At 39.6% G+C, this 72,089-nt stretch overlaps 1 long non-coding RNA gene across 2 annotated transcripts; it reads left to right on the plus strand.

Moving 5' to 3' along the window:
• The first annotated feature begins 7,859 nt into the window (after window positions 1–7,859).
• Window positions 7,860–38,188, plus strand: LOC104096427 (uncharacterized). Of its 2 annotated transcripts, XR_011411914.1 has the most exons (5): window positions 7,861–8,649; window positions 8,755–8,953; window positions 22,301–22,367; window positions 36,660–36,728; window positions 37,960–38,188. It is a non-coding gene; the product is annotated as an uncharacterized lncRNA (long non-coding RNA). The 2 variants fall into 2 exon arrangements; XR_011411913.1 differs by having other exon boundaries at window positions 7,860–8,953.
• Window positions 38,189–72,089: the final 33,901 nt, after the last annotated feature.

The following is a 72,089-nucleotide window of genomic DNA, read 5'->3' on the forward strand; positions in this document are numbered from 1 at the left end:
CATACATTGTGATAGTCAAGCGGCAATTGGAAGGGCTGGGAGCGTCATGTATAACGGTAAATCTCGTCATATACGACGAAGACATAAAACCGTTAGGCAATTACTCTCTAGAGGAATTATCACGATTGACTATGTAAAGTCAAGTGATAATGTGTCGGATCCACCTACAAAAGGCCTAACTAGAGAGGTAGTTGAGAAATCATCAAGGGGAATGGGGCTATGGCCGAGAACAAGTCATTGTGGCGGTAACTCTTCCTAGAAGACTGGAGATCCTAAGATCTAGGTTCAAGGAGATCAAACAAAGTCATTAATGACGGTTCAACATTGTCAAATAAAATTTTAGTCCATTCTCGTGATGAGACAATGTTCAGTACCAAGGATAAAGCATTAAGGCTTTTTAATTATTTCTAAATTTGATACAGGGTATATCAAATAGTGTATCTACAGGATGACACGTTTAGGAATCACCTATTTAAGTGTGAAGTGTGAGCCGCTTTAAGGAGAACTTTGTAAGGCCAGTTCTCTACGCACTTATGAAACCAGGCAGTGTTCATGGCTGAAACGAACACAACAATGAGAACCAAAGACGATTAAGGGTTGATTGTGTGACTTATGGTTGTCTAGGTATACACCAAAGATCGACGGTTCAAAGATATCAAATCTACCGATTGACCGAGTATATCCGACATAAGTTTACTACGGAAAGTTCAAAGGGAAACCTACTTATCCAGATGCGATTAATCCTTTCTTGTAAATCACACAGTTTTTTCATGCATACTTCCGTGATATAGCCATTCCCCATTCATGTGGGGGATTGTTGAGGTTTTATTTTAAGATGAATATTCTTAAAATGAGGGTGAATGGGAAATGGAGGGAAAATGAAATTTTGAGTAAAATTTTAAGTTTCCCCCTCTTAACAATGAGACATTGTCCCATATTGGAAGATGAGGACATTTTTGGTGGGTATATATATAATTGCTCTTCTTGTAGCTCTTAAAGAGTTAAGAAGAAAGCAAGCCTCCCGCCGTCGTCGTCGTCGCTCGCTCGGCTTCGGCTTCGGCTATGGCTACGGGGCTTCGGCTTCTGCTTCGGATTCGGATTCAGATTTGGATTTGGATTTGGATTTGGTCAAATGATCGATTGATTGATTAATTTTTTGGACCAAATTTATTTGTTAATAGTAAATATTAACGTATGATTATCCGTATTTGTAACGGATATTTTCCAATCCGTGTATTGATAATTTGGCAGCCGGATAATGGTCTTCCCACCATGAAGTGCTTGCTCCACAAACATGAAGTGCTTGCTCCACAAACATGTAATGCTTGCTCCACCATGGAGGGTGGACGTTTGGTCTTCTTCAACATTTTTCTACTATATATATGAGCAACAGATGTTGAAGAAAGACACTCAACACACAACATACAATTCGCTCAACAAATTGGCTATACATTGCACTCCTTCCTCTCAACATTTCCATACGATTTTCTGAGTATATACTCCTTCATTCTGCATTGTTTTTAACTTCAAACAAAGCAACTGTAAGTGTGATTTACTTCCGAACTTTGTGTTCGCTGAAACACTGGGTTTGAAGTACCGCTACACCAGTGTGTTATTCGTTCTATCCTGGGAGGAAATAATCCATTACCTTGGGTACTAGGAGGGATTAAATTCCTTAAGGAAACACTGTGAATTCAGTGGGCTCGAATTTATTATTATTGTTTCATTACGTTAACTTATATTTTGCAGAATTAATATTTACAAATACAGTAATATTGATAGGAATAACAATCTTAAGGAATTTAATATTTATTTCTGTATTTGTGATATTCTTATTATTCTGCAAACTAAAACCTTTGTGGGTTGTGTACTCCCGTTTTGGAGAGTTAAGCCTTCGTGGCGTTTTGTTGGATATTAAAATCTACGTGATTTTTACTCCAGTTTGAAAACGTGTATTAAACATTTGTTTGTGTCATTCTTTTACAGAAAAAATAATGACTGAAAACGAAAACCAAGCTGTTCCGATGGTGACTGCCAACGCATCGACAAGCCGAACACCGGCGTTGGCACCGGCAGAAAAACCCGGAAATTTTTCCGGGATTGATTTCAAGCGCTGGCAGCAGAAGATGTTCTTCTATCTAACTACGTCATGTCTACAAAAGTTCATCAAGGAAGATGTTCCTGATCTGCCGGATAAAACTCCAGAGAATGAACGCTTTCTCGTGATTGAAGCGTGAAAGCATTCTGATTTTTTATGCAAGAATTATATTCTTAGCGGGCTGGATGATAATCTGTATAATGTATACAGTAGCATGGAGACCTCAAAAGAATTGTGGAATGCGCTTGAAAAGAAATATAAAACTGAAGATGCCGGGATGAAGAAATTCGTTGCCGCAAAATTGTTGGACTACAAAATGGTAGATAGCAAATCTGTTATTACCCAAGTCCAGGAATTGCAAGTGATTATTCATGATCTACTTGTTGAAGGTCTTGTCATCAACGAAGCATTCCAAGTAGCAGAAATGATTGAGAATTTGCCTCCGTTGTGGAAGGACTTCAAAAATTATTTGAAACACAAACGAAAGGAAATGTCCCTGAAGATCTCATTGTTCGGTTGAGAATCGAAGAGGACAATAAAGCTGCTGAAAGGAGAGGCCGTGGAAATTCAACAATAATGGGAGCAAATATTGTTGAAGCTAACAAAAAGAGGAAGAAGGTTTCTGGTCCGAAATACAACCCAAGCAAGAAGCGGTTCAGTGGAAACTGCTATAACTGTGGGAAAACTGGACACAAGTCTACGGAGTGTCGTGCTCCGAAGAAAGACAAGAAAAGAGGTCAAGAAAACATGGTAGTAAACCATGATGATGTTGATAACTTGTGTGCCATGCTTTCTTAATGTAACTTGGTGGGCAATCCTAAACTGTGGTGGTTTGATTCAGGAGCCACTTGCCATGTTTGTGCAGTTAGAGAGGCTTTTGCTACTTATGCTCTTGTTGAACCCGGAGAGATAGTTTATATGGGAAATGCTTCAACAGCAAAAGTTGAAGGATATGGGAAGGTATTTCTGAAAATGACTTCTGGCAAGGTCATGACTTTGAACAATGTCCTTCATGTTCCCGAAATGAGAAAGAATTTAGTCTCTACTGGACTTCTTGTTAAGCACGGTTTTAAGTGCGTTTTTGTATCCAACAAGGTTGTAATTAGTAAGAATGAAATATTTGTGGGAAAAGGTTACCTCACCGAGGGCCTTTTCAACCTAAATGTAATGGTTGTTGAAAATAATAATAATATTTCAGCTTCTTCTTACTTACTTGAGTCAAATGATTTATGGCATGTACGTTTGGGTCATGTCAATTATAAAACCTTGCGGAAAATGATTAACTTGGAAGTACTGCCCAAGTTTGAATGCGAAAAATCAAAATGTCAAACATGTGTGGAATCTAAGTATGTTAAACATCCTTATAAGTCAGTTGAAAGGAATTCAAATCCTTTAGACTTAATTCACACAGATATTTGTGACATGAAGTCAATACCATCTCACGGTGGAAAGAAGTATTTCATAACTTTTATTGACGATGGTACTCGATATTGCTATGTTTACTTACTGAATAGTAAAGATGAAGCAATAGACGCATTCAGGCAATACAAAAATGAAGTTGAAACGCAACTTAACAAGAAAGTAAAAATGATAAGAAGTGATAGGGGTGGTGAATATGAATCTCCTTTTGAAGAAATATGTTTAGAATATGGAATTATTCATCAAACAACAGCCCCTTACACACCCCAATCTAATGGGATTGCGAAAAGAAAGAATCGCACATTAAAGGAGATGATGAATGCGTTGTTGATAAGTTCTGGTTTGCCACAGAACTTGTGGGGGGAAGCCATTCTTACGGCTAATCGAATATTAAATCGAGTGCCCCATAGCAAAACACAATCCATTCCATATGAACAATGGAAAGGAAGGAAGCCCAACTTGAATTATTTTAAAGTGTGGGGGTGTTTGGCAAAAGTGCAAGTTCCTAAACCCAAAAGGGTAAAGATATGACCGAAAACCGTTGATTGTGTTTTCATAGGATATGCGACAAATAGTAAAGCATATCGATTTCTGGTTCATAAATCAGAAAATCCCGACATTCATAATAATACGGTTATAGAATCAGATAATGCTGAGTTCTTTGAAAATATATATCCGTATAAAAAGGAATGTGAGTCATTTGGTGAAGGATCTAAACAACCTCGGGAAGAAACAAAAGAAAGTACATGTAATCAGGAGACTCCAAGACGTAGTAAACGTCAAAGAACGTCTACTTCATTCGGACCAGATTTTGTGACTTTCTTATTGGAGAATGAGCCTCAAACATTTAAAGAAGCTATGACTTCTTCGGAATCATTGTTTTGGAAAGAGGCAGTCAATAGTGAAATAGAATCCATATTGAATAACCATACATGGGAATTGGTTGATCTTCCTCCTGGAAATAAACCTTTGGGTTCTAAATGGATTTTTAAGAGAAAAATCAAAGATGATGGAACTATTGATAAATTCAAGGCAAGGCTCGTAGTCAAAGGGTATAGACAACGAGAAGGTCTAGACTACTTTGATACGTACTCTCCAGTTACAAGAATTACGTCCATACGGATGTTAATAGCATTAGCTGCAGTGTATGGTCTTGAAATTCATCAAATGGATGTTAAGATGGCCTTCTTAAATGGAGAGTTGGAGGAAGAAATTTACATGGAAAAACCTGAAGGGTTTGTGGTTCCAGGTAAAGAAAAGAAGGTATGTAGACTTGTTAAGTCTCTTTACGGACTAAAACAAGCACCCAAACAATGGCATGCAAAATCTGACCAAGCAATGTTGTCAAATGGTTTTAAGATAAATGAATGTGATAAATGTGTGTACATTAAAAATGTTCCAAATCACATAGTCATTGTTTGCCTATATGTGGATGATATGCTGATAATGAGTAATGACATTGCCAACATAAATGCTACTAAGCATATGCTCAATAGCAAGTTTGATATGAAAGACTTGGGAGTTGCTGATTTAATTCTGGGAATTAAGATCCATAAGACTCCTCAAGGTCTGGCATTGTCACAATCTCATTATATTAAGACAGTACTTGAAAAATTCAAGCACTTGGGCTTTAAAGTTGCAAAGACTCCAATTGACGTGAATCTTGCATTAGCAAAGAACAAAGGCCAAAGCATATCACAATTGGATTATGCTCGTGTGTTGGGATGCTTAATGTATATCATGAATTGTACACGACCAGATATAGCTTGTGCTATAAGTAAACTGAGTCGATATACGAGCAATCCAGGCCAATCTCATTGGATGGCAATGAAACGAGTTTTGGGATATTTAGAACATACCCAGAACTTTGAATTGCACTACAGTAATTTCCCTGCGGTGATTGAGGGATACTGTGATGCAAATTGGATCACCGGTTCAACTGATTCTAAGTCCACGAGTGGATATATATTCACTATTGGTGGAGGAGCGGTATCTTGAAAGTCGTCCAAACAAATATGTATTGCCCTCTCTACAATGGAGGCTGAATTCATAGCCTTAGATAAAGCCGGTGAAGAAGCTGAATGGCTCCAGAATTTCTTGGAAGACATTCCATTTTGGCCCAAACCGTTGGCACCAATATGCATACATTGTGATAGTCAAGCGGCAATTGGAAGGGCTGGGGGCGTCATGTATAATGGTAAATCTCATCATATACGACGAAGACATAAAACCGTTAGGCAATTACTCTCTAGAGGAATTATCACGATTGACTATGTAAAGTCAAGTGATAATGTGTCAGATCCACTTACAAAAGGCCTAACTAGAGAGGTAGTTGAGAAATCATCAAGGGGAATGGGGCTATGGCCGAGAACAAGTCATTGTGGCGGTAACTCTACCTAGAAGACTAGAGATCCCAAGATCTAGGTTCAAGGAGATCAAACAAAGTCATTAATGACGGTTCAACATTGTCAAATAAAATTTTAGTCCATTCTCGTGATGAGACAATGTTCAGTACCAAAGATAAACTATTAAGGCTTTTTAATGATTTCTAAATTTGATACGGGGTATATCAAATAGTGTATCTACAGGATGACACGTTTAGGAATCACCTATTTAAGTGTGAAGTGTGAGCCGCTTCAAGGAGAACTTTGTAAGGCCAGTTCTCTACGCACTTATGAAACCAGGCGGTGTTCATGGCTGAAACGAACACAACAATGAGAACCAAAGACGATTAAGGGTTGATTGTGTGACTTATGGTTGTCTAGGTATACACCAAAGATCGACGGTTCAAAGATATCAAATCTACCGATTGACCGAGTATATCCGACATAAGTTTACTACGGAAAGTTCAAAGGGAAACCTACTTATCCAGATGCGATTAATCCTTGCTTGTAAATCACACAGTTTTTTCATGCATACTTCCGTGATATAGCCATTCCCCATTCATGTGGGGGATTGTTGAGGTTTTATTTTAAGATGAATATTCTTAAAATGAGGGTGAATGGGAAATGGAGGAAAAATGAAATTTTGAGTAAAATTTTAAGTTTCCCCCTCTTAACAATGAGACATTGTCCCATATTGGAAGAGGAAGACATTTTTGGTGGGTATATATATAATTGCTCTTCTTGTAGCTCTTAAAGAGTTAAGAAGAAAGCAAGCCTCGCGCCGTCGTCGTCGTCGCTCGCTCGGCTCGGCTTCGGCTACGGCTTCGGCTTCGGCTTCGGCTTCGGCTTCTGCTTCGGATTCGGATTCGGATTCGGATTCGGATTCGGATTTGGATTTGGATTTGGTCAAATGATCGATCGATTGATTAATTTTTTGGACAAAATTTATTTGTTAATAGTAAATATTAACGTAAGATTATCCGTATTTGTAACAGATATTTTCCAATCCCTGTATTGATAATTTGGCAGCCGGATAATGGTCTTCCCACCATGAAGTGCTTGCTCCACAAACATGAAGTGCTTGCTCCACAAACATGTAATGCTTGCTCCACCATGGAGGGTGGACGTTTGGTCTTCTTCAACATTTTTCTGCTATATATATGAGCAGCAGATGTTGAAGAAAGACACTCAACACACAACATATAATTCGCTCAACAAATTGGCTATACATTGCACTCCTTCCTCTAAGCATTTCCATACGATTTTCTGAGTATATACTCCTTCGTTCTGCATTGTTTTTAACTTCAAACAAAGCAACTGTAAGTGTGATTTGCTACCGAACTTTGTGTTCGCTGAAACACTGGGGTTTGAAGTACCGCTACACCAGTGTGTTATTCGTTCTATCCTGGGAGGAAATAATCCATTACCTTGGGTACTAGGAGGGGATTAAATTCCTTAAGGAAACACTGTGAATTCAGTGGGCTCGAATTATTTACTGTTTTATTACGTAAATTTATATTTTGCAGAATTAGAATTATTATTTACAAATACAGCTATATTGACGGGAAACAACAATCTTTATACGAGATGAGTATCATGTACGTTTAAGATCACAAACTTTAAAAGATAATTTCTTCATAAATTTCGTGTTTATTAAAAAAACTTCATATAAAAAGGGAGGGGAGAGTGTTTCTCAATAGTCTAGACTTTTCTGTAAGCTAAAAACTATATTCCCTTTTTTGTCTTTTAAGGCTTTCGCAAACCCCGAAGGAAAGATATTTAATGGCCCTATTTCTAAAAATATTATTTGTCTAAATTACCTTTCCTCTCTCCTTAAACTTTGTGACGACTTATGAGAAACTTTTGAAAACTTTAATATCATTTATTACAGCAAGGATAAAACTAAAAAAGGAAAAGTTAATGCCCTTCTTGATTTTATAATGTGCTTAATATTTTGAAATAATTTTTTGACTAAAGTTGTAGATATAGAAATGAATGGAGGGAGTACTTTTGTACAATTTTCTATCTTAATCCTCGCACTTTCTTTGTTTTTTTCTTGCAAAGTAATAGAAGAACAAAATGGGTTGTTCTGGCTACTTCTGCCAAACACTAAGATGACCTCAATGGTAAACTACTAAGCTTTTCTACATAAATCTATGCAATCTTGATTTGGAGTGCTTGGAATATGGTTTAAGAAAATTTTGAGAAGATACTATTCTCTAGAAATATTTAGTGTATGTAGAGGTTGTACATGGGAATGGAACTTATTGTAAGACAAGTTTGGATAAGAATACAATGATAGAGAAGAGGTTGAATAATGGGCTTCTTCATGGAAATTTGAAGAAAACTTCAAAAATTGGAGAAGTTGGTTACCACCTCTTAGTGCTTATTGTTTTGTTCACAATGAAAAGAGAAACTTCTTTCATGTAGTATTGGTTACTTTCAAGATGGAAGTGGAATTGATTTTATCAAAAATATTGTAGTGTTTTAGATTGTAAAATGAGGAGAGGATCCCACAAAGCTTTAGGTGTTTTAGGTTAGATATAGAAGAGTAAATTGGCCGATTAAAGAGAAAAAAGGTTGAGAACTACTTTTATGAGTACTTGCAAGAAGGAGATTGGGTCATTTCCTCTGGGTGAAAGATATTGGTGTACTAGAATGTTTGTTGCTAATCAGAGTGTATTTAGATACTATGGCTCCAAAGTAGGTAACAAGTTATTATGTGCTCAAAATCACAATTCGGAGAAGGTTGCAAATATTGACATTCATTTTCTTATTAGTTTTGTTGTTTTATTCTTAGTTTTTTCTTCGGGTTGAAACTACTGAAATGATAAAGTTCCTCCTTTGTATTAGGTCTGGTGAAGATGTTCTGGATCTTTTTAGTTAGCACTTGGAACTTCTGAAATTGTGAAGTTGGAAAAGAAAATCGATAGTTAAATTAGTCAAATCAAAGCTAACCAAAAGTATGATGTATAATCTGTCAGCGCACCTCAATTTTTCATCTGGATCTACGCCTTATCTCGTACAAGGCAACAAGAGTCAGTTGGTTCAGGTAAAATTTTCTTTACTTCTATACTTATGATATATAAAATGATTGAATTGAAATATAAGCATTTTCCAATAGCCACGTTCTATTTATTTTCAATAGTCCTATTCTTAAGTACTCAAGCACTTTTTATCTACCAAGAGTACTAATTTCTTTAAGAGTTTTAGGTGAAGAAGTTGTTCTGAAGTAAAGCTAACAATCTTAAGAAAATTAGCCAGACCCAGTCGATATTGCATTGTTGGAATGCAAGATTTAGTTAACTTAGATTTTCTATTTTTGGATTTGAATCTGAGTGAGCATACTCTCATAAACTGCAGCAGAAGTGACTTTGTTGTGTTTTTCGTATCACATTTTGTTCAAGTTGCAATGTCTAAAGGGTATCATGTTTTTGTTTGTTGTAAAGGATATAACCTTAGGTATATAGATTTCACTATCTATCTGCATCTTTCTCTATTTCATCCTATTACAATAGTGTTTTAATTGATGAAACTTTTGAGAAAAGGTAAGTATCTACGAGATAATTGCTTATCTTTGTAAAAAAAAAAAGGACATGGAAACAAAGAAGAAAGTTTCTTCTTTATTTAAACATGTGGCAACCATGGTCCTGACAAGGTTCCAAGACGTTGCTTTGGTGTCCGGGACTTCGTGACCCTGCAAGTATGAAAAATCTAAAGTAGATTTAGGATGCCACTGTAGATGGTGATAACAGAAGGTGGATGTTAACATTCTTATCGGAAAGTTAATCCTTTATATACAGTTTCTGAAGATATTAACGCAAAACCAGACATAAATTTTCTTGATCAGTTAGACTCATGATTTCCTTTTTTCTTTTTGGTGTTTTCTTGGCATGTAATGCTTTAAAGAATTAGAGGAATGAAACATCTTGTCCAATGGATTACTAAAGTCAGAATCGTAACTTTGGTGTATGTCATAATTCCACATCACCTGTACCAGTATAAATTATATGTCGTTTGGAAAGAATTAGATTTATGTTTGAATTAGAAAGGGTGAACAGATACTTGTGGTTAAGGAGTACTGTTTTTTAGCATGTCATTCAGCAGGCGACTAGACAAAGAGAAAAATAGAGGAACACAAATAACACCACACTGATAATTGTAGAAGCATGTCTGAGCAGTAGGCGAGTACCTATATGGGACTAAGCATGAATTATTTGATATCTTAAGATCAATGTTATTACTGTATATTATGCACATGGGACTTACTTGGTTTCTGCATCACCCTGCATTTTATAATATAGTATTTTGAGATGCCTTCATAGTTAATGTAGTACATAATATATATTTTTCCGGAAGTTCATAAATCATAGCAAGTGTGAGCATTTGAATTTCGTTTGGTTATTTTTTAGTTGATGTAGTGCTTAAGCTCTTCATATTGTAGCAATGATCTCCAAAAATGTGAGATTGTTGGATATATTAAACATTTTACAAGAAAGGAATATATTACACGATTTGCTGCAAAAGCCACGCATAAAAAGTGTGGCTTATAAGGTACCAAAGGCCACACTTTGGAAGTGTTAGTTGTAGCACTTGAAAGCGTTACTATAGAGGGGTATGTGCAAGCGTGGCATTTGTATGTTATAAGCCACACTTTTGAAGTGTGGCTTCTAAAGCAACACTTGAAAAGCATGGTTTTAGGGAAAAGGTTACGCTAGTTTAGGTCACCACTAAAAAGTGTTGCTTAAAGTCGAAAAGTGTTACCTTTGATCAAATACCACGCCTTTTGATAGTTTAGGCCACACTTTTCATTTGTGATTAAAGGCCTAAAATATTATATTGCGTGACAATCCAGAATAGCATGATAGGGCAACAACCAGTCCATGATATACTTAATATAACATCAAAGTCCACCATACTAAGCAACAATAGATCAACTCTGGTCTCAAAACCACCAATAACAACTAAACACGATTGATACACACGGTCAACAATAATAGAATCTCTCACAGGTGTGGACATATAAACAGGATAACTCAAAGAATTACGAGATACATCCAAATACGGAGCAAAGTAATATGACACATAGGAATAAGTGGATTCCAGATCAAATAAGACTGATGCATCTCTATGGCAAACCGAAACCATACCTGTAATAACTATGTCTGATGCGACTGCCTCCGTCCTACCCAAAAAAGCATAGAATATGGCCTAGACTCCCTCTATAGATAGACCTCTAGATGGCTGTGAAGGTGGAGCGGAAACTAGGGCAGCAACCATGGCCTGAGAAGTCTGTGGACCTGACTGAATCCGTGGAGCCTGAGTAGTCTGTGGAGGTGCACCCCTTCTGAGTCTAGGGAAGTCTCTAACCATATGACGGGTATCGCCACACTCAAATCAAGCTCTCGCGGGCGTGGCTGCTGGGACTAGCTCGGGCCTGGCCGACTGGACTGATCGTTGAAGGCACCCCGTGCAGGAGGTGCACTAGAAAGTCGTTGAGTATAGTGTGCAAACTGAGACCTCGGAATAACTGGAGCACCGCTAGAAACTGGAAGCGCTGAGTGAACTAGATGGATCACATAGCCTTTACCATGATGTACTGTAATTGCAACATGACCACTATTAAATCCTCCAGTACCTCCTCTTGGCCTCCCTGTCCTCTCTCTCACGATCCCGCATACCATCAAACCTCAGTGCAATCTCTAGCACATGTTGATATGGGGTATCTATATCAAACGCTCGAGCCATGCTGAATCTAATTCCATAGTTGAGCCCCTCGATAAATCGACGAACTCGCTCTCTGACTGTAGAGACCAAAGCAGGTGCATGTCTGGACAAATCACTAAATCAGACAACATACTCTAACACTGTCATAGTAACCTAGCGCAACTGCTCAAACTTCGTGCACCATGCATCCTTAAGGGTATAAGGAACAAACTCTTTTAAGATCAACTCTGAAAACCGAGTCCATGTGAGTGAAGATGCATCGGCTGGGCTACCCTCCTCGTAGATTCGACACCACTGATACGCTGCTCTCGACAGCTGGAATATAGTAAAGGCAACCCCACTCGTCTCCACAATACCCATGATTGGGAGAATATAGCGGCATTCCTCTAGAACAATGTGCATCCTCTGAAGACAAACTACTGAAATTATGAGGGTGATACTTCTTGAACCTCTCAAGTTTAAGCTCCTCCTCCTCAGATACTGTCGCCCTAACTGTGGGCTGAATTGGAACAACAAGATGTACTAGAATAACCTCTGGAACCTGATCAAAATCGACCCGCTGCTCTGGAGTACGGGCTGCAGGAGTTTGAGTTCCTCCCCCGGCCTGAGATATGGCTGGTGCAAGTGGAATCAACCCCACCTGAGCTAGAGTACCAAACATGCTCAAGAGTTGTGCGAGGGTCTCCTGACGTGCAGAGGTAGAAACAGGGGCCTCGGGTGTCTGCCTCACAGCTGGAGCTACTAATGGCCCATCTGTCGCAGCTCAGCCAGGTGCTCTGGTTGCACCATGTACCCCTCCTCGGCCTTTGCCTTAGCCCTGGTCTCTCGCGGCTATAGCAGGGGGTGTGAGTGTCAGATCGTCGGATCCAGGAGTGCGTGTCCTCAACATCTGTGAGAGAATAGAAAGTCAAAGATTCAGTTTTCGAAAACGATCAATTCGCGTGATAAGGAATCAAAGAAGTGAAGTTTTCCTAACAGTTTCGTAGCCTCTCGAAAATAAATACAAATGTTTCTGTACAGATCTGCAAGGACACTACTAAACTTGCTTATGACTCGTAACACCTATGAACCTAGAGCTTTGATACCAACTTGTCACGACCCCAATTTTCCTCCATAGGATGTCGTGATGACACCTAGTCTCTACGACTAGGTAAGCCTAAAATTCAATAATATATTGAAAGAAATAATGAACAGAAATTCTAAAATAAGTCTAATAAACTAATAAAATCTCCCCAAATAGAATCTCAACAAATACTTTCCCAAAACTAGTGGAACTGAGTCATAAGCTCTACAGAGTAAGCTAAAATGTCTACTACATTAATGAAGATACAACAAGAAGTAAATATAAATGAAGGTGACTCCTAGGCCCGTGGACGCTGAGCAGGCATACCTTGTAGTCTCCATAAAGCAGCTAACAGTCGCTCACTAACGTCCGGCACAAGCAAACGTACCTAGATCTGCATAAAATGATGTGTTGAAGCATAGTATGAGTACACCATAACGGTACTCAATAAATATCAAGCTTAACCTCGGTAGAGTAGTAACGAGGACAGGTCAATACACCAACTAGGATATAATATACAGAATAAAAAAGGAATAACAAGAACTAGTGGAAATCAGAGAAATATGTAACATGGAACAAGTCGATAACACAGGCGAATGAAAGGGTTGTAAGCATAGAAATAACATAAATGAAACAACTGAGAAGAACCACATTGGTCATATACAGATAACAACTGATAGAACAAGAAAGATCAAAACAACAAGAGGTATTCTCACCCAATAACTCTTTGCAGCAAGATTAAACAACAAGAATCAAAACGAGGTGCCACCTCGCGTACAATAAGAATCACAACGAGGTACCACCTCGCGTACAATAAGAATCACAACCGAGGTACCGCCTCGTATTCACATTTCTCAATTTCAATCACAATCTTTCCTTATACCCCCGTGTGAGCCTTACATTTAAATAGTTTTGAAAATTGTATTTCCAAAATAGCTACACGTGCTTTAGCCAACCTTATGACACCGCGTGGATTCACGTAATTGCCTTACAAGCAACACGCACATAAGTCCCACCTTATACCGCCGCATGCGTGTCAATATCATGTTACAATAACAACTCGCACCACAAGTGCCCATATATCACAACTTACTAACAATCAGCAATATCAATATTTCCACAACAATAGCCCATGGCTCCACCACAACGTGTACAAAAATATCAACAATTACAATGAATGTAAAACTCGTCACAAGAAAGATATCTCAACAATTAACAACTTCACCTCAATGTGATACAACTTTCATAACGTCAACACTAATAACTCAATCATGAGAAAGATAATGTGTAACCACGAACTAAATACAAATAACTCAAAATGGGAGATTTAATATGATTTCAAATAAGAATAATAGCAATGAAAGAGATAACTTGTAACAATGACATAAAATAATGATAAACTAGGATGGAAGAGATAACATGTACAATGACTACAAATGATGATAATAAAAAATGATAGAGATAACATGTAACAATAAAAAGGGGCAACAAGTTCAACTAAAGCATGAGAACAATTTATCAAGTAGAATGCAGAACAAGTGTTAAACAAGTCATTTAAGGCATTCAAGGATAGACTAACACAAGTAAGAATAGATTGACTATGAGAATTTAGAACATGATATGATATTTCAATTAAAGCATGGAAAGAGTCTAAGTAGCCTAAACTGGTCAAATACAACATACAACCCGTGTATCCACTCGTCACCACGCGTACATGGTTTTCACATAGCACAAAAGACACAATCAACCACAAATCCTAAGAGGTAGTTCCCCCGCACGTAATTAGGCAAGATACTTACCTCAACAAGGCCAATTCAACACTCAAAAATAGTTTTTCCTCTAACATTTGCCTCTACACTTCTCAAATCTAACAAAAAATCGACTTAATATCATCAAACAATGCAAGGAAAATTCAATTACAATAGATAAAGCTATGATCTTCACACTTTTCTAAGAAGTCAACAAAAGTCAACTTGGGGGTCGCCCAGTCAAACATTCGGGTCCAATGGTAGATTATGACTACCCATGACCCCACAAGTTCATATATGTGATTAGTTTCCAAATCCGAGTCCAAATCGACTCTCAAAACCCAAATTCTTATTTTTCAAAAACTTGACAAAGTTTCAAACATTTTCACTTTGATTTGATGTTAAAATCTAATATATATCGATGGAATATGATTGGAAATATATAAGAATCATTTACCCAAAGTTTGAATATGAAAATGCCCTCTCTAAATTACCTCCTACTGAGTCTAGGGTTCTAAAATAAGAGAATGTGAGATGAAATCTCGACTTCCAGCCCTTATGTTCAGTTGCAGTTATTGGAATTGCAACATGAGTTCGCAATTGTGAACCCTCTCAATTGCAAAGAAAATCTCACAATTGATGCACTGACAGGCCTAGGGAACTTCTCATAAATGTGAGGAGGGGTTCGCAATTGCAAACCCTGTTCCCCTCGCAAAAGCGACAATTAGTCGCAAATACGAACTACCCATAATCCTAAGCCACTTAGAAATTGCGAGCCAGGTATCCCAATTGCGATACCTGAGGCCCCCCTGCTAAGCTCTCAATTACAAACCCGGTGTTCGCAAATGCGATACCTGAAGCATCACCACACCAGATTCTGCAATTCAGTCTAAGACACTCCGATATAAGTCTGAAACTCATCTGAGCCCTCGGGGCTCCAACCCAAACATCTACTTAAGTCTAAAAATATCATACGAACTCGTTTGCGTGATCAACAAACAAAAATAACATCAAAAACTATGAATTGAACTCAAAACACATGAGTTTTAAAGTTATGTTCAAGAATCTCTAGAATTACAAGTAAACGTTTGAATCCTATCAAATCAACTCCAAATGATACAAAACTTTGCAAACAAATTCTAAATAGCATAACGGACCTATTCCAAGTCCCAAAATCAAATTCTGAGTTCGATAGCAAAAAGTCACCCTACGGTTAAACTTTTCAACTTCCAATTGCCAAATTTTGGCAAAATAACACAAATCAACCTACGGGCTTCCGAAATAAATTTTTGGCATACACCCAAGTCCAAAATCACAATACAAAGCTATCAGAGCTATCAAAACATCGTTATGGTGTCGTTTCACAAAATTAAATATTTGGTCAACATTTCTAATTTAAGCTTCTAAGTCAAGACTCAAAGAGTTCGAATCAACCCGAAAGCTTCCCGGAACGAAACTAACCAACCCCGCAAGTCATAAAGTTATAAACACACATGTATGAAGCATAGAAAGGGGTAACGAGCTGCAATTACACAAAACAATCGGTCTGGTCATCACATAATATAACCCCATTGCGGCACGTAGCCCGGTCCAACATATCAACCCACATGAAAACACAAGGATCCATTCTCAACTCTGTATTAAGTAACAGAGGGTTCATCCTAGTCTCATAGCTCTCAATAGTGAGCAATCCAAAATGATAGAAATAACTACCACTCTAAAATCTCTCAACGGGTGCAAACACATAAATAGGGTACACGAATAACGAAATACATCCATATATGAAGCAAAATAGGAGGACTCATACCGATTAATATATGAAGCAAGATTAAAGTAAGACGATGCTCCTCTATGAAAAACTGAAACCATACATATAGTGCCATCATCTAGTGCAGCAGCCTCAGCCCTACCAGGGAAAACATATAAACGGGTAGGGCCTCCCCCTCTAGGACGCCCTCTACCCGCTTGTCTATCACTTCTAGTTGGATTTGCATCTAGAGTAGAAACTGTAATGGAGCCCATAGCCTGAGTGCCCTGATGAAATGCATCTCTCTCGAGTCTGGGACAATCCCTCATGATGCGCCTAGTATCGCCATACTCATAACAATCCCTCTGTGGGCGTGGCTGCTAGTGATGAGCCTGTGCCGGATAACTAGAATGACCGTTGTAGGAACCCCGTGCAGGAGGTGCACTAAAAGATGACTTCCCCATTTGAGTACCCTGAGGTCCATAACTAGCTGGAGCACTACGAGTAGTCTAAAGTGCAGACTGGACTGGCCGACTGACTGAGCCTTTGCCATAATACGTCAGAGCTGAAGAGTACAATCCACTAAATCCTCCAAAATCTCGATACCTCTTAGCCTTCTTATCCTCCCTCTCATCAGCCTGAATACACTCTAACTTCCTGGAAATCTCCACAACCTGCTAAAATGGAGTATCAGTCTCCAACTCCCGAGCCATGCTCAAACTAAGACCATAACGGAGCCCCTCGATAAATCTGTGGACTATCTCTCTAACGATAGAAACCAAAATAGGTGCATGACGGGATAACTCACTGAACCTGATGGCATACTCTGACACCGTCATAGTGCCTCGACGCAACTGCTCAAACTTTGTGTGCCACGCATCCCGGATATTCTAGAGAACTAACTCCCTCGAGAACATCTCTGAAAATTGAGCCCAAGTGAGTGGGGCTGTAGAAGCTGGCCTACCCTCCTTGTAAGCCCGCCACCACCTATGCGCTGCTCCTGATAGCTGAACTGTAGTAAAAGAAACTCCGCTCATCCCCACAATACCCATAGTACGTAGAATACAATGGTACTTGTCTAGGAAACCCTGTGCGTCCTCAGTCACTCCACCACTGTAAGTAGGAGGGTGATACTTCTTGAACCTCTCAAGTCTTAGTTGCTCCTCCTCAGATACCTCTGGCCTGACCCCAGGCTGAACCGCAATAACGGGTTGTACTGGCACCACACCCAGAGTATGACCAACATGAGCATGTTGCTCTAGAGTACAGACAGCGGGAGTCTGAGATCCTCCCCAAATCTGTGAAGTAGCTGGTACAACTAGGTTCAATCCCGCCTGAGCCAATGTACCAAACATGCTCAAGAACTGCGATAAAGTCTCCTGAAGTTCTGGGTTAGCAACAGGCGCCTTCGGTGCCTGTTCCCCAACCGAAGATGTTGGTGGCTCCTTAGATGCTACTCTATCTGGTGCTCTAGCAGCGACACATGCCCCTCCTCTGCTTCTACCTCAGCCCTGACATCTCACAGCTCTAGCAGGGGGTGTGGGTGTCTGCTCAGCTGATCCGGTAGTGCGTGTCCTCACCATCTATGAAAGAATAGAAATACAAAGTCTCAAACTCCAAAATCAATAAATCAACACGATCGGAATGAAGGAAGTGGAATTTTCCTAATAGTTTTGTAGCCTCTCAAAGATAAGAACAAGCGTCTCCATACCGATCTACAAAACTCTACTAAACTTACTCGTGACTCGTAGAACCTATGAACCTATAACTCTAATACCAACTTGTTATGACCCAAAATCCCACCTTAGGCATCGTGATGGCACCTAGTCTCTAAGATTACGTACAACAACTAAATAAGTTAAACATGATATTATGAACATAAATTATATAAATGAGAAGTTTAAAGGTGATACATGCCAACACGACGATAATCACTACAAATCCCTAAGATTAGGTAGTACAGAGTCACAAACTTTATTGAATACATAACATAATTGAAAATACAATACTTCTCAGATAGAGATTGACAATAGTAATGTAAGTAAAGGACTATGAGGGAATCTAGCAATCAAGCAACTCTACCTTGAATCATCGCGATCAAGAAGCTAACTCTGCATGAGTCTGTTATATCCAATACTTGGATCTGCACAAAAATGTGTAGAAGTGTAGTATGAGTACACCATGGTCGGTACCTAGTACGTATCAAGACTAACCTCGATGGAGTAGTGACGAGGTACAAGTCAAGACACCTACTAGACACAATAACATGTATAGTATGTAAGTATAAAGCTAATAACGGAAGCAAGATAAGAGTAAATGGCAACAAGGATAAACAAATGATAAAACAAGTAAAGTAATCAGAACACTGCTAAAGTACCAGTGAAACCAAATAAGATAAAAAAAAATGAGAACCAAATAATCAAGTTGCTCAAACACAAGTTTCACAATGAATTACTCCGAGATACCACTCCTCGAAACCACAAGTCACGAGTCCCAAATCACAAATCATATACACATGGTACCTTGTGTCCACATTATCAATCACAACCGTAGGATTACTCACGTTCAATATGGATAACTTATGTTCAGTACCTCAATCCACCAGACATGGTCACAGACTCACTATCACAATTTGTCCGGCGTGGTCACATGCTCAATATCATAATCACGGGTTTAATATCACAATGTAAGAAAACAAATACAAGAATACATGTGCATGATCAATAATGTCAAGTTTCATATTCTTGAACTAGTGTAAACAGCATGCTAGAGTGTATGCTTCTGCATATGTACTATTACAGTCCAAGTCAACAAGTAATATCAAAGACCGAGTAGCTCATTAGAAACAACACAACAAGTCACGTAAGTTGCATGAAATACACAAGGAAAATCACACCATCACACGAATATCATCAACATTATGTCCCCAGGATGTCACATATCATCCCTTACATAGCCACCCTTATATCTCCATATTGATAATATCATAATAGCCACTCGTATCGCTCCGCCCAGACACTTAACATAATAGCCACCCGTATCACTTTGCCCAGACACTAACACAATAGGCACCCATATCACTCCGTCCAGGAAGTATATCAATATCCACCGTATCATACCACCCTAGCAATATATCAATAGCCACCCGTAGCACTCGGTCCTGACAATATATCATTAGCCGCCTGTATCACTCCGCACAATCAATAATAGTGAGATGCCACCCTTATACTCCTCATAGCAACAATCAAACCACACAAAAAATTCACATGCCCTATCATCACAACAACACGACATATCAACTCATACCTCAAGTGCCCATAAAACACACCTTTCCAAATCAACAATACCAATATCACCACAACACATAGCCCACAACTCAACCATGAGGTGTACAAGAATCTCAATAACAACAAAATGAAATGGGAAAAATAACTCAATAATGAAATATACTCCATTTAACAACTTCAACTAGAACATGTTAATGGCTATCAATAACTTCAAATTCAATTAATTGCTTAAGAATAAACTCAATACATAAGGTATTTCCATGAAATGACAACTTCAAATTCTAGTGTATAATGTAAGCTAACAATGAAAGATATGGCATGAAATAATCTAAATGCATGTGGATAACTCGACAACAAAGGGATATCATGTGATAGCAACTTCAAATAAGAATCATTCGACAATAAAAGAGGCAACAACTTTAAATAAGCCAATAAGAGTAAACTTGACAAATAAATGATAGAACATGTGCTAACAACTTCAAAATAAAACATGTATGAGTAAACATAACATGGAGGATATAACATGATATGACAATTTCAATTAATGCATGAAAAAAGCTAGTCTAACCGATCAAATACCATATATAAGCTTGAGTACGCACTAGTCATCTCACATACACGTCTTTCACATAACTCAAATAAATACAATCAACCAAATTCCTAGGGGGTAGTTTCCCCCACACAAAGTTAGGCAATATACTTACCTCAAAGAAGCTAAACCAATACTCTAAACAGCCCTTTCCGTGTGAAACAACCTTCGGATGGCTCGAATCTAACCAAAATAACTTAATATCATAAATAAAAGCCATAGAAAATAATTTCAGATAATAAATCTTCGATCTTTAATAAAAACCAAAAAGTCAACCCCGGGCTCGCACCTCGAATTCGACAAAACCAACAAAATCCGAATACCCATTCCGATACGAGTCCAACCATACCACAAATCATCCAATTCCAACCTCAAATCCTCCTTCAAATCATCATTGTATGTTTTAGAGAGTTTTTACTAAAATCTCCCATTTCTCCAATTTAAATCACTAATTAATTGATAAAAATAAGGATGGAATAAGGAAATATAACCAAATCTGAGTCAAGAATACTTATCCCAATCCAAAACATGAAAATCTCCTCCAAAATCACCCAAATCCGATCTCTCTAACTCAAAAAGTGATGAAATAACAAAAGCTTTCAAAATAGAGTAAATATAATTCGGCCAATGTATTACTCATCGCCATCGCGGAATTACCTTTGCGATCGCGAACACAATACTCACCCAGCTGCCCAAAACATTCTTCACGAACGCGATAATCCAGTCGCGAACACGATTCACAATCTTCAGCAACCTATGTGAATTCGGTGTCTCTCACGCAAACGCATATAACAAATCTCCTGATGCCCCTTCGAGCTATCCTTATACACGATCGCGGAACATAGCATGCGAATGCGAAAGCAAAAGTCTTCCAAGCTTCGTGTACGCGGTCGCATCATCGTGACCGCGATGAACAAAATGACTGTTGCCAAAATCTCTCTATGCGAACGCAACTCCTTAGTCGCGATCGCGATGATGAACACCAGATATCAGCTGATAGCAAACCCAAAACAAGGAGAAATGGCCCGTAGCCCATCCTAAACACATCTGAGGCCCTCGGGACCCCGTCTAATCATACCAATCACTCTCATAACATAATGTAGACCTGTTCGGGCCTCATTTCACACCAAAAAATATGAAATCTACGAATCGTACTTTAATTCAAGCCTAATGAACTAATGAACTTTCAACTTCCAACACTCACGCTGAATCATATCAATTCAACTCGGAATGACCTCAAATTTTATATGCAAGTCCCAAATGACACAACGGGCCTATACCATCTACCGAAATCACAATTCGAGCTTGATGTCTGGAAAGTCAACTCCCGATCAAACATCTCAACCTTCCAAACCTTCAACTTTTCAAATTTTGCCAAAAACCATCAAATCAACTTACGGACTTTCAAATCTAAATCCAGACACACGCCCAAGAACCAAAACCACCATACGAAACTATTAGAATTATCAAAACATCATTCTGGAGTTGTTCACACAAATGTCAAACTCCGGTCAACTCTTACCACTTAAACTTCTAAAATAAGGATCATTCTTTCAAATCAATCTGAAATCGACCAAAAATCGAAACCGTCCATACACGCAAGTCAAAATACATAATATGAAGCTACTCAAAACCTTAAACCACCAACAGAATGCTAAAGCTCAAAACGATCGGTCGGGTCGTCACACATTATTAGTGAATGAAATTGTTTTTCCCACGTGTACACTCAAAATGCAGTCCTTCACTTTTTCTCTTTTTTGGGTTACATGTATTTACCTATTTGGGACATCTTCTTCCACTTTACTTTTATTTTTAGTTCTCCTTCTTCGTCTCTTTATCATTGTAAGGGTTTTTTTCTCTCTCACTTAAATCGTATATCTTCTCTATACTTGTTTCTTAGGGATTTCTTTCATTTCCTACTGTTTCTGGTCTGACTATTGGTTTTCTTCTTATAATTTTTCATTTTTGTTTCACTTATGGTTATGTCTTTCAAATTTTGGTTATACTGTATTTTGTTACTAACATGTAAGCTTCCTGGTTTGGGGATTTTTCATCTAGCTCTTCCAATTTATTTGTTGATATTTGTCATCTTCTCCTTCATTCTCCATCACCGTTGGCCCATTAGAAGAAAAAAATGAATTTACATGGGGATTTCTTAGAATTCTTTAGCCTTTGGCTATTTTGTTAATTGATATTGCACAAACATGTGCTCATCACTATTTTGTGTCAATTTCGCAGCTGCTAATGGTAGTGAGCAGAATACAATGAGAACAAAGATACGGTATGTGAACAAAATTCCAAAAAGGTCAGTGATGCATATTTGTTCTATCAATTATTTTGGTTCCATTTAACATACTTGTGATCTACGTTGGAGTTGGCAAGACGAGTACTTTTGCTTTTTAATAAGGCAACTTTCCCTGATTTTGAAGACTTAATTGAAAAAGAAAAACAATTGCTCTTGCAGTAGGTATTCAATAAATTCTATGTTCTCTGGGAGGGAGAACGTTTAATAGGCTTTTATTTAAAGAAGATTTTATTTTTTTTAATTTTACTATGTATTTATGTGATGAACCTGTAAGCATATGTCTGGAATTATAGTTGGAAGAATGGCCAATTCATATTTACTTTGGTTATTACTAACTATCACGACCCTATTACCGCCTAAGTGATGTCGTCCAATGTTGTCGTTAGGCAAGCCAACAAATAAACTAACACGCCGATCGATAGTTCATAACATATTTTAAAACAAATAATAAAATGAATAAGCAGAATCATTTTATTTTCAAAGTAGAATACTGACACTTAAATGTTCGAAGTAGTCGAAACATAAATCCGAATATCATAACAGGAATACAACGAAAATAATAGCCAAAATCCCCATAATCCGGTGTCACAAGTGCTGCAGATCATAACATGGAATGCAGCTCACAACAAAGTCTCCTCAACAAAGCTGGCAAGATGACCACCGAATGTACCTATCTTAGTACTTGTACAATTAGTGCAGAAGTGTAGTATGAGTATGTAAATTAATGTGTACCCAATAAGTATCTAGTCTAACCTTGAAGAAATAGTGACGAGGGATCGACATCGACACTTACTAGTGGTCCAATAAATTTAAGTACAATAAAAGCAGACTTGTATGAGATGCAAGTAGCAATGAAACAGATAAATATAATTAACATGATTCTCAATGTAATAATAATTACGAAATTATCAATGTAATAACTAACTGATCATATCGGCTTTGTACCCATTCCACATCACTAAGATTGGCCTCTTGTATGATACGTAGGGAAGGAATTTCCATCTCTGTGGGAATAACAGCTTCAGTACTATAGACCAATAAATAAGAGGTTGTCCCAGTTGACGTTCAGACCGTGGTGCAGTATCCAAGCAAAGCGAATGGTAGCTTTTTGTGTCATTTTTGTAGTTGTCTACCATCTTTCTTAGTATCTTCTTAATGTTTTTGTTGGTGGCTTACACGGCTCCGTTAATCTGTGGCCTACATGCGGTAGAATTCCGGTGTTTCATCTTGAATGTGTTCACACATGGATTTCATCAGGACACTGTTGAGATTGGAGGCATTGTCACCAATGATTGACTGGGGCACCCCGAATCAGCAGACAATATGGTCCCAAACAAAATCTGCTACGACCTTCTTTGTCACGACTTTGTAGGATACAGCCTCAACCTATTTTGTGAAGTAATCAATGGCTACCAAGATATATTTGTGTCCGTTGGAGGCAACAGATTCGATTGGTCAGATAACATGCATGCCCCATGCAGCGAAAGGAGAGGGAGAAATCGTCATATTGAGCTCATTAGGTGGTACCCGTATCATGTCAGCATGTACCTGACACTGGTGACACTTTTGCACGTACTTGATGCAGTCAGTTTCCATAGTCCTCCAAACATATCCTGCCCTTAATATCTTCTTGGCTAGAACAAACACATTCATGTGAGGTCTGCAAGTCCCTATGTGTATCTCTTCGAGTAACCTAGACGCTTTAAAACCTTAGGCTCTGATACCAAGCTTGTCAGACCTCGACCTTGGAGAGTGCAACTGGCACTCAACCGAGATAACCCAGTCAAGCAAGCCTACTTGATGCCTTCTACCCAACCTTACCCATGAATAAAGAGATTATGCACACCATTCGTTGAAGAATGAGAGGATTTCATAAACAACACCAATTTCATTACCATTAGTTACTACATTTATAATTATCAAAAAATACATTACACATTCATAGTTTGAAGAGGAACATGTGTTACATATACAACATTTCTAGTTTGACTTTTTCAAAACCAAGATACAACCCACACTATGTCTACGGAGCCTCTAATGGATACAAAATAGTGGCATGATGGTGTCGGCAACAAGGTCCCGGCTATACATCAAAACACTATACATAAGAAACAAAAGATACAAGACCTCGAAATGAAATGGGGCTCACTAAGTCAGCTGAGGAAAGGGTGTAACGCTATCATTGATCGATGTCGCCTGCTGTGGAACCACCTGCATCCATTAAAGATGCAGCGCCCCTGGAAAAAGGGAAGTTCGTACATATGGAATAGTACTAGTATGTAAGACTAAATACCCTCGCAATAGAACGAGTAACAATACAATGAGAAAGAACATGGAATCAATGAGAGTCTCAAACAATATAACAATGTCAAGTTAAGAGAAAGAATAATTTTAAGTAAATAACAATGCCTTAGGTTGGGAGATCTTTAGTACTGATATACCACCATTTGTTTTTTTAGCACAGAGTTCAATCACGGCACGATCAGCTAAGCCATCTTACTCAAAGACATCCAATCACAACACCACCATGTGCGCGGCATGGCGTTCAGTCTCAAATCGATCGGCTAAGTCATCTCATCACAATGTCGTGTGGGTCCACATCACTTTCCGCTAGCAATCATCTCATCCCAATTAAGGGGAATAATCTCAACACATCAATCTCTTCCCATTTAAGAGAAATATTCTCATCACATCAATATGAGGATTTTACCCCCTCAACCTATCCTACATCGGCATGTGTAGTTTCGGGGTTTGGCTATTTCAACCTACCCTTCCTCGGTGACTAAACGATACTCCCAAAACATTTATTATATAAAGGATTTTAAGCTCATTTCATAATATTTCACACGACTTTATTTCATTTGCACTAGTTTCCTTAATTGTAATTTTCATTTTTGGAACGATAGCTAGATTTTATATCTCATATTCACTTCTTTCAATTTCAAGCATCGTCATAGAATATCAACAACAAGGTATTTCTAATAAAGACTTTAAGTATACATATGAGCAAATAAGAGTCTTAAGCACATTGAGATTTCCTTCACAATTTGGCATGATAAATTTCAATTGAAACATGATTGAAGTCATAATATTTTGACACATTGGTTAGTTAAAATACATTCCCGAAGGAGAACATAATATGATAGGAGAATTTGGCACACATCTTTAGTATATGTCTTTCGACACAAGCTTATTCGGAATGGTCAAATTTATAAGGAGTAACTCGGAACATGAGGAATAAAAGCTTGGTCCATCGTACTTGAAACTTATGAAACCATCGTGGGACTCGATTCTAAGAGAAAAGTTTACCCAACATACCTCGCTTGAGCTTTCCTTAATTTATTACAATGTTCCGGAAATCCTAGCAAATTCAATCTATTTAGAGAGATAACAAAATTGAACCATAATTAGAAAGATATTCGTGGGTTCAGCTCATTTTAAGCATTTCATCAAACACTCGGTGGACATATTTGACTATAGGGTCCTATGGTGATGTTCCTTCACCCCACTTCAATAGGTTACCCATACATACTCCACAACCTACCTACCACCTTCATTGTCACATACATGCATCATTACCCAACTCTTTTACTTAAAACCACTTTCTCCATTACCTATTCCCAACCCAAATTTCCAAATTGAAGGCTAGGGCTAGAACCTTACCTCTCTAGTTGACAATTTTGCAAGCTTTCTTTGTCAATTATCCAAGGCTTGAGAAAGGAATTGAACTAGGAGGTGTCGGAGGTCCTCTTTCTCTCTCTAGTTCCTCCCCTCTCTCTTAAAATATCAGAATTTCCCTTCAAAAATGATCCTTTAAGTCTATTTGTCGAAATAAGGTCAGGTTATAAAAATAGAAAATGGGCCCTCCGAACTCAACTCAACGGTCGTAGAGTGGACTGTAGAACATGTATGCGGTCCGCACAATGGACCACGAAATGCTCCTTCAAAACTAGATTGGTCTGGTCGAGTCTGCAACTGTTATGCGGCCTGCATAATGGTTATAAAATCGCTTAACACATCGCAAAATCTCCCTTCGAAAATCTCCATGTTGAATCTGCGACAACTTGTGCGGCCTCTGAAATAGTTATGTGGTCGCATAATGGAGTGCATAATGATCTTCAAAAATTGGCTCAAGTTCTGTTGCATTATGCGGTTGATCTGCGGTCTGCAAAGCAATTTTGCGGTCGCATAGTGGACCACAGAAATGCCAAGTTTTGCAAAACATTTCCTCCAACTCCCCGACGCACTGTACGACCCAAAAAGTCCATACCGCTCGCCGCAAAAAAAATTTACAATACTCAAACACATTAGCCTACCTCGGCACCATGAAGCCCCGGGTTCTAGGTGAAATTTTATGGGGCCTTACATCCTCCCCTACTTAAGATCATTCGTCCTTGAATGAGGGTTTTTCTTATCCTTACTCATATCTACTTAAACCTTGTCACTCTGCCATACTTTAGCTTGCGACCTACACCTATCTATTAATTCTACTCACAACCTTCCTGTAACTTGCTAGCACTATAGATTTACTTTCGTGCCTTCTCGTTGTCTTTAAATGTAAGAAATTACTTTTTCTGGTTGTTCTGCCACTTGCTGTATGAATGCTTGGCTTATCTTAGTGCCCACAAATACTGGAATTTTTTGTAACCCATATGATCTTAAATATCACTTTTGATTTTTACTTCCCGTTCATTAGCCAAGATAGGTGCCACTTTCTTATGGAATGTATACAATATTGTTGTGAGACTGTTGTTACAAGACCATTTATTCTTTAATTTACTATGCTTAGGTTGAAGTCTTTTTCCTTATTTCCTCAGCTAGTCTTTCGTTGTAATACTTAGGGGAGACCCTCTGACTCTCGTAAAGCTGCGAGCTTATTACATCATATACCTTACGGAATTTTTGATGCTCTTGCTCGCCTATAATTATCCCTAGTTATTTACCTCCGCACTCTTGTGCCCGTAGGGTTGCTTCTAAACTGAAGTTTTTGACTGTCTCCCCAGTGGTACTTTCTTTTATTTCTGTAACACTTATACGATACCTATCTGAATATTTCTCCCCAACTCCAATCTGAATATTTCTCAAGGATCACGATGTCATCATATCTGCGAGACTGAATTCCCTATGTTGGGTTTCACTACGTTTATCTTGCACAATCTGTTAATTTGTCTGTATCCTCTTGTCTAGCCATAACTAGACTCTACCTGAATCAACTACTAACTACTCGTTGGTCTATTCTCATATCTATATTCAGCGTAATCTCCCTTGGGATATGTCTTTTGTCTTAACTTACCTCTCGCATTGGCTTCTGATGTATCAAGTGTCCATTCACACTTATTTATCAATAACATCCTGTGTGGGAACTCTTACTACCTCTCCCCATTGACGTGTTTGCATAATGTTATGAAATCGAAGCATATCCGTAAGATCTGAATAAATGCAATCTCGTTCCTTTCGTCTTTTTACCGCATTTTTCCTTTACTATTCCATAGGTACCTCTTCATCTTTGGCATTTTTTTCCACATCTTCACTGACATCTTACTCTCCTTGTGGTAACCCTTCTGTACCAAGGATAACTGAATTCCTTATGCACAAGGGTAACACCTAGTGTAATTGGCACACTTAGTCCTTTAAGCTTAACTCTGCTCACAGTGCTTGTTTTTGGGAAGCGTCTTCCTGAATGAACTTTAAAGATTATTCCTTTGTTGTCCATTTTATTATTGCCGAAATGCTATCTCTAAAATTCTCACGATGCTGACTATTATCAAATCCTCAGGTCCCTAATTCATGTTCGGTTTTATTTTGTTTACTAGACCATACTAATTTCTGTTACTATAGGGAGGTCTAACTTAGCCTTCTGGTAATCACGTTCAAGTCACCAACACATTTTGCGATATGAGGGTATGACTTTATGGCTTATACAATTTTATTGTCTCAAAGCCAGTCACCTCTTGTCTTTTCCTTCAATTGACTAGAGACTCTGTCATTCTATCATATTTTGATTTACCGTTATTACCCATTATCACATCTTACTCATATAGCTTCATTTACTTTCTTTTAATTTTCTTGCTAATATTTCTATCTATCGCCTTGTTCTAAATACTTCAACAAAATATTCTTTCGCTTTTAACGCCCCTTAATTCACTTCACTGGCTCTTCGGATAGCCTAACATTCTCTCTTTACTAGGGACGGGAGCCATACAAAGGAAAATATTTATCCCTTCTAAGATTCCAATGCCAATCTTCTGGATTTTCTTAACATTCTAGTATTCATATCTAATTATACTATTCTAGAGTGCACCATCTGGGTGTCTCACAAGGGGATCTATTACCATGTTTGCACTATCCTTCAGAAATGTTAGCTAATGATAACAATCCATCCACCATTTTGGGTTACTCTAACCCCAGCGGGATCTTCCTATCCCATTCTTCTCTTACACTTTATATGTCACCTCCTATAGGGCATAACTGAGATGGGTTTGGCCAATTGTATAGATCTCTGTTATTGTTGAAAGTAACTCTGAATACTTATGTTTCTCTGCCTGAATTGTAAAAACTGATAATCCTCACTAACTGGGTACCACGTACCCATCTTCACCTAGCTTCTTTTACTTGTTGAAAATTGTATATACCTTCTGATTCTCTTATTGCTTTTTACCATATGGGTGGATAGATATTCATGCTTTAGCGCTCCTTATCAAGAAGATTACACGTTTTAGTACACACATGATCTGCTGAAGACCTCACATTTACTCATCATAAGCATGATGCAAAATCGAGTTCCTCTGACTCAACTCTTCCACAACCATATTCAATCTCTTAACAACTATCTTTTTGGATATATATATCGTTGTATTATAAATAAAATAGAATTTAGGAGTTTGAATTTTTACAATTGAGATCTACCACACGATCTAGAGTAAGAAGAAAGAGTGACAGTCCTAAATGCCATGTAGCCTCCTTCTTATAAGTATGGTGCACAACACACCCATAAACAAGACTCTACTAGACATGACTTGTAGACTCCCTAGGACAGAACTTCTCTGATACCACTTTTGTCACGACCGAAATCGGAGGGCCACGATGGGCATCCGGTGCCTTGCTCAACCGAGTACCGACATAACGTATCTTTATTATCAAACCAGCATGTGTAAATGGGCCAGAAGGGCCTTCATGAGATAACCGGAATAAAACATAAGGGAATACTAGATATAGGACCACCCAACATGATATAGAAACTTATATATGTGACCTACAGGCCTCTAAGGCCGACATGATCATTTGTACACTCAAAACATTGGCCGACAAGGCCATGCGAGTATCCATATACATGATATCTGTCTACAAGCCTCTAAGACTACCTAAACATCATAAAGTTCGGGACATGTCCATGCCATACTATTCAATACATGCACAAATTATACTGACCAAATAGGCAACTCCAGAGCAAGTGGAGTGCATCAACACCTTCCGCTGAGCTGATAGCCTACTAGGAGGACTATCAATCTGTCTATGGGGACCTGCAGACATGAAACGCAGCGTCCCCAGGAAAAAGGGACATCAGTACTAATAAAGTACCAAGTATGAAAGGCATGAAAAGCAATATATAAAATACATGAAAGAAACATAGAGTAAATGACTCAACCTGTAAGTCTGAATAACTCTGTGAATCATGAAACATTTATAATATCATGCATGTGCATATAAATGTCATATCATGCATAAGTATATGCGTACATAACATCATCAAGTCTTTGAGGGCATCCCATCATATCATCTTGACCTCTGTGTGCGAAATCATCCACGTATACCAGTTGATCAGGTGGTCGTGTGTATGTAATGCCACAACCTTTCCCCATACGCCATCTAGTCATGGGTCAATATACATGTATAAATGAATGAAATGCATAATAAAGTAAGTCAATAAGATCTCTCGGAATGTCACGAGACCCATGAACAGACGATATGATAGTAGGACGCAAAAGGAATCAAGAACATAGGCAACCCTAGTACTTCTAAGAATAGAATCATTTGTGAAAGTTGTGTGCTTGCTCGTTTCGTTGTATCATATGGATCATGCCAAAAGGAAAGAAGGGATAGCCTTAACATACCTTAAATCTGTTAAGTCTGCAATACTTTCTAAGCAATTCTTCAAAAAACTCAACTCAATCTACCATAGCATAAGGAGATTCAAAATTAGTGCTGAGTAAAGGCTAAGTCCTCAACTTAAACTAGTAGATCATTTATGTAACTTTGGGAAGCATCTACTCTATAAAAAGGGCCTCCTCTAATACCATATACCAACAACATCAATCAGATCAATACAATCAGTAATTCAAAAACAATCTAACTACAATTCGGGACCTTTAATACAACAAGTTATCAATTAGCATGAAATTGCAATGACGGGCGACCAGCCCACTACCCTACCATATGTGACGTTTCTCCATGGCCTTTATCATTCCAAACTCCATAAATCAGCAGCACAACTCCATTTATCCACATTCCTTGATATTTAAAAGATTAAATACATAAAATAGGTATTTTCTTAACTATGACGTACCTTCAAAAACTCAAACTACAAAGGAAAAGAGAGGTGGTATAGCGATACTTACATCATAGGAATCGTTCTAATGTTATCGCTTCTTGATTTCGTACCCGGGATGTTAATCTTCATTGAAACCCTTGTAGAGAGCTTAAGGGTAAGTTTATGGGGGTTATCTAGTCGTTTTCTATATATATATATATATATATATATATATATATATATATATATATATATATCTTTTGAAAAGTCAAAGATGTGCTAGATTGGCACCCTAGCATTGGCCTTTCTTCCGACACTTATATCTTTTTATCCAGATTTCGTATGAATAAACGGTTAAAAGAGTTGGAAAGTAAATTCAAAGACATTCAATTTGGTATATAATATGTCCCAAAAATACCTCATACAACACACGAAATGTATTGCTCAAAAAGCTTTAGTGACACACCTACTTGTCACCTATGCAGCGCAGTCTCGCAAAATTGCAAATATCTCTCTACTCCGATGTCGTATCGACGAACGGTTTAATGATATAGAAACTAAACTCGTATTCAATATTATATGTGGATCATCCCTTAATTTCCAAGTATATTGGGAGAAAATCGCAGCTACATTCGACCTAATTTTCAGCACATTATGAATGTAACTTGTGATGACCTTTGCCAATTTTTATTCCACAACTCGCTTGACTTCAAAACGCAACACATGACTATCATAAGACTAAAATAACTCATAACTTAACTTCTTTATCATGTTAATCACCCTAGTCCCAACCCAAAAGTACATGTTATAATATTCTGAACTTGTCAACTATCGACGAAACTTATTTTCCTCAATTTGTTTAGCTTCTAAGATTTCCAATCCTCTTGGTACTTGTTATCCATGATCTTAAAGATTTGTAGCCTCCAAGGTAACATGATTAACGTACCTTATGTACTTTCAAAGATGAACTCATTTCTGAGCTTACATCAATTAACTTACAATGTACTCTCACGTACGAAAACATGGGGTGTAACAATGCACCTACCTTGGTTTCCATAGTAATAAAGTGAGTTGTCATGGTACCCTGGCGCAGCTGCTCAAACTTTGCATGCCATGCATCCCGAAGATTCTAGGGAACAAACTCTCTCAAGAACATCTCTGAAAACTGAGTCCACATGAGTGAAGCTGCATCGACTGGGCCACCCTCTTCGTAAGCCCGCCACCACTGATACACTGCTCTTGACAGCTGGAATATAGAAAAATCAACTACACTGATCTCTACAATACCCATGGACTAGAGAATACAGTGGCACTTCTCTAGAAAACCCTGCGCATCCTCTGTAGCTAGGCCACTATAAGTAGGAGGATGATACTTCTTGAACCTCTATACTTCTTGAACCTCGCAATTCTAACTTGCTCTCCTTAGATGCCACTGCCCTAACCTCGGGCTGAACCAGAACAATAGGTTGCGCTAGCACAACCTCTGAGACCTGATCAACATGAACCCGCTGCTCTAGAGTACGATCCGCGGGAGTCTGAGCTACTTCCCCAGCCTGAGATGTAGCTGGTGCAAGTGGAATCAACTCCTCCTGTGCTAGGGTTAGCTAAAGTGCAAGGGTGACAATAGGCGTTTCGGGTGCCTGTTCTCCAACCAGAGCTATTAGTAAATCCTCAGTCGTTGCTCGGGAAGGTACTCTAGCTGCACCACATTCCCCTCTTTTGCCTCTTCCCCGACCCGGTCTTCACGCGACTCTAGCAGGGGTCACGGGTGTCTGATCGTCGGATTCAGCAGTGCGTGTCCTCACCATCTGTGAGAGAATAGAAAGTCAAAGATTCAGATTTCAAAGTCAACTAATTCGCACGATAAGTGGAAGTTTCCTAACAGATCTGTAGCCTCTCGAAGATAAGAACAGACTACTCCGTACTGATCCGCAAGACTCTACTAAACTTACTTATGACTCGTAACACCTATGAAACTAGAGCTCTGATACCAACTTGTCACGACTCCAATTTCCCACCTTAGGATGTAGTGATGGAACCTAGTCTCTAAGACTAGGTAAGCCGAACATTTAATAATAACTTAACAGAAATAACCAAACTAAGATACTAAAGTAAAACAAATAAACTCATATTAACTTCCATAATAGAACCTCGCCAACGAAATTTTCAAAACCGGTGGAACTGAGTCATAAGCTCTACGGAATATTCTAAAACCTATACTATAACACTGTCTAATAAAGGAAATAACAGTAATGAGGGAATAAGAGAAGGTGCCTCTGAGGCCTGCAGACGTCGAGCAGGTATACCTTGAAGTCTCTGGATAACAGCAAATCGGTCAATCACTAGCGTCCAACACGGGCAGACGTACCTCAATCTGCACAAAAGATGTGCAGAAGCATAGTATGAGTACACAACAATAGTACCTAGTAAGTATCAAGCCTAACTTCGGTAGAGTAGTAACGAGGTCAGGTGAAGACACCTACTAAGACAAGATAAACAGAACAAAAATATAATAACGAGAAGTAATGAAAAGCGAAGAAATGTATGATAACAAAGTAGTTTCATAGTGTAAACTAATGACAGAATTGTAAGCATAAGGACAACAAGAAGGAATCATATAGCGAGAACCACAAATAATCAAATATGGACAAAACTGGTGAGACAAGGAAGAATAAAAGAAACAAGAACTGTTCAACCAATAACTCTTTTCAATATGAAATGCACATCAAGAATCACAACCGAGGTACCGCCTCGTATTCACATTTCACAATTTCAATCACAATCATTCCTTACAACACTGCGTGAGCTTTATATTTTGTTTTTAAAATTATTTTTTTCCGAAATAGCTACACGCGTTTTAGCCCACCTTATCACACCATGTAGCTTCAACCTTATCCCTACTCGTAACACGCGTATCAAACCCACCTTATCTTACCGCATGCGTTTTAACCCCTAGCGTTATACCACCGCATGTATATCAATATCAGAACATAATCATAACTCGCACCACAAGTGCCCATATACCACAACTTGCCAAAAGAATCAACAATACCAATATTTTCACAACAAATAGCTCATGGCTCAACCCCAATGTGTACAAGAATCTTAACAATAACAACATGAACGTGAATTCCTCAACAAGAAAGATATCTCAATAATTAACAACTTCACCTCAACAAATTGCTCAACGGCTTTTACAACTTCAACACCGATAACTCAACAAGAAAATATTCCACGAAATAACAACTTCAAGTAAAGGTAATTCAACAATTTAAGAGTAACAAGACAATAAAGAAGGCAATAACTTCAACTAAGCATATAAGAGCAAAATAAAAAATAAGAGGTAGAAAAAATATTAACAATGTCAAATAAAGGATGTAAGAGTTGATAAACAATGAGGGATATAACATGTTATGACAATTCAATTAAAGGCATGAAAAGAGTCTAAATAACCTAAACCGGTCAAATACCATATATAGCCTGTGTACCCACTTGTTACCTTGCGAACATGGCTTTCACATAACACAGATAGCACAATCAATCCCAAATCCTAAGGGGTAGTCCCCCCCCCCCCCCACACACACAAAGTTAGGCAAGATACTTACCTCAATTAGGCCAACTCAACCCTCGGAAATAGCTTTTCCCCTAAATTTGCCTCCACACGGCCCAAATCTAAGAAAAAGTGACTTAATATCATCAACCAATGCAAGGGAAACCAATTGCAATAGATAAAGCTTTGATCTTTACAAATATTAACCTCGAGCGTGCCCGGTCAAATCCCGGGTCCAAGGGTAGATTCCGGCTACTCATAACCCCACGAGTCCCTATATGCGTTTTGTTTTCAAATCCAAGTCTAAATCAACTCTCAAAACTTAATTCCTCATTTTTCAAGAACTTGACAAAATTTCCCAATTTTCCTCTTTGATTCACATAAATTTGATATTAAATCAAAGAAATATTCATGAAATATAGTTGGAAATTGAAAAATTATTTACCCAATATTTGTAGATGAAAATTCCTCTCCAAATCACCTCCGCAATTGCGAGAGACTCAACGGGAACCTCGTAAATGCGACTGTGGACGCAAATGTGAACCTTGTTCCCTTCATAAATGCGAAATTTCCTACCCAGACCCAAACTTCGCAATTCTAAAAAATGCATCGCAATTACGATACCTGAGACCCCCCTTCTATGTTCTCAATTGAGAGGTTGGTGCTCGCGATTGCGATATCAGAGCACTAACACACCAACAAGTTCGGTTTTCAGTCCAAACCATCCATGCGACACGTTCGAAACTCATCCGAGCCCTCGTGTCTCCAAACCAAGCATCCACACAAGTCTAAAAATATCATACAAACTTGCTCGCATGATCAAAATACAAAAATAACATCTAGAACTACGAATTAGACATCAAAACACATGAATTTCAAAGTAAAGTTCAAGAACTTCTAGAATTGCAACTAAGTGTCTGAATCCTATCAAATCAACTCCAAAATATACCAAATTTTGCAGACAAGTTCTAGATAGCATAACAGACCTATTCCAAGTCCTAAAATCCAATTTCGAGTCTGATTGCCAAAAGTCAACCTACAGTCAAACTTCTAAGCCTCAAATTGTCATTTTTTGGTAATACAACACAAATCAGCCTACAGACTTTCGAATTCGATTTCGGGCATATGTCTAAGTTTAAAATCACAATACGAAGCTATCGGAGCCATCAAAACACTGTTCCTGAGTTGTTTCCACAAAATTTAAAGTTTGGTCAACACTTCAATCTTAAGCTTCTAAGCCAAGAACCAAAGGGTGTAAATCAATTCAAAATCTTCCCAGAACCAAACCAATCAACCTCTCAAGGCATAAAATATAAATTACACATGTATGAAGCATCAAAAGGGGAAACGAGGCATAATTACACAAAATGACCGATCGGGTCGTTACAAGCCACGAGGGCTCGGGTGAGTTTCGGACGTGTTTCAGAATAGTTTGGACACATTTTTAGGTTGCAGGTGTGCTACTGTGTAGTGCTCCAATTATCACAATTGTGAGCACCAGCATCGCAATTGCGATCATAGTAGCGGGTTTCAGGGGTCGCATTGGCGATACCATAATTGCAATTGCGAAGAGATGCCTGGGCTGGGTCGGTTCTCATTTGCGACTAATGGGCTGCATTTGCGAAGAGGGCAGACTTCACATTTACGAGGTCTGTATCGCAATTAAGGCATTGCCTTGGGCTTGTCAGGTGCCAAAATTGTGAGCTATTCTTTGCAATTACGAGGATTCGCAATTACTAACCCAGGGTTGCAATTGCGACATATACACCTGAACAAAAGGGCTGGGCAAGCGGGATTCGGCTTCATTTTTCATATTTTGGAATCCTAGATATGGTATGAGGCAATTTGGAGAGGGGATTTTCTCCTACAATCATTGGATAAGTTATTTTGATCAATTTTTAACTATATTACATGATTACTTATGAGATATAACATCAAATTCATGAGAATCTAGGAGAACCTTTGGGAAATTTTGTCTAAGCTTTGAAAAATAAAAATTTGGGATGTGAGAGTCGAATTGGACTCAGATTTGTAAACAAAACACGTATATGGACTCCTAGGATTATAGGTATATCTACCCTTGAACTTGGCTTTGACCGGGTGGGCCCGAGGTTAACTTTTGTTGATTTTTGATAAATTGTGTAAATATCATAGCTTTATTAATCATAATTAGTTCCTCTTGCATTGTTTGATGATCTTAAGTCATTGTTTGTAGGATTTGAGCCATGCGGATGCAAATTTTAAGGGAAAGGCTAGTTTTGATTGTTGATTTGGCCTAGTTGAGGTAAGTATCTTGCCTAACTTTGTGTGGGGGAACTACCTCCTAGGATTGGGGTTGATTGTACTATTTGAATTATATGGAAGACGTGTACATAGGGTTACAAGTGTGTACATTGTCTTATATGTGAACAGCTGGCCGATTTAGGAGCTTTGATTACTTATAAGTATTTAATTGAACTTGTTATCATTTGATCTGTCTTCCGTTGTCAAGTTTATTCTTGTATAATTTAATTGAAGTTGTTATTACATGTTCTAGTTTCCATTGTTGGGGTTTCCCTTATATGCATTAATTTGTAGTTGCAGCTACATGCTATCTCTTTCATTGTTGAGCTTACATTATGCATTAGAATTTGAAGATATTGTTTCATGGAAGTACCTTTAGTGTTGAGTTATTGAAGTGGTAGTTGTTGAGAGATATTAACACGTGTGTAGTTGGAATTTTTAGTCAATGGAATACCTTTCCTTGTTGTGTTAGTTCTCGTTCATTTTGTTGTTATTGATATTCTTGTATATATTGCGGTTGAGCAGTGGGCTATGTGTTGTGGTAACATTAGTATTGTTAATTTTGGCAATGTTGTGGTATATGGGCACGTGTGGTGCAAGTTGATTATTGAGTTGTGATATTGATGTGCATGCAACGGTATAAGGATAGAGGTTGATACGCATGTGGCGAGATAAGGTGTGATTTATACGTGTGTTGCTAGTAGGGGAATTACTTGAAGCCATGCAGTGAGATAAGGGGGCTAAAGCACGTGTAACTATTTCGAGATAAATATTTTTAAAATAAATACAAGGCTCGTGCGGTGATATAAGAAAGGCAGTGATTGTGACTTGTGAAATATGAATGTGAGGTGTGGTACCTCGGTTGTGCTTCTTGTTGTACTTTCAATATTGAAAAGGCTTTTTGATTTGAACGGTTATTATCCTTCCTTCATTTAGTTTTACTTGTATTTTTACGGTACTTTATCACTTGTTATTTGTATCATATGTTCACTCTTTGTTGTTCTTTATTGCCTTAATTTCTGTTGTTAGCCTTATATTATTGTACGATTTAATTGATTTATTTCCATGCTTTCCATTATTAATATTTTGTTAGCCTAACCTCGGTTAGATTATATTAATATTCTTTTCATGTCTTGACCTAGCTTCGTCACTACTCTACCGAGGTTAGGCTTGATACTTACTGGGTACCGTTGTGGTGTACTCATGATATTCTTTTGCGCATTTTTGTGTAGATCCATATACTTCTACTCATTCCGGATGCCAGTGAGTTGACCCAGATATTCCGGAGAGTTCAAGGTATACTTGTTTGACGCTCGCAGGCCTCGGAGTCACCTTCTGTTATTGCCTTTACTATTGTTTATCTTCTTATCAAACAGTGGTGTATTAGAGATTCTTAGTATGTTTTAGTAGAGCTTATGACTCAGTTCTACTAGTTTTGGGAATTATGTGATTGCTATTATGTTTTGGTGTTATTATGAGATTTATCAGTTTAATTTAATATTTTAGTCGTTGTTTCTGCTAAATGATTGTTAGGCTTACCTAGTCTTAGAGACTAGGTATCATTACGACATCTTAAGGTGGAAAAATTGGGGTCGTGACACTGATGCGCCACATTCAAGGAGAGGTGTTGTAGTGCACGTTACTTTGCAAATGACAATGTACTGATTGACGAGATCTGAGGTAGTGTTAACGCGATATTAGGGGTTTGGAGGCAGACCCTAGAGTATAAACCAAAAGGTTTTAAGTTGAGCAGGACCAAGACAGAATACTTGGAGTGCAAGTGGAGCGACTTAGGAAGTGGACGAAGACGTGAGGCTTGATTCAAAATTCATCCCTAGAAGAGATAGTTTCAAATATCTTAGGTCAATTATAAAAGAGAATGGGGAGATTGATGAGGATGTCACACTTCGTATTGAGGCAAGGTGGATGAAATAGAGGCTTGCTTTCGGTGTTTTATGTGATAAGAATGTTCCACTTAAACTTAAAGGTAAATTCTATAGAGCGATGGTCAAACCAACCATATTGTATGGGGTTGAGTGTTCGCTAGTCAAGAACTCTCATGACCAAAAGAAGAAGGTAGCAGAAATAAATATGTTGAGATAGATGTGCGTTCATACCAAGTTAGATAAAATAAGAAATGAAGTTATTCAGGACAAGGTAAGCATGGCCCTTGTAGAGGACAAGATGCGGAAATCGAAACTTAGATGGTTTGGGCATATGAAAATGAGAGGTACAGATTTTGAAGGGACTAAAGAGAGATAGAGGTAGGCCGCAGAAGTATTAAGTAGAGGTGATTAGGCAAGATATGGCAATTCTTTATCTTACAGAAGACATAACCCAGGATAGGAAGGTGTGCAGGTTGAGAATTAAGGTAAAAGGCTAGGTAGTCGAGCGTTGTCGTTGCTTGTTCTAGTAGTTTTAATGCATTCCTCAATGTTAATCTTGTATTTTCTTATTATTTGTTTTTTATTATTGCCTATTGTTTCTTTCGCTTTGATTTTCGGTTTGGGTTTTGCTAGTGTTGTTGCTTGTTGTTACTCCTTCCGCTCTGTCTTTCTCGAGTCGAGGGTCTTCCGAAAACAGCCTCTTTACCTTCTTATTTAAGGTAGGGGTAAAGTCTGTGTACACTTTATCCTCCCCAGACCCCACTTGTGTGATTACAATGGGTTTGTTGTTGTTGTACATATGCGATCTCTTAATCTTGTTTGAATTTTTGGTTTAGATATCTAAACTAAGCTTATGACCTATTAAATATCTAATCTATGCTCGATGTGCATCTATTAAACACAAATTTGACAATCCTAAATCAATACCAATTCGTAAATATCAGTTGTCATGATATGGCAAACAAAACCAACTAAAAAATAGAACAATTTAGCAAAAGGAAAACTCAAGATCTACAACACAAGAGAAAGAGAAGAAGGTGACCCGGAAAAACGATTCAGGCGAAGGATCTATAACATCCGACAAGGAATTTCGGTCTTCAAATTTTTTAAAAAATATTTCCTATATGCTTTTAAATTAATTCAGTGATTCAACCATGTGAATATTTTACTTTGAAATGAAATTGAACTTCCATTGAACTATTTCCAGCAACCACATCTGATTTCGTCCACGGAAAAATGTCACCGGCAAATTGTTCAGAACCTTTAAAACAAGTCTACTTAAGTTGTAGCATTGTAAAATTTTCTTTGATTTAAATTCTAAAAGGACACCTTTTCGAGGATGTCTGGACTTATTTGAACAAAAAAAACGTTTGAATCTAAGGCTGAAAAGCATGACAGAGAACGACTCAAAAAATGGCAGAACTATAGTAGGAACTGACAGTAAAAATGGCTAAAGAATTGAGTTTGAGGTGTTTCAATAAAAAACCAAACCAGTTAAGGGATCGCATTATATATTCAACCTTTTTATTTCACATCCTATTCCACATACAATAAATACATATATTTCTGCATGACTCATGCAGGTTATTATTTATGAGGGAAAGCAAAATAATAACCAAACATTGGAGTTAATAATGAATGATCATATGCTGAGATTATCTCTTCCAAAACCAACCAAACAACACCTAAATGTTTTAGAATCTTCTACTCACTCTTGGCAACTGAATAAACTATACTTTCCTGCCTAGAAATGCACAAGCAACGTAAATAGTAGTTCTTACCTTAAAACTCAAGTAAAAACTAAACATATATTGTTATTTTAAGGATACGTGATTTAATCCAATACCAATTGATAAATAAAGAATTAAACAGATAAATTAGACAATAAGATGAATCAAACTAGTATGCAAGCAATGCCTTGACCTCGATTCGAGATAGTCTCGAGGTAGGATAGTAAGAACAGTAAAGAGTAATTTTGATAAACAGTAAGTAAAATAGCAAGAGAATAATGAGTGTATGTATTTTTATCAGTAAATAATGATGATCCTTACAAGTGAATGGGATCCCTTTTTATATAAAATAGGAATCCTAAATAAGGTGAAATTCTAATTAAGAAAGTAAATCCCATGATTGGCACTAATAACCACTCTTGATTTGATCTGTTCCGGGATTTACGCCATGATCTTCGACCGGTTACTGATATCTTGCCATTCCGTTATCATGCCTTACTCGAATTCGGTCATGCTTGGTCTTGATTGTCGTTGGCCTCGATCTCCAATGGACACTTCGATCTCCGGGCCTGATGTCTCATCTTCGAATTCGAGTCCGTCGAATTACGAGGATGCCTTTGGGACAACTCCCCTTCCTAGATCGAACAATAAAATCGGGTAGGCCCGATTTTGACCGTATACAGATAGTCCCCTCATTTTTTAGTGTAAAAAGAAGAAACGAACTTGAGACTTCGATTTAATACCTCGATCAATTATGACGTCAACCTCGTGACGTAAGCGACTGAAGAGACAGAAGCATCACGTTTGCATATTTCCCAAGGTCATTAATTAATGCCAGTTGATGGTCGGCCACCAGTGTTTTCAAACCGTCAAAGTGGCTATTATAAATAGATCATCTTCATAATCTTCTCAAACTTTACTTTCAAAACTTCGTCTAATCTCCAAAAGCTTTTTTACTCCCTTCAAGCTCATCAACTTTGCCAGTTCTCGTTCGCCAATCTCTTCTTAAAATACAAGTTCCGCCTTCATCTTTCTTAGACCTCATATAACAATGGAGAAAACATAAAAAACCGTTCCTCAAAAGGAAAAGGCCTCCGCATCGCGGCCGGCCAGTAAGGAAACACCGGTGGAGCCACGCATCGAAGAGTGCATTCCCGGGCCATGCAAACTTACTTCCGACTTTAAAGTCAAAAACCCCTCTTCGGTTCATGGCCGATGCAAGCCCATGTCGAGATACATATGCTCGATATCTGAAGGTGATCTCGAGCATGTGAAAAATGATTGCCATTGGGAAAACAAAGAAGTGGTGATTACTACCCCGAGGAGGATATTACCACTCATACGAAAGGGTTCTTAAGTGTGTATACTTACCCTTTCACACTGGGTCTCGTCGATCCCATCATAATCAACTTCTGCCGCCAATACCGCATAACCCTAGGCCAAACCCATCCTTTTTTGGTGCATTATTATTTTGCTTCGATTCTTCACGAGCAAGGTCGGGAAAATGTCTTTCACCATCGATCATCTTAGTAGGCTATATCGCCCACATCTCTATCGAGGTGGATTAATAAGGCTTCAGCGTCGGGCCACAAAGGTGTTATTCCCGAGCATAGACGAAGGCAATGAGCGAGGATGGATGGGCCAGTTTGTTTAAGTAAGGACTTTCGACTTAATCCCGGCTGAGAAGATGCCATTCCCCGAAAAATAGAACATGAAGCGTTAGTACAAGCCCACTAATAGCATTTGATTATTGTTTTCCTTCTTTTACTTTTTCTCATCTATATTATTCCTTATAGTGCAGCGGCCCCTTGGTTTCCTGGTGCAGTCCCGAACCTTGCAAGATGGGTTCGACAACTGGCATCAACCTCTTCGTATGTTGAGCGCTCGTGGCGCTATTTGGCCGAGGGCCGATGGGAGGCCAAAAATCATGGTAAGTTCCTTTGTCTGTATTTGATGCTTTCTTGTGAAATGCTTTATTTTAACTTGATTTCCTCCCATACAAGTCTTGGAGACAAAGTCGTCAGGAGGGCACCTCCACCAGGGGAAGAGGAGGTCCCGAAGCCGACCAAAGATAAGAAGAGGAGAAGGGCCTCGCCTCATGTTACTCCAAAGCCTAGGAAGAGCAAGGCTCGAATGTCAAAGACAGATCCCGCCGTTCTGCCTGCTGATGTAGTCCAAAGACTACGAGAGGAAGACGAGAAGGGAGAAGATGTCAGCTACCTGCTGGTGGCTCAGAAAAGGGGAAGCATCGAAGCTTCAAAAATAGGTGAGTCGGTGATAGTCGAGGAGGCTCATCTTCAGACCGAGGAGATCTCAGAAGATGGTCCGAGCAAAGTCCCCAAGCCATCGGGTGCTAATGATGTCTCCCGCCATGATGAACAATTAGCGGGCATGCCTAAAGGATCCAGTTCTGAGGCCCTTCAAAAAGGAGAGAATGCCCCAAGTGACTTGCTTGGGGCAATTAACAATGATGATTCGTCGTCAGGCCCCGCATTTTCCGAAGGGTAATTTCGGATGCTCGGTCTTTGGAGACCCATGATGTAGGGATAGCCCACAAAAGGGATGACATATTTTGTGGCTTCTTCACGGGGGTCAATAACGTTCCCGACCTGGATGAATCGATCATTTTTGATGAGGCTCAGCGACTTCTGAACCACGTAAGTTTCACCCTCTATTATCATGTTTGTGTTCGCTTTCATTTCCTTATGTCTAATTTTCTTCCTTTCTGCGCAGGCTATGGCGCTCCATCGAGAAGCATCTTCCAAATACCGAGCTGAGCTGACCTGGTGTGAGGCTGATCTCAACAAGCTCACGAAGGAGAGAGACGTCCTCAAACTCCTCTACATGCAAAAAGAAGAGGAGATTAAGGACATTCGAGCCGAATTGGAAAGAGCTCATCAAGATCAGACTGATCTCACTAAGTGGGTAACGTAAAGTTTTAGGTAGCTTGTTATGTATGAACTTGATATTGGCGACTAACACTTTGATCCTGTAGGTTCAGCAGAAGGCCGAATTGGTTGAGCAACTTAGCTAGGAGGCTAAGATGAAAGAGGCAGAGACTTTGGGGTAAAAGTAGCACATGGACCGTCTCGCTTCGGAGAAAGATACGGTTCAGCCTAGCTATCTTTGGTTGAGCATCAACTTCAAAGTGTGACGGAGGAGAGCTTAGCCCAAGCTAAGAAAATTGAAAAGATCGTGCCTCGGTTGGCCGCTGTGCTTGAAAAGGCCACATCCGAGGTGAAAGTACTCGTGGCCTCCTATAGAGCCGACGATGAAGCTGCTAACGCTCGGGCAAAGGAAATTTCTGATGCTGCTAAAGTTAGATTATCCTGCATTGCCGAGCATGCTAAGCGCCAGTCTCGGAGTGAGAATCCTGAGGAGGTACATGCTCGTGGCTTCGACCTCACGGGCGATATCGAGAATGCGAAGGTGTTGGAGGATGAGGCCGGAGCTTTGCTTTCCGATGATGAAGACTCTGCGAGTGGATCCGAAAGCAGAGGAGATGAAGATGAAACTCCAGAATATGTGGCTCCCGAGGCGAATTAGGCACTTAGAATTTTTTATCCTTTTGTGTTTTGGATTTTTGTGTAATACCCTGTGTGGTCTTCGTAAATACTTTGCATATATGAAAGATCCTTTTTCTTTCCGATTTGTCTCTAATTTCTGTTTCGTGATAAACTTTGTTTTGCCTTCACCTTGTGAAACTTTATTGCAATCGAGTCACTGCAACCTCTATAATCGAGTGAGCACTAGCTTGAACTTAGAGTAGAATAAACCCTTAGATTGTTTGGTTAAGCGAGGGCGGGTCCACGAGCTCAACAATATGTTCAGGATTTTGATTTTGGGTGGCTTGATCGAAGCCGTAATTGCACTATTTTTATAGCCGAGTTCGATTAAGGTTCGAACTCACAGAAACATACCCCTTAAGGTTTGTATCGAATAATCATGAGTCCTCAAGCAATATTCGAGTGAATTTTTATTTGAGCTTGAAACAGTGGAACCCTTAGGTTCGAATTGAGTGAGAACAAGATACTCGAACTCTAAGTGTATTGGCCCTTAAGGTCTTTGAATTTGGCTGATATGGCCTCTAAAGGATGACTATTATTTCCCTCTTTCGGCTTAAAAGACTTAATAAAACTTTCTTTATGCCTTAGCATGTATTTTTTACCCATTGGGTTTTATTTTAGGGTTCAATGTCGATCGAAATCCCTTTGCTTTTTGTGCCTTGGAATATTTGTGTTAGGATAGTTTGATACCTCTTAAGGTTTTTTGAGGGCTGATTTTATCGAATCCCTTTTGATTATTTTGCCGAGGGTAGCCTTTAACCTCTTAAGATTTTTTGAGGGCTGATTTTATCGAAGCCCTTTTGATTATTTTGCCGATGGTAGTCTTTTTTAATCGGTTTTCAAAGAATTCGAAGGCCTGTTTATATTACGGGACTCGAACGTCTCTGAGTCACATTAGTTTGGTTGTAGCCCTTAGGTATGCCTCTTGGGCTTATTTCCCAATAACTCTTCAAACTTGTTCGAAGCGTTAGTCCCTGAGAATGATAGCCTTGGCCTATAAATCGAGGGGTGTCTCTTTGAGGTCTTTAGATAAATCGAACATGTCGATTGTCGACGGTAGTCCCCAAGTGTTCGAGGTATATTACACGTGGCCCTTGAGCCCTTTACCATTCGAGGGGTAATTGTACTTGGCCCTTGAGCCATCTCTCATAAAATCATAAGCATGGAGCTCGTATAGTAGAATGTTTTCTTTGAGACACAAGATATTTGATAAGGAAAAAATGCTTCTTTGAATAATTTATGCATGCGTACATGTTTTTCCATTGGGGATCGACTAATCTATATGGACACGGTTTATTTGACCGTTTAACCCATTACAAAGTTTCCCTATCGAGACCCTTTGACACGAAGTACTTTCCTCGAAAACATAACATCCGAGGGTGATGCCCCCAGTATTCGAGGTTGATTGTAAATAAGCCTTGGATAATGTTGAATTTTGCCCATGTAGCACATAATTGTTGCCTCGTTAAAAAACTCGCCGGAAAACACTTTGGGACAAAAACCGATCTAAGGGAAAAAGAGTGCAATGCATGCTTTAAAACCTGAGGTCTCGATGTCTTTGATCGGACACCTGCAGTAAGTTATTATCGAATATATAAAAGAAAAAGGGATAAAGTCATACCTTAGCAATAATATCATTTGAGAAGTGATATGTTCCAATTATATGGCAGTTGTTCGTCATCCATCGTGCCAAGCTTATAAGATCCCTTTCAGACGATGTCGAGGACTTGGTAGGGTCCTTCCCAATTTGGGCCAAGCTTCCCTTCATTAGTATCATGAGTGTTGATTGTGACTTTCCTTAGGACTAGGTCCCTGACTCTGAAGTGACGAAGGACGGTTCTCCTATTGTAGTATCTCTCGATTCGTTGCTTTTGTGCAGCCATTCGAACGAGTGCGGCTTCTCGTTTTTCATCCAATAATTCTAGGATAGTTTTCATAGCCTCGTGATTTGATTCTTCTGTTGAACGTCGAAACCTGGCACTGGGTTCCCCAACTTCGACAGGAATCAAGGCTTCGGAGCCATATACTAAGAAGAACGGGGTTGCCCCCGTACTGGACTTCGATGTTGTTCAATATGCCCAAAGGACTTCGGGTAGAATTTCTCTCCATTTCCCCTTTAGCGTCGTTCCACCTTATCTTTAGGTTTTGAATGATGGTCATGTTCTTCAATTCGGCCAGTCCGTTCCCGCTAGGATGATACGGCGTCGATAATATCATTTTTATTTTATGTTCTTCGAAGAACTTCGACACCTTGCTGTCGATAAATTATCTTCCATTGTCGTACACTATCTCGACGGGTATCCCGAATAGGCACACGATGTGATCCTAGATGAAGTCTATAACTTGTTTCTATCTAACCTTCTCGAAAGCCTTTGCTTCAACCCATTTAGAGAAATAGTCAGTCATAAATAAAATAAACTTAGCTTTACCTGGAGCCGATGGTAGAGGGCCAACGATATCCATCCCCTATTTCATGAATGGCCATGGGGATAGGACCGAATGAATTTATTCTCCGGGCTGGTGTATCATCGGTGAAAACCTTTGGCATTTATCACATTTTCAAACAAACTCGTTAGCGTCTTTTTCCATGCTATCACAGTAGTATCCTGCTCTAACTATTTAGTGAATCAGTGATTCGGCGCCAGAGTGGTTCCCACAGGTGCGTTCGTGGACCTATCGTAGAACATAATCGGTGTCCCCTAGTCCCAAACATACTACTAATGGTCCATCGAATGTCCTTCTGTATAATGTTCCATCTTCAGCCAATGTGAATTGAGCAGCTTTGGTTTGTAGGGCCCTCGACTCTTTAGGGTCCGATGGGAGCTTTCCGTTTTTCAAGTATTCAATATATTTATTCCTCCAATCCAATGTTAAGATTGTAGAGTTTATCTCGGCGTGATCTTCCTCGATCATGGATCTCGAGAGTTGAATGAAAATCCCTGAGCTGATCTTGTCCTCCTTGACCGATGAGCCCAAATTTGCAAGTGCATCGGCTTCACTGTTTTGTTCTCGAGGTATATGTTGTAGGGTCCATTCCTTAAACCGGTGCAAAGTTACTTGCAGCTTATCTAAATACCTTTGCATTCTATCCTCTCGAACTTCGAAGGTTTTGTTTACTTGGTTCACCACCAGCAAAGAGTCACATTTGGCTTCAATGACTTCCGCTCCCAAGATTTTAGCTAGTTCGATACCAGCAATCATGGCATCATACTCGGCCTCATTGTTAGTCAACTTAGAAGTTTTGATGGATTGCCTAATAGTGTTACCAGTGGGTGGCTTCAAAATGATGCCTAGCCCAGACCCCTTCACATTCGAAGTGCCGTCTGTGAAAAAGGTCCACACCCCCGATGATGTACCCGATTTTAACAAGAGTTCCTTTTCAACTTTGGGTACGAGGGTTGGCGTGAAATAAGCCATGAAGTCCTCTAAAATTTGAGACTTGATGGCCGTTCGGGGTTAATATTCGATATTGTACCCACTAAGTTCGACGACCCATTTTGCCAATCGGCCGGACAGTTTGGGCTTGTGCAAAATATTACGAAGCGGGTAAGTGGTTAATACACATATGGGGAGATATTGAAAGTATGGTTTTAGATTCTTAGAGGCACTTATTAGTGCAAGTGCGAATTTCTCTAAGTGTGGATATCTATTTTCTGCTTCTCCTAAGGTTCGACTTACATAATAAACAGGAAATTTCGTACCTTGCTCTTCTCAAACTAGGACACCACTTACCGCGATTTCCAATATTTTCAAGTATAAGTAGAGTTTTTCATCTGCCTTTGGATTGTGAAGTAGTGGCGGGCTCGATAGGTGTCGCTTAAATTCCTCTAACGCCTGTTGGCATTCCGGGGTCCAGACAAAATCGTTCTTCTTTTTGAGTAGAGAGAAAAATCTGTGGCTTTGATCCGACGATCTCGAGATGAATCGGCCTAAGAGCTATCCGCCCATCATCCTTTGCACGGCTTTTACAATGTCCACGACGGTGATGTCTTCGATGGCCTTGATTTTATCGGGGTTGATCTCAATCCCCCGATTTGACACCATGAAGCGAAGGACTTGACCGAACCGACAAAGCATATTTCTCGGGCTTGAGCTTCATGTTATATTTCGTTAAAATCTCGAACGTTTCCTACAAATGTGCCAAATGGTCCTCTGCGCGCAGGGACTTAACTAACATGTCATCAATATACACTTCCATTCTTTGAACATTTTATTTACTAGGCGTTGGTAGGTAGCTCCTGCATTTTTTAGCCGAAGGGCATTACATTATAATGATATGTTCCATACTTGGTGATAAATGAAGTATTTTCTTGGTCTTCCGGGTTCATTTAAATTTGATTGTACCCGGAATAGGCATCGAGATAAGTGAGGATCTCGTGGTCGGCCGTGGCATCGATCATGCGATCGATGTTAGGCAATGGAATAGAATCTTTGGGGCATGCCTTGTTTAAATCCTTATAATCTACACACATTCTAAGTTTGTTCCCTTTTTTAGGGACTACGACTACATTGGCTAATCATTCAGGATATTTTACCTCCCGAATGGACCCTATTTTGAGAAGTTTAGTTACCTCGTCCTTTATGAATGCGTGCTTTACCTCTGACTGGGGTCTTCTCTTTTGTTTCACTGGTCTGAACATAGGGTTTAGGCTTAGTTGATGCGTTGTAATCTCCGGTGGGATCCTTGTCATGTATAAGTGGTACCAAGCAAAACAATCTATATTATCAATAAGAAATTGAATAAGCTTTTTCGTGAGTTCGGGGGTTAACCCCATTCCCAGGTATACCTTTTTCTCGGGCAAATGCTCGATTAATATAACCTGTTCCAGCTCTTCGACCGTTGATTTTGTGGCGTCAGAATCTTCGGGAACAACAAAACTTCGAGGGGTCAAAAAATCTTCCTCTTCTTCTTCCATTTCCTTCTTCTCCGATTCAGTCGAGGCAGGTGGCGGTGATTTCTATCTGGATTCCTATTTGCCTTTGATGCTCGATCCTTTTGAGGTTGATAGTGTCGATATAAGTGTTACCTCATCGACCGCGAACATTTATTTTGCAGCATGCTGCTCCCCGTATACTATGTTTACACCGTACGATGTCGGGAATTTCATCATTTGATGGAGAGTCGAGGGGACTGCCCTCATATTGTGGATCCAAGGCCTTCCGAGTAGGGCATTGTACCTCATGTCACCCTCGATTATGTGGAACTTGGTATCTTGAATGGTTCCAGCCACATTCACCGGTAAGATAATCTCTCTTTTAGTTGTTTCACTGTCCATATTGAAGCCGCTTAAGACCCGAGCTATGGGCACGATTTGATCTTGTAGGCCAAGCTGCTCCATGACCCTCGATCAGATGATATTTTCCGAGCTGCCTGGATCCACTAAAACACGTTTAACTTGAACTTTATTTAATAAGATAGAAATTACCAGAGAGTCGTTGTGGGGCTGAGAAATTCCTTCTACTTTTTCGTCATTGAAAGATAAGGTGCCTTCTGGCACATAATCTCGAGTTCATTTTTCCCTAGTGATTGATACTTTGCGTTTAAATATGGTTCCATGCGGACTGTCGACCCCACCGACGATCATATGAATGACATGATGCGGTTCCTCCTGTTCATTTTTCCTGTTGGCGTCCCTTTCTCTGAAATGATTCTTGGCTCGATCGCTGAGGAACTCTCGAAGGTGGCCATCTTTGAATAGACGGGCTACCTCCTTCCTTAATTTCCTCCCATCCTCGGTCCCGTGAACATGCGTGCCATGGTACATGCACATCAAATTAGGGTTTCTTTGGGAAGGATCAGTCTGTATGGGTATGGGCCATCTAGTATCCTTAATCCTTTCGATTGCTGATACAATACCTGATGCATCGATGCTAAAATTATATTCTGATAATCGAGGTGCCTCTATGAGATCGGCATATTTGTCAAAACCATTTTTGCTCATAAGTCCCCGAGAGTTCTGTCCTCGATAACTTCTTCGATAATTCTGGGCGGAATTACGTCCTGGACCATTATTCCTTCGATCTGCGGTGTATGGTTGATATCGGTCTTTGTTCGACCTTAGCTCCCTATCAACGTCCCTCTGATTCTTAGCTGCCGACCTGCTTGGATGTAATGAACCGGAAGGGGCTCCTAGTTGGTCATCCTCAACCCTAATCTTTGATTGGTATTGATTGTGCACATCTGCCCAAGTTACAGCCGTGTACTCAATCAAATTTTGCTTCAACTGACATGATGCTATCGAACTCCGTTCATTCAACCCTTAGGTGAAAGCTTGAATGGCCCAATCATATGTGACCAGTAGCAACTCCATGCGTTCTATTTGAAATCGGGACACGAACTCCCTTAGTATTTCATTATCCCTTTGTCTTACCTTGAAAAGGTCTGATTTCCTTGTCGCACCCTTTATGGCCCTGGCGTACGCCTTTACGAAAGAATCTGCTAACATGGCGAATGAATCGATCGAATTTGGCGGTAGGTTGTGGTACCAAATCATTGCTCTCTTCGACAGGGTCTCGCTGAACTTTTTCAATAACACAGATTCGATCTCATCATCTTCCAAATCATTACCCTTGATGGCGCATGTGTAGGAGGTAACAAGCTCGTTGGGGTCGGTGGTCCCGTTATATTTGGGTATGTCCAGCATACTAAACTTCTTTGGAATTGGTTTCGGAGACGCACTTGGAGGAAACGGCTTTTGTACAAATTTCTTCAAATCGATCCCTTTCAAGATTGGCGGTTCCCCCGGTATCTGATCAACTCGGGAGTTGTATGTTTCCACTTTTTTTTATCATTGGCTTCGATTTTCTTCTCCCCCGATTCAATTCTCCTGGTGAACTCTTCGAGCATTTTTATTATTTCAGGATCAGTCCCTGATTCGTTACTATTTGACCTTTCCGACACTGGCTCATTACGGTGAGTCATTTCCGGCTCAACCCTATGTTGATTTTGTAACCGAGCAATAGCGGGTTGCTGAGCCTGAAGCATTTCGAATATCACTTGGAGACTGAATATCACTTTCGAAGCATTTCCAATACCAATTGATAAACAAATAATTAAACATATAAATTAGACAATAAGATGAACCAAACTAGTATGCAAGCAATGCCTCGACCTCAATTCGAGATAGTCTCGAGGTAGGATAGTAAGAACAGTAAAAACGGTAAAGAGTAATTCTGATGAATAGTAAGTAAAATAGTGAGAGAATAATCAGTGTATGTATTTTTATCAGTGTATAATGATGATCCTTACAAGTGAATGGGATCCCTCTTTATATAATAGAGGAATCCTAAATAAGGTATAATTCTAATTACGGAAGTAAATCCTATGATTTGCACTAATAACCGCTCTTGATTTGATCTGTTCCGAGATTTCCGCCGTGATCTTCGACCGGTTACTGATATCTCGCCATTTCATTATCATGCCTTACTCGAAGTCGGTCATGCTTAGTCTCGATTGTCGCTGGCCTCGATCTCAACGGACACATAGATCTCTAGGCCTGATGTCTCGTCTTCAAACTCAAGTACGTCCCATTACGAGGTTTCCTTCGGGGCAACTCCCCAGTCTCGATCGGACAATAAAATCGAGTAGGCCCGATTTTGACCGTATAAAAGTGGTCTTTTTTGGACTCAAAAGACCGAAATCAGTGAAAATAAATTTAGTGACCAAACTATATATAGCACCCTTTTAGTGATCTTTAAAAGGGCATTATACCTTAACGTCCGTTTTGGACGTTAAGGTATAGTGCCCTTTAAAAGAGTGTTATTTATGAAGCTGATTGGACGTCCATTTATTAAGGCGCCTTAATAAACCGCGCTATACATGTTCAAATACCCGCCCCCTTCCCCCACGTTCAAAATAGATTGCAACCCCCCCCTTCCCCCGCATTAACGAGCCTAAAAACTCTAGTGGACCCCACCCATCCCACAAAAAGTAAAGAGTGTTGATCCCACATATTAGCTAAGCCTTCTCATGTTGTGGGTTGCTTGTTTCAGACTCAAATCTTCAATTCTTCAACTTTTCAAAAATCATAAATCAAGGTATTCCGATTTAGTTTATCGAAATTCGTATAAATAATGCATATTAGTTGTTTTAAATGTGTTCTATGTTGTTTTGTATTTTTTTTAGCGATTAAACTAGCATGTTATTTTTATCCGGACTAAGATATTAGTTTGCTAAAAAAATATGTAAAATTTGAGAAATCATTATTATTTGTTAAAAGAATGTTACTAAATTACTTTTACTGTTTTATATGTATTTTTGTGAATGTTTTGTGATTAAATGTATTTGTTGTTTTTATCTAGTTTAGATTATTTGTTTGTTTAAAGACTAGTAATATAGTGCCCTTTTAGCGTAGTAAAATGTAGTGCCTTTTCGCGTAGTATCCCTGTAGTTTAAGTATCTCTTATACTCAAAAATACGTCAAAATAACTAATAGATCAAACACAAACTTTGTCCAATTAAATCTTGTATAATTATAAAAATTAATTATTTAATTTACAAACAAGCATATAAAATTATAAAACTAACATGTAAAATAATAAAACTAACACATACAAGAATTTAGGATAGCTTGGTGCTACTCGGTCTCAAATATCGAGCATGGAACCCATACATGAATACTTAATAATTAAATCTTGTATAATTATAAAAATTAATTATTTAATTTATAAACAAGCATATAAAATTATAAAACTAACATGTAAAATAATAAAACTAACACATACAAGAATTCAGGATAGCTTGGTGCTACCGGGCCACAAATATCGAGCCTGGAACCCATATGTGAATCCTTAATAATTAAATCTTGTATAATTATAAAAATTAAATATTTAATTTACAAACAAACATATAAAATTGTAAAAATAACATGTAAAATAAGAAAACTAACGCATACAAGAATTCAGGATAGCGGTGCTACTGGGTCTCAAATATCGAGCCTGGATCCCATATATGAATATTTAATAATTAAATATTGTATAATTATAAAAATTAATTATTTAATTTACAAACAAACATGTAATTAATGTTGTTTAATTTACATTAGACGACATGGAGGTGACGCCTATGCATCCAGGCCTTCCAACAATGAGCTATTGTCGTTACATGGCGATCATAGGTTCGCCCACATATGGGAGGGAGAGTTACTGGCCCAGACTCTCCGCATCAGGAGAGTGGACGACATGTGGGACTTTCCGAAGGGCAAAGTTCTCCATTCCCGTGTAGTCAGACGCCTGCAGGATATGGGATTCTACAGGATTTTGGAGATCGGGCAGCTGCAGCTCGATCGGTCTTTGGTCACGGCCCTGATAGAGCGGTGGCCACCATCACACTACCGGACGTGGAGGTTTTATATGGGCTGCCCATTGATGAACACCCTGTCGCTTAGTTCCAGGCCATGAGAGAGATGACACGTGAGCAGTACTTAGACATGCTGCATCAGCTAACTGGTTTCAGGCCAGAGGATGAAACAACACATTCTAGGGCCAGTCATCTACAGTTGACAACTATTCGAGAGCATTTGGAGATATTTCACCCTAACATCACTGGAAATATACCGGATTTGCATATTCACCGGTACACGAGGTTGCTGCAACTCCTTATGTTTGGAGGGGTCTTGTTCCTATACACTTCGGGGAACCTAGTCAGCTTGAGATTTCTTCATCATCTTGAGCGGCTAGATGATTTACCCCAGTACAACTAGGGTGCTGCTGTTCTCTCCTACTTGTATAGACAGATGTGCCGGGCGAGCATGGGAACCCAGCATGACGTTGCTGGATTTGTGTTGCTGCTACAGGTGACAACATATTCGAATACTCTATTCATTATAACATCCCTAGTAAAAATAAATCTTAAATTTTACGTCACCTTTGTATGTTAGATTTGAGCTTGGAAGCGGTTCCTGCAGTTGCAGCCACCTCTACCACCATTACCTCTTGATATACCACCTCCGTTTCTCCCTCTAGCTAGGAGGTGGGTTCTCTGGCGGTGTTATGGACGAGAGTACGAAGCTCGACATAATAAGTTTACTTGTCATAGCTTCACATGTGTTACATATACTCACACTTTCTGTTGTTACTTAATAGTTCATTTAGATGCCATACATCGACGCACTGATAGCTGGCTTGCCCGATTATTGCTTGGCTGGCCGACTTATTTGGGGCTCTTCCATCCCGCTGATATGCCTTGATATTGTGGAGCATCATGCCATCGAGCGGGTACTTCGCCAGTTTGGCCGTCCGCAGCTTGTACTGACACCGCCCACCTGGCATACCACACATTTCCAGCGGGATGATTGTTCCAGGATGGACGACGCATATATGGCATGGCTAGAGGCACAGATCGATACTTGGGACCGTCGATTTGACCTGATTCCCCTCCTTCACCACGCCGGACAGATACGTTTTATGATTATATGCATTGGTACTGCGGTGTTACCTGACTTTTCGTCGGGAATCCCATTCATCAAGCTGGCGGTCGGTACGTTCCATACGCTGGGCGACACGAGGCATTGGTATGTTATTTGGTATTCTTACTTATATAAATGTAACCTAGCGTTCCGTAATTTATATTTTACACGTTCTGTAGGCTATTGTCCTACATCTATTCCACCAGTTGGGACTGCAGATGCAGCAGCATGCCGGCGAGGGAGAGGCCATTTTGCACGAGTATGACCGGTAGGTTACAGAGCTGGCTGCCCGGACACTGCGTCGAGCCCGAGAGGATCATTGCTTAGGACACGACCCTGCTTATTTTGTGCCAGAGCAGTATAAGCGAAGTAGGGGTATCCCATGAGGTAGGGTTGTCCCACGAGGTGGGGTTGTCCCATGAGGCAGGGCTGTCCCATGGGGTCGTGGGGGCGGCGAGGAGGTGGTCCCCAGCAAGGGGGCGTTGAGGCACCTGTTGAGGATGTTGGAGCTGATCTACCGGGTGACCTCCATGAGCCAGACGAGCATCACAGCAGCATGTCGTCATACAGCCTTCATCTGCAGCTCACTCTAGGGACTTCGCAGGTGACCCCGTCAGATCCATTGTTGATCACATGCATAAGCATTACCGGAGAGGATTGGGATCAGTACTTTCCAGACCCATCGACCGTTGCTAAGGATCGGCCAACCCGAGATGTGGATAGTGGGCGCCGGCTGAGTTATTGCTCATCATCGAGGGGTGCAGGGGATCTTTCACAAGCGCATGTATGTTTGTATTGCTATTAAATTTAGATTTGTTTTTCTCATTGATTTGCCATAATTAATTTTATAATTTTCTTATTAAGGCTTCATACTCACCCATCACAGAGGCCGCTTAGTGCGATGTTGACCTGGCTACGACGGATGATTATATTCAGGAGCCCGACGAGACCATGGTAAGACAATTTAAATTTTTGTGACTTAACACGCATATTTATAATATGTATTTTCATATACTAAGCTGACTTATTCTTCTGTATGTTACTACTGGACTGATGGCCACTTCTATAGATCCTGCCAGCACTACTGGCGATCATGCAGCAGCGCATCCTGCGATAAAGAGGCGACGTGATGAGGATGATCCTGATAACGTAGCCGGGTGGGATGGGATGCGCCTCAGGCCAGCGGCTTCATTGAAGCACACAGGCTATGGGACACATATAGCTATATCACTTCACTTACAAGTCGTAATGTGTTGATATTCCATGATGGACATTATCATGTTAGTGATGGCTCCCGGATGGACCACCATGATCCAACACACCAGAACTATGCATATTTCAATTGGGCGTGGGTTCATAACTTGTAAAATTCATATATGGTCGGTACCCCATGTGGAATATATGAGTGTTAATACAAATTCAATACAACAAAAATAAACATCGTAACACAAAGGAAAATTTAAGTTTACCACTCGTCTTGTGGATTATGTAAAGTAGAAGAGAAATTATTTCCTCGCTCCTCATTCGCCCGTGGAGATAAGTTTAAATCAGACCAAACTCTTTCAGCCGGAACCTGTTCGGCAAAACCTGCTCCAGAATAACCACCCGATGACTGAGGGTTATCCCTGCTTTGCATAACCTCATTATTGCGAACGCCTTCGACCTTCACGTACATTTCCAACATTTCTATCAAAAGAAATTCTCGGTATTCATCCGGAGTCCTCAAAAAATCACTCAAAGTTTCATCATCCTTGATGTTAAACTCAGCGTAACAAGCCACCCCTTGCGGAGTGACAGAATACGGATATCTTCCGATTACTTTAAGGTTCACTGAACGTTTGCTCACACTCATATTTTTACATAACAATGACAACAGTGTATCGTACTCCATTGTAAGTGGCAACTTAACATGGCGTGAACAAGTCCAGTTCCACTTAGGTGTGATGGATCTTGACTTGGCTCTGCTGAATGATAAGCCCATTGCCATTACTGATTCGAGCAATGCGGATGAGATGTCTTTCCATATAGCATGGGAACACTCTAATAGGCTAAGCCTTATGTTTATGTGAATGAATATTGCCAACAACATTAAGAGTACTATTCCACAAACAGAAAGTGCGAGGGAATACCTGAAGTTTGTGGAAGAACGTTTTCATTCTGCAGATAAGTCTTTCACCGGTACACTAATGGCTGAACTCATGACCATGAAGTTTGATGGGTCACGTAGTATGCAAAACCATATCATCGAGATGACTAACATTGCAGCAAGACTTCAGACCTTGGGGATGAAAGTGGATAATTCCTTCTTGGTTTAGTTTATTCTGAACTCGTTGCTTCCTGAGTATGGACCTTTTCAAATTAACTATAACACTATTAAGGATAAGTGAAATGTTAGTAAATTGTCCAGTATGCTTACTCAGGAAGAGTCAAGACTTAAGAAACAAGGGAGTCATTCAATTAACCTCATGGGTCAAGGAACTGGTAAAGGACTTAAAGTGAAGCCCAACAAGTTCAAGAAGAAGAAAGTACGTGCTAAAGCTCCACTAGATGCTAAGAAGGAACATAAGGCAGATACGTGTCATTTTTGTAACAAGGAAGGACACTATCAGAAATATTGCATGAAACGTAAAGCTTGGTTCGAAAAGAAAGGTACAATTAATGCTTTTGTATGTTTCGAATCAAATTTACTAGATGTTCCGAATAATACTTGGTGGCTTGATTCTGGTGCAACTGCTCATGTATCTACTATGTTGCAGGCACTCCTTACGATCCAAACTACAAATCCAAATAAGGATTTCTTGTTCATGGGAAATCGTATGAAGGCTCCAATTGAAGGCATAGGGATTTATCATTAGATCATGGAGACTGGACGTCACCTTGATCTATTGCTGACTCTTTATGTACCTTCAATTTCTAGGAATTTGATTTCTCTTTCAAGACTTGATGTTTCTGGATTTGATTTAAAGTTTGAAAATGGATGTTTTAATTTATATAAGAATGCTATTTTTTATGGTTTGGGTTTTCTTTGTGATGGTTTATATAAATTGAAACTCGATATTGGTTTTTTTGAATCCCTTCTTAATGTTCAACATAATGTTGGAATTAAACATAGTTCACTAGATGAAAGTTCTGCTTACTTGTGGCATAAACGTTTGGGTCATATATCCAAAGAAAGGTTAGAAAGATTAGCAAAGAATTAGATTCTTCCGAATCTAAATTTTACTGATCTTACTATATGATTGGATTACATTAAGGGAAATCAAACCAAGCATAGTAAGAAAGGTGCCACAAGAGGCACCCAGCTTCTTGAAATTATACACACCGATATTTATGGACCCTTTGATGTTCTATCTTTTGGTGGAAAGAAATATTTTATCACTTTTATCGATGATTTTTCACGTTATGAATATATCTATTTGCTAAAAGAAAAATCTCAAGCAATAGATTCTCTCAAGGTGTTTGTTAATGAGGTTGAAAGGCAAATAGATAAAAAGGTGAAAATTATTAGGTCAGATAGAGGTGGTGAATATTATGGAAAATATAATGAATCGGGATAATGTCCAGGTACATTTGCAAAGTTCCTTGAGGAACATGGCATATGTGCACAATATACTATGCCAAGAATACCTCAACAAAATGGTGTTGCATAAAGGCGTAATCGAACACTTATAGATATGGTTAGGAGCATGATAAGTAATTCCTCATTACCCGAATCATTGTGGATGTATGATCTTAAAACCGTTGTATATATATTAAACAGGGTTCCTAGTAAGGCAGTTTCAAAGACCCCTTTTGAACTATGGACAGGAAGGAAACCTAGTTTAAGGCACCTGCATGTTTGGGGTTGCCCAGCGGAAGCTAGAGTTTATAATCCACAAGAAAAGAAATTAGATTCTCGAACAGTAAGTGGTTACTTTATTAGTTATCCAGAGAAATCTAAAAGGTATGTGTTTTACTGTCCAAACCATAGTTCGAGAATTGTTGAAACTGGTAATGCAAGATTCATTGAGAATAGTGAAGTTAGTGGGAGTGTTGAAAGCAAAGTGTGGAAATAAAAGAGGTGAGGGTCAATATTCTATTACCCACGATTGTGCCTACTTCCACACAAATACCAAATATTGTTCCAGTTGTTGAAGAACACTTTGACAACACCGAGCAATATTTGGATGAAACACTTCGTGAAGAAACTGATTCACAAATATCTGACACAAATGATCCACAAGAAATGCCATTACGAATATCTCAAAGAGTTAGAAAATCGGCTATTTCGGATAATTACGTGATTTATTTGCAAGAGTCAGATTTTGACATTGGTCTTAATAAGGATCGGGTTTCATTTTCACAAGCCATAGAAAGTAATGAGTCAGACAAATGGATTGATGCCATGAATGAAGAGCTAAAATCCATGGAATACAATAAAGTCTGGGATCTCGTTGAATTACCAGAAAGTTCTAAAAGAATCGGATGTATATGGTTCTTTAAGACCAAATGCAATTCAAATGGTAATATTGAATGATACAAAGCCAGACTTGTTGCCAATGGTTATACTCAGAAAGGAGGCATTGATTATAAAGAGACATTTTCACCTGTCTCAAAGAAAGACTCGTTAATAATTATTATGGCTTTGGTGGCTCATTATGATTTAGAGTTACACCAAATGGATGTGAAAAATGCCTTTCTTAATGGAGACCTCGAGAAGGAAGTTTATATGGACCAACCAGAGGGTTTCGAAACTAAAGGAAAAGGTCAAATGGTGTATAAACTGAAGAAGTCAATATATGGACTTAAACAAGCCTCACGACAATGGTATATAAAGTTTAATGATACCATAACATCTTTTGGATTTGTAGAAAATATCGTTGATCGGTGTATATACCAAAAGATTAGTGGAAGCAAGTTTATATTTTTAGTCCTATATGTTGATGATATTCTACTTGCTGATAATGATTTAGGCATATTGCGTGAGACTAAATATTTTCTCTCTAAGAATTTTGAAATGAAAAATATGGATGAGGCATCCTATGTGATATGAATAGAAATATGAACAATTGGGATTATTGGGATTGTCTCAGAAAGGCTATATCGAAAGAATTCCAGAGAGATTTAATATGAACAATTGTTCAACATGAATTATTCCAATTCAAAAAGGGGACAAATTTAGTCTCATGCAATGCCCTAAGAATGATATAGAACGAAAGGAAATGAAATCAATTCCTTACTCTTCAATTGTTGGTAGTCTGATGAATGCTCAGAAATGCACAAGACCAGATATTAGTTTTGCGGTCAGAATGCTAGGTAGATATCAGAGTAACCCAGGAATTGATCACTGGAAAGCTACAAAGAAAGTTTTAAGGTACCTGAAAGGAACGAAGGATTACATGCTCATGTATAGGAGATCCAAGCATTTGGAAGTTGTTGGATACTCGGATTTAGATTTTGCTGGATGTATTGACACTAGAAAATCCATATTTGGTTATTTGTTCCAATTAGCTGAAGGAGAAATATCATGGAAGAGTTCCAAACAGTCCGTCATTGCTACATCCACGATGGAAGCAGAATTTATGGCATGTTTTGAAGCCACAATTCATGCATTATGGATGCGAAACTTTATTTCAGGACTTGGGGTTGTCGACACCATTACCAAGCCGCTGAAAATTTATTGTGATAATTCTGCAGCAATATTCTTCTCCAAGAATGATAAGTACACCAAAGGTGCCAAGCATATGGAATTAAAGTACTTTACCGTCAAGGAGGAAGTTCAGAAACAAAGAGTGTCACTTGAGCATATTAGAACTTATCTCATGATTGCAGATCTGTTGACGAAAGGTTTACAACCAAAGACATTTAAGGAACATATACATAGAATGGGTCTTATTTGTATTTATGATTGATGTATTTATGATTTTTGACACTCTTAGCTCATTTACATGTTTCTGATATACATTAATGATTTCATGTTTCTCATAATGGTGTACACATTATTGTTTTGAGATGTTGCAGGATAAGTCTCAATGAGACATTTTTGTGGACCATAATATTTTATAGCTTATGAACCTGATACGATAAATTACTAATGTTGTTATATATGGAAAGGAGTATGTAGACAAATTATATATAACCGCCATAACTCACATTTACTAGTTTATCGTATTGTGGTATTTATAGTGGACATTATAAAAGATATTTGTTTATGCGCAACTAATGTTCCTATATTAAATATTAATATTATGTGATTATTGGGCCAAGTGGGAGAATGTAGGATTTTCTTACGTTTTGGTGGCCCAATAAGTTTAAGGCCCATAATTAATATTTAATTAATGAGTAAATCTCATATGTCCAATCGGTTACTTTATGGACATACCAGATTAAATGAGAACCTCTATAAATTGGTCCTCTCCCCACCCATTAGGGTTACTGTATTTTATTTTTCTCTCTTTCATCATTAAAGTCGGCGGTAACGAAAGCTAGGTCAAGGGGTGAGAAACCAATCTGAATTAACGCTTCCGTTTCACGATGATGGCTTATGATTCGGGTATGTTTTCTGTACGATTTTGTGTAAGATTATCATGTTCAGGATCCTGGTATGCAATTAAGTTTATGTTTACAGCAAATACCTGGTGGAATAGTCGAGATGGGTGTAAGCTAGCCCGAACACCACCTTTTATCAGAAAAAAGAAAGAAAAAAAACTAATTAATCTATTCTTCCTTGAGCAAACCATGGCTATGAGATAACATGCATACAAATATCATTATGTCTAGGACATACCAGATGAGCTTCCAAAAGAGAAATGTTAATAGAATAGTAGGAAAAATGCTCCATATTCGTGCCTCATCCCTATCAACTCTTATAATGCATGTCGATCTTTCCTTGTTCCCAGTTGCCAAGACAATAAAACCCTCTCCTATAATGTAATGATATAGACGGTCATTTTGAGAGTTGTAGACTTGTTCCCCTATTTACTACTCATTTCCTACTTAATTGTTGTTATGTGACTTGTCGGAGTTGTTGGTTCGGGTCGGGGAATGTCTCAGAATGAATTAAGACACTTACTCTCAAGGTTGGAAGCTTAAGTTGAAAAGGTTGACTAGATGTTGACGTATGTGTAGACAACTCCGGAATGGGGTTTTGATGGTTCTGTTAGTTCCGTTGGGTAATTTGGACTTAGGAGTGAATCTGGATGGCGAATTGGAGGTCCGTAGTTGAATTAGGTTTGAAATGGCGAAAGTTAAAAATTTAGAAGTTTGACCGAGAGTGGACTTTCTGGTTACCAGGCTCGGATTGGGATTTCGCGAGTTGGAGTAGGTCCGTAGTGTCATTTGTGACTTGTGTGCAAAATTTGAGGTCAATCGTACGTGATTTGATATGTTTCGACATCACTTGTAGAAGTTAGAATTCCTTAGTTTTCATTAGGCTTGAATTGAGGTGAGATTCATGTTTTTGATTTTGTTTGATATGATTTGAGTGCCCTACTAAGTCTGTATCATGTTGTAGGACTTGTTAGTATTTTTGGTGGAGGTCTTGGGGGTCTCGGGAGGAGTTCGAATGAGTAACAGATCAAATTTGGAGTTTGAAAGTTTGTTGAAGTTGGGAGTCTTTTGGTGCAATTTCACCTGAGGAGCTTTGGTCGCAGGTGCGAGCTGGGAAGCGCAGATTCGACCTGGTGAGGATTGGGAAGTTGTCGCAGGAGCGGAAAGGTTTCTGCAGATGCGAAGACGTATCTGCGTCTAGTCCTCCACAGAAGTGTAGAGGGGAATGGCAGTGTTGGAGTCACAGAAGCGGATGAAGTCTCGTAGAAGCTCACCAGAAAATGCGGGGATTTGCCGCAGGTACGCAAGGTCGAGGGTCAAGTGCGCAATACAGAAGCAAAAGCTTTTCGAACCTACGGGACCGCAGGTGGGGGTAAGTTGTCCGTAGAAGCGAAAACCCCTGGGAAGAACCTTAAATTCGAAGGGTTCGTGATTTCCCTTATTTTGCACTTTGCAAACTTTGACTTATGCGATTTTTGAGAGGATATTTGAGGGGTTTCTTGAGGTAAGTCAATTGTGGTTAAATTTACTCCATAATTATGTTTCCCCATTGATTTTCCCACAAATATTGAGTAGTTTTGAGGATTCATTTTGGGAGTTAAGGCTAAGGATTTGGAGAGTTCAAATTGGGGATTTGGGTGTCGATTTGGCATTGGAATTTGGTAAATTTGGTATGGTTGGAATCGTGGTTGAATGGCCTTTCAGAGTTTTTGACTTTTGTTGAGTTCCGAGATGTGGGCCCGGGGGCCGTCTTTTGAATGAACTTTTTGATTTTGTAATTAAGAACTTAGTAATTTCATGCGGAATTGATTCCTTTAGCTCATATTGATTATATTGAACTGTTTGTGACTAGATTCGAGACATTTGGAAGCTGTTTCGTGAGGAAAGGGCTTGTTTTAGTAGAGTTTCGCACAGTTTGAGGTAAATAACACTTCTAAGCTTGGTTCTGAGGGTATGAAATCCCGAATTTCGTGCTATGTGATTTATGCTGAGGTGACGCGCATGCTAGGTGATGGTGTGTGGGCGTGCACCATAGAAATTTTGATTTAATCGATTCCCTGGAACTGCACAACTAATTTATCTGAATAATTTGTTGTACTTTATATGTTAGAGAATTTGAGTTGTGATTCATGGTAGAAATCATGTTTAGGCTATATGTTGGTACTATTCGGACCCACAGTGGTAGTTCTTTCCTGTTGAGTTATCTGTTTAATTGCAGTCGCGTACTCAGTCAGATTCAGCATTACGTGTCATACCTCAGTCTCTGTTATCGTATATGGTCACATCTCATATCATTGATTAAGGCTTCTTAGCATGAGTGTTGTGAGCCTGAGAGATTGGTGACTGAGTTGGGGTTGGGGCCTGAGTGCAGTGCGGTGAGTGATATATGTGCAAGCCGTAACAAGCCTTAGGGCTATATATATGTGGATCGAGTTGCACGCCGCAACAACATACGGTTCTCACATTTGCATGTAGTTATAGAGACTTCATACTCTTCTTATCACTCACACTTGGCATATTTCATTTGTGCTAAACATAGCTGTTAAACCTAGAAGCATACCTACTTTTTTGTATTGTTAAACTCTGTATCTTTACTCTACTGTTTGAGCTCGTCACTGTCTTCAAACCACATGTTAGATTTGTTACTTATTGAGTTGGTTATACACATGCTACACCCTTCACCTCGTGTGTAGATCCATGTGCTTTCGGTCACGACGGTTGCTGATTTGCAGAGTCCAAACCTTCGGAGAACATCGAGGTAGCTGCTTGGCATTCACAGACTTTGACTCTCCTCCCTTATCTTTCAGTTTGTTTATTCAGTTTTAATTTCTAGACAGTGTACCAGACTTTGACATTTCGTTGATGCTCATGTACTCAGTGAAACCCTAGTTTTGGGAAGAATTTATGTATTGAGTTATGATTTCCTATCCTTTTAAAGAGATTTTCCTTTATTTAAACTGTTTTAGTATCTTTCAAAGATTTACGTGTTGGAAATGTCTGAATAGTCGGCTTGCCTAGTACCATGATAGGCGCCATCATAAAAGGTTGATTTTGGATCGTGACAAGTTAGTATCAGAGCCTAGATTACATAGGTCTCATGAGTCATGAGTAGGTTTAGTAGAGTCTTACATATCGGTACGGAGACGTCTGTACTTATCTTCGAGAGTTAGGAAACATCACATGCTTGTATTCTTGTTGTGTGGATTTGTTGATTCCGGGAACTGAATTTCTGTTATTCTATTCTCTTACAGATGGTGAGGACACGTGCTACCGGACAGGATGGACAACCACCAGTACCACCAGCTAAGGCCGTGAGAGAAAGGGGTCGTGGTAGGGGCCGCAATAGGAGCAGAGGTACATCTCCTACATCAGCTAGACCAGTACCTGCAGATCCACTAGGTGCCCCAGCTCAGGAGAAAGTTCCAGATATGGTTGAGCTGGTAGGACCAACGCAGGCGCCAACTGTGCCTATTATGATTCCGAGCCTCCAAGAGGCTCTGGCACAGATATTGACTATTTGCAATGGCCTTACTCAAGCGGTCTCAATTCCGGCCATAACAGCCACTTCCCAGGCCGGGGAAGGTACTCAGACTCCCGCTGTCCGTACTCCAGAGCGGGTGATGCAGGGACTTCAGACGTTGGGGTTACTACCAGCCTAGGCGGTTGCAGCTGCTCAGGCCCAGGTGAGTCACGTGATGGCTGATGATGAGCAGAAGAGACTAGAGAGGTTCAGGAGACTCCAACATCCATCATTTAGTGTGGCCGAGTCAGAGAATGCCCAGGACTTCTTAAATAGGTTCCTGTGGATTCTTCGCACGGCGGGTATTCTAGAGACCAGTAGAGTCTCGTTCACTACTTTCAGTTCACTAAGGCTGCTTTCAGATGGTGGGATCCCTATGAGAGGCCCAGGCCAGTCGGTGAATCACCACTTACATGGCAAGAGTTCTCCGTTCTTTTCTTGGAGAAGTTTGTGCCACAGTCTCGTAGCGAGGAGCTACGTAGAGAGTTTGAGTAGCTACATCTGGATGGCATGTCTGTGACCTAGTACGAGATGAAGTTTTCAGAGTTGGCTCGTCACATAGTTTTGTTGGTTCCCACCTAGAGGGAGAGGATTAGGAGGTTCATTGATGGCCTCACCTATTAGTTGCGCTAGCTTATGACTCGGGAGAAGGTATCTGGTGCTACGTTCGACGAGGTGGTTGATATTGCCCGGTAGATTGAGATTGTCCATAGTCAGGAGCGTAAGGAGAAGGAAGCCAAGAGTCCTCGTGGTTCGGGTGGTTACATCGTTGTCCCTTTCGAGGGCAGTCCCACCATAACAGGGGTCATCCTTATAGGCCCGTTCAGTTGACTCGTCCAGTTCATCGTGGTGCTTCATCTAACCATGGTTCATACAGTGCCCGTCTGGGTCAGTCATTTCTCAGTGCTCTCCCAGCTCAGAGTTCTTCCTGTGCTCCTTCGGTTCAGGGTTCATCTGCACCGAGTTCTTTTAACGGGTATTCTGCTTCTCGGGGCCCGATCTTGTCCCTACCAACATTGTCAAATCGGGTTTTCTACGAGTGTGGGGAGCTTGGTATTAGGAGGAAGTTCCCCCGCCTCTTGGGAGGCCCAATTCAGAAAAGGGGCCAAACTATGACTTCAGCACCAGTTACAACTACTCCCGCCCAGCCAGCTCGAGGTGGGGCTCAGGCAGGTAGGGGTCATCCTAGAGGGGGAGGCCGGTTAGGTGGCGGTCAGGCCCGATTCTATGCTATTCCTGCCAGGCCAGATGTCATTGCTTCAGACATAATGATCACATGTATTGTCTCAGTATGCCACATAGATGCTGCTTTATTATTTTACCATGGTTCCACTTATTCGTATGTATCATCACATTTTGCTCGCTATCTAGATATGCCTCATGAGTCCTTAGTTTATTCTATTCATGTATCTACGCCATTGGGAAATACTATTGTTGTAGACCGTGTATATCGGACATGTGTAGTGACTATTAAGGGATTCGAGACCAGAGTTGATCTCTTATTGCTTAGTATAGTTGATTTCGACGTGATCTTGGGTACGGATTGGTTGTCTCTGTGTCATGTTATTATGGAATGTCGCGCTAAGACCGTGACGTTGGCGATACCGGGTTTGCCAAGGATCGAGTGGAGAGGTTCTTAGATTATGTCCCCAGCAGAGTAATTTCTTATTTGAAGGCCCAACGGATGGTTGGGAAGGGATGTCTATCATATTTGGCCTTTGTGAGACATGTTGGTGCTGATACTCCTACTATTGACTCTGTTTCGGTGGTGCAAAAGCTTTTGGATGTGTTTCCTACAGACCTACTGGGTATGCCGCCCAACAGGGATATTGACTTTGGTATTGACTTAGTGTCGGGCACTCAGCCCATTTCTATTCATATGTATCGTATGGCACCAGTTGAGGTGAAGGAATTGAAAGAGCGGCTACAGAAACTTCTTTATAAGGGGTTTATTAGGCCTAGTATGTCACCTTGGGGCACACCGGTTCTGTTTGTGAAGAAGAAGGATGGCACTATGTGGATGTGCATCGATGATAGTAGTTGAACAAAGATACAATCAAGAACAAGTATCCTTTGTCGCGTATTGATGATCTATTTGACCAGCTTCAGTGAGCGAGGGTGTTCTCTAATATTGATTTGATGTCTGCGTATCACCAGTTAAAGTGCCTGAAAGAAGTGGCATATTCTTGGTTTGAACTATGGGAGGAGTCCCGTGAAGAAGGGAGCTCTCCAGCGAGGTGGGGTGAGTTTGCCGATGCCTTCATTGATCATTTCTTGCCTGTCGAGACTAAGGCAGTCCATGCTGCTGAGTTTGAGAACCTGAGGCAAGGTATCCTGAGTGTGTGGGATTACCATATGAGATTCGCGTACATGTCTAATTATTCTATTTACATGTTGCCCACTATGGAGGCTAGAGTGCGCCGATTTGTACAGGGCCTTAGTCCCTTAGTAATTAATGAGGCTGCTATAGTTGCCTTGAATTCTGATATGAACTATGGAAAGATGGTGGCATTCTCTCAAGCCATAGAGACCCACAAATTAAGGAACAGAATGGAGCGTGAGGGTAGTAATAAGGCCGGTCTACGGGAAACTTTGGTGGTTTTTCTGATGGTGGAAAATCAACATTTATGGGAGGGTCATCAGGTCCTTCCTAGTCCTTTGCTCAGTCTTCGACTAGTGAACCTCCATCAGGGCTCAGTTAGCAGCAGTAGTGGAGCCATTTCAGGCCCAATCAGGGCAACAGGGGCTCATATCAGCAGGGTCGTCATGGTGGTAGATTCCAACAGTAGAGGAGGCCCACATGCCCTCGTTATGGAAAGATGCACCTAGGAATATGCTACATGTACTTACCCATATGCTACGGATGCGGATTAAGGGGTCACGTTAAAGGGGATTGTCGTCGTCCCGCCAGGGTGCTGGCGGGGGCACGGCACAGCCAGCCAGTTCTACAGCTACTACATCCGTAGCACCTCCTCCAACTCGAGCCGCTCCAACACCCACAGGGCGTGGTGCAGCTAGGGGTGGAGCACAGAGTTCGGGAGGATCCGGACGTTTCTATGCTATGAGGGGTCGCCAGAATTCAGAGGGTTCTCCAGATGTTGCCACAGGTATATTGAGTGTCTAATATCATGATGTATATGCTCTTATTGATCCCGGTTCCACTTTGTCATATGTCACACCTTATGTTGCTATGGAATTTGGGATAGAACCAAAACAGCTTTATGAGTCGTTCTCTGTATCTACTCTGATTGGTGAGTCTATTTTGTCTGCGCGAGTTTATAGGGATTGTGTTGTCACGTTGCATGGTCGGGACACTGTGGCCGATTTTATTAAATTGATAATGGTCGATTTTGATGTGATAATGGGGATGGGTTGGCTTTATTCATGTTTTCCCAAGCTTGATTGCCGAACCAGAACTGTTAGGTTCGAATTTCCAAATTAACCAGTTATTGAGTGGAAGGGTGATGATGTAGTGCTGAAGGATAGGTTTATTTCTTACCTTAAGGCTACAAAAATGATCAGCAAAGGGTGTATTTACCATTTGGTCCGGGTTATAGACACCAATGCTGAGGCACCTACTCTTGAGTATGTGCCTGTTGTGAATGAATTTCTGAAAGTCTTTCCAGATGAACTCACTAGGATCCCACCAGATAGGGAGATTGATTTTGGGATTGATTTGATGCTAGACACACATCGTATATCTATCCCACCCTATAGAATAGCACCGGCAAAATCGAAGGAGCTAAAGGAACAATTGAGAGATTTGTTAGAAAAGGGTCTTATCCGGCCGAGTGTGTCGCCTTGGGGCGCACCGGTCCTTTTTGTAAGAAAGAAATATGGGTTACTGAGAATATGTATTGACTATCGGCAGCTTAATAAGGTCACAATCAAGAATAAGTACCCACTACCAAGGATAGATGACTTATTTGATTAATTGCAAGGTGCCAGGTACTTCTCCAAGATTGATTTAAGATCCGGGTATCACCAATTGAAGATCAGGGAGCAGGATATTCCGAAAACATCCTTTAGGACCCGATATGGACACTTTGAATTTTTGGTGATGTCTTTTGGGCTAACAAATTCCCCAGCAGCCTTTATGGATCTTATGAATCAAGTTTTTAAGCCATTTCTTGACTCTTTTATGATAGTGTTTATTGACGATATTCTTGTATATTCACGAAGTTGAGAAGACCATGTCGATCATCTCAGGGTAGTTCTGCAAACCCTACATCAGCACCAGTTATATGCAAAGTTTTCAAAGTGTGAATTTTGTCTTGAATCAGTCATATTCTTAGGTCATGTAGTTTCTAGTGAGGGAATTAAGGTTGATCCTTGAAAAATTTCAGTTGTGAAGAACTGGCTAAGGCCTACAACTCCAACAGAAATTCGTAGGTTCTTAGTCTTAGCTGGATATTACAGAAAGTTTGTGGAGGGGTTTTCTACGCTTGCCTCTCCATTGACTAAATTAACGCAGAAGGCGATTAAGTTACAATGATAAGATGCTTGTGAAAAGAGTTTCCAGGAATTGAAAGCAAGATTGACTACGGCACCGGTGTCGACTCTACCAAAGGATATATATGGATTTGTGGAATATTGTGATGCTTCAAGAATCGGGTTTGGATGTGTATTAATGCAACAGGGAAAGGTGATATCTTATGCTTCTAGGAAACTAAATAATCATGAAAAGAACTATCCAACACATGATTTAGAACTTGCGGCGGTGGTATTTGCATTGAAAATTTGGCGTCATTATTTATATGATGTTCATGTGGATATATTCACAGACCATAAGAGCCTTCAATATATTTTTAAACAGAAAGAATTGAATCTGAGGCAGAGAAGATGGCTTGAATTACTCAAGGATTATGACATTGATATTTTATACCATCCGGGGAAGGCTAATGTTGTGGCAGATGCTCTTAGCTGAAAATCTATGGGTAGCTTAACACACATGGAGGCATATCAAAGGCCATTGGCCAAGGAAGTTCACTGATTGGCTAGTTTGGGAGTTCGTCTTGCGGGCTCTAGTGAAGGAGAGGTAATTGTGCAAAATTGGGCTGAATCATCGCTTGTTGTGGAAGTCAAAGAGAAGCAATACAATGATCCATTATTGGTGCAATTGAAAGAGGGGATTCATAAATATAAGACCATGGACTTGTCTCTTGGCATGGATGATGGTACACTAAGGTACCAAGGGCGACTATGTGTTCCAAATGTGGATGGTATCTGTGAAAGAATTTTGACTGAAGCTCACACTTCTAGGTATTCCGTGCACCCAGGTTCTACAAAAATATATCATGTTCTTAAGGAAGTCTATTGATGGAATTATATGAAGAGGAATGTGGCAAACTTTGTGGCAAGATATCCGAATTATCAGCAAGTGAAGACCGAACACCAAAGGCCTGGTGGATTGGCACAGAACATAGAAATTCTAATGTGGAAATGGAAAATGATTAATATGGATTTTGTGGTAGGATTATCGCGCACTCCGCACAAGTTTGACTTAATTTGGGTGATTGTGGATCGACTCACGAAATCAGCACACTTTTTGCCGGTTAAGTCTACCGACATAGCGGAACAGTATGCTTAGTTGTATATCAAATAAATAGTCAGGTTGCATGGAACCCCAGTTTCCATCATTTCTTATCGGGGAGCACAATTCACTGCTAAATTTTGGAAAATAATTCGGCAAGGTTTGGATACTCAGGTGAATCTTAGTACAGCCTTTCACCCTCACACTGACGGGAAGGCAGAGCGGACTATTCAAACGCTTGAGGATATGTTGCGTACTTGTGTGCTAGACTTCAAAGGTAGCTGGAATGATCATTTACCACTTATAGAATTTGCATACAATAATAGCTATCATGCTAGCATTCAGATGGCACCGTTAGAGGCTTTATATGGTAGGATATGTAGATCTCTCATTGGGTGGTTCAAAATTGGGGAAGCAGAGTTGATAGGGCCAGACCTCGTGCATCAGGTTATGGAAAATGTTAAAATCATTAAGGAGCAGTTGAAGACTGCTCAGAGTCATCAGAAATCCTATTCGGATGTTTGTCTTAGGGATTTGGAGTTCAAAGAAGATGATTGGGTATTCTTGAAAGTTTCCCCCATGAAAGGGGTAATGCAATTTGGTAAGAAAGGGAAATTGAGTCCGACGCATGTCGGACTGTACACAATCATTCAGAGGATCGGTGAGGTGGTGTACAAGCTTGAGTTATCACTTGAGATGTCATTAGTACACCCGGTGTTTCATGTTTCATGTTTCTATGTTGAAGAAAGTAGTTGTAGATCCGACACTCATTGTTCCGGTTGAGACTATTGAGGTAAATGAGAAATTGACTTACGAAGAGATTCCGGTTTCTATTATTGATCGGCAAGTCCGAAAATTGAGAAATAAAAAAATTACCTCCGTGAAAGTGTTGTGGCGAAACCAACAGGTTGAAGAGGCTACTTAGGAGGCCGAGGAAGAAATGAAGAAAAATTATCCTTATTTGTTTAAGTGATCATGTATTTATAAAGTTGTGATCTAGGAAAATTATAAGACTTACTTTTTATGAATTTTGTATCATTTGAACAATTGGCGTTAAAGGTGTTGCTTTCTGGAAATATATTGCTTATGAGGCCACAGTTGGTGTTGTTTTGTATTATGCTACGTCGTTGGATTATGTATATATTGTTAGGATGTGTTTTTGGGTCTCTCTGACAGGTGGATAGGCCTAAATATAAGGGAAACTCTAGCGAAAGTTTTGGAAATTTAGGGAGTTAGTCAAATTTGGGGTTGCTAGTGTGTGGTATAAAACAAAATGAGTTGCATAAGATGCTACTGATGGATTTTTACCCTCATTCAAGGACGAATGATCCTAAGCGGGGGAGAATGTAACACCCCGGAAAATTTTGAAGTACTTAAGTGTAAAGCCCGGTAAAATTTGCAAAAGAAAATAATGTTTCGTGGTGTCAAGTTGGGCTTACGTGTTTGAGACTTTTTTGGTTGAACAATGCACCAGAGAGTAAAGGAAATGTTTGGCAATGAAATGCATTTCTGCGGTCCATTATGCAACCGCAAAATCACTCTGTGGACCGCATAATGGCCGCAGAGTGAGGCAGTTAATTGGTCCAGTTGGAAGCAATTATACGGTCGACTATGCGACCGCATAACTGTTATGCGGTGCACTATGCGACCACAGAACAGTTATGTGGATCGCATAGTAACCGCATACACAGACAATTCTTTTGACTATTTTGTAACCAATTATACGACCGATATGCATTTCGCATATCGGTTATGCGATCGCATACCTTGTTCCGGAGCTCCATTTTTGGGTTTTTAAAACCCGACCCTATTTTGTTAAATACACTCTTTAGTCCATGTTTGAGCTATAATCTCACATTTTAGAGTGAGAAAGAGTGCCCTAGAGTGAGAATATGTTCTTCAATAATTGTTCTTCAATTCTTACTCAAGTTTTGGAAGATTAAGAAGGGAATCTCACTAGGTCTTCATCCTAGAGGTAAGATTCTACACCCTAAACCCTAATTTCGAAATTTTCTGAAAATGGGTAATTAGCAAGATAATATTTGGGCATGAGGGTTGTTTATTTTATATGCATGTATTATCAAAGGGTGTAGGAAGATTGTTGAGCTAAAAGTGATAAATAGTGGGTTGTGGGATGATGGAATTCTCCATAATAGGACCTTGAAACCTTATGCACACCTAGTGTTTGATAAA

This window comes from Nicotiana tomentosiformis, chromosome 11 (genome assembly GCF_000390325.3).
Source record: "Nicotiana tomentosiformis chromosome 11, ASM39032v3, whole genome shotgun sequence".
In the NCBI taxonomy this organism is placed as follows: domain Eukaryota; kingdom Viridiplantae; phylum Streptophyta; class Magnoliopsida; order Solanales; family Solanaceae; genus Nicotiana; species Nicotiana tomentosiformis.